This window comes from Melanostigma gelatinosum (assembly GCF_949748355.1).
Source record: "Melanostigma gelatinosum genome assembly, chromosome: 20".
NCBI classification, from domain to species: Eukaryota; Metazoa; Chordata; class Actinopteri; order Perciformes; family Zoarcidae; genus Melanostigma; species Melanostigma gelatinosum.
This window is the reverse complement of record NC_136653.1, coordinates 20,787,348-20,845,069: the sequence shown is the minus strand read 5'-3', so window position 1 is coordinate 20,845,069 and position 57,722 is coordinate 20,787,348. Positions and strand designations below refer to the sequence as shown.

The 57,722-nt window shown below is 45.8% G+C and overlaps 5 protein-coding genes across 10 annotated transcripts in view; 3 read left to right on the top strand and 2 right to left on the bottom strand.

Moving 5' to 3' along the window:
- Positions 1–27,300: 27,300 nt before the first annotated feature.
- On the bottom strand, positions 27,301–28,597 carry LOC306794216 (GTPase IMAP family member 7-like). Its single transcript, XM_079292205.1, has 2 exons — positions 28,557–28,597; positions 27,301–28,445 (listed from the first exon to the last, which is right to left on the bottom strand). Exons 1-2 carry the CDS (start codon positions 28,573–28,575, stop codon positions 27,742–27,744), a joined length of 723 nt encoding a protein of 240 aa, XP_079148331.1. The 5' UTR covers positions 28,576–28,597; the 3' UTR covers positions 27,301–27,741.
- Positions 28,598–28,755: 158 nt separating this feature from the next.
- LOC306794455 (GTPase IMAP family member 9-like) lies at positions 28,756–31,719 on the top strand. The gene is made up of 4 exons (XM_079292529.1): positions 28,756–28,796; positions 29,158–29,596; positions 29,693–29,730; positions 30,560–31,719. The coding sequence occupies exons 1-4, from the start codon at positions 28,787–28,789 to the stop codon at positions 31,171–31,173; spliced, it is 1,101 nt and encodes a 366-aa protein (XP_079148655.1). The 5' UTR covers positions 28,756–28,786; the 3' UTR covers positions 31,174–31,719.
- A 2,745-nt stretch (positions 31,720–34,464) lies between these two features.
- psme2 (proteasome activator subunit 2) lies at positions 34,465–38,287 on the bottom strand. The gene is made up of 11 exons (XM_079292064.1): positions 38,109–38,287; positions 37,828–37,860; positions 37,679–37,741; positions 37,513–37,599; positions 36,300–36,348; positions 36,125–36,222; positions 35,973–36,041; positions 35,823–35,890; positions 35,618–35,672; positions 34,862–34,948; positions 34,465–34,769 (listed from the first exon to the last, which is right to left on the bottom strand). The coding sequence occupies exons 1-11, from the start codon at positions 38,154–38,156 to the stop codon at positions 34,689–34,691; spliced, it is 738 nt and encodes a 245-aa protein (XP_079148190.1). The 5' UTR covers positions 38,157–38,287; the 3' UTR covers positions 34,465–34,688.
- LOC306794132 (E3 ubiquitin-protein ligase RNF31-like) lies at positions 37,627–50,099 on the top strand. 2 transcript variants are annotated; one of them, XM_079292063.1, is made up of 23 exons: positions 37,627–37,665; positions 39,991–40,196; positions 40,291–40,437; positions 40,648–40,803; positions 40,898–40,954; positions 42,021–42,150; positions 42,279–42,450; positions 42,575–42,726; positions 42,971–43,113; positions 43,293–43,511; positions 43,612–43,914; positions 44,730–44,915; positions 45,028–45,234; positions 45,338–45,511; positions 45,784–45,882; positions 46,055–46,144; positions 46,323–46,437; positions 46,969–47,081; positions 47,388–47,501; positions 47,932–47,980; positions 48,222–48,318; positions 49,147–49,312; positions 49,577–50,099. In XM_079292063.1, the coding sequence occupies exons 2-23, from the start codon at positions 39,993–39,995 to the stop codon at positions 49,622–49,624; spliced, it is 3,141 nt and encodes a 1,046-aa protein (XP_079148189.1). In that variant the 5' UTR covers positions 37,627–37,665; positions 39,991–39,992; the 3' UTR covers positions 49,625–50,099. The 2 variants fall into 2 exon arrangements, with proteins under 2 accessions (XP_079148189.1, XP_079148188.1); XM_079292062.1 differs by lacking the exon at positions 37,627–37,665 and adding an exon at positions 39,072–39,231.
- A 1,454-nt stretch (positions 50,100–51,553) lies between these two features.
- irf9 (interferon regulatory factor 9) overlaps positions 51,554–57,722 on the top strand; it is an 8,669-nt gene continuing 2,500 nt past the window's right edge. For 2 of the 5 annotated variants that reach the window (XM_079292301.1, XM_079292300.1), the window contains exons 1-9: positions 51,554–51,680; positions 51,945–52,014; positions 52,384–52,506; positions 52,766–52,946; positions 54,835–54,974; positions 55,605–55,683; positions 56,012–56,071; positions 57,199–57,588; positions 57,714–57,722. The exon at positions 57,714–57,722 is cut by the window's right edge. In XM_079292301.1, the coding sequence (XP_079148427.1) occupies positions 51,958–52,014; positions 52,384–52,506; positions 52,766–52,946; positions 54,835–54,974; positions 55,605–55,683; positions 56,012–56,071; positions 57,199–57,588; positions 57,714–57,722 (1,039 nt within the window). In that variant the 5' untranslated portion in view covers positions 51,554–51,680; positions 51,945–51,957. Of the gene's footprint in view, positions 51,681–51,765; positions 51,836–51,944; positions 52,015–52,383; positions 52,507–52,672; positions 52,947–54,834; positions 54,975–55,604; positions 55,684–56,011; positions 56,072–57,198; positions 57,589–57,713 lie in introns of those variants that run through there. The other 3 variants (XM_079292299.1, XM_079292297.1, XM_079292298.1) reach the window with 2 other exon arrangements.

Below are 57,722 nucleotides of genomic sequence, written 5' to 3'. Positions count from 1 at the left end.
GTAAGCCAGTTGTCTCCAATGCGTTTGCTGTGTCTCCGTCTCTTTCCACTCCTACTCTCTCCTAGTTTCCTGTGTCCGGGGCCCTTTTATAGTCCCCTCCTCCTCCTCCGATAGGGTGTGGTCGCTCCCTCGGCTCTCCTCCTCAGGTGTTGCTTGTTTGGGCTGATGGTGGTTTGGCGCTCTTTTCCACTCCCTGACATGGGGCTCCGCCTCCATGTCCGGCAATATCGTCCCTCTACCACTTCTCCTCTGAGGTTGCCCCTCCGGCTGCCACATACCCCCCCCCTTAAATCCGACCTGGGGGGAGGACTGCTCCAGGAACCTAGGGCGTCCCGTCTAGACAGGGCGTCCGCGTTTCCATGAGCGGCCCCGGATCTGTGGACAACAGAGAAAGCATATGGTTGAAGGGATAAAAACCAGCGTGTGACCCGGGCGTTATTGTCTTTTGAACGGGACATCCATACCAGGGGGGCGTGGTCCGTGACCAGGGTAAAGTGTCGTCCCAGCAGATAATATTTCAACTCCCCCAGAGCCCATTTGATGGCCAAACACTCCTTCTCGACCGTGGCGTATCTCGTTTCTCTCGGTAATAATTTTCTGCTTACGTATGTGATCGGGTGCTCCTCTCCATCCCTCAGCTGGGACAGGACGGCACCCACCCCGGTCTCGGAGGCATCTGTCTGTACCACCAATGGTTGCGTAAAGTCCGGGGTCACCAGCACTGGTTCAGAACAGAGTACTTCCTTCAGCTTCTCGAAGGCGTCCTCGGTCTCTGCCGTCCATACGATCCGATCTGGCAGCCGGTTTTTTGTTAGGTCCGTCAGGGGTGCTGCAAGAGCAGAGAACTGGGGAACAAACCGTCGATAGTAGCTAGCTAGCCCAATGAATGCTCGTACCTGTTTCTTTGTGCGGGGGCGGGGCCATTCCCGGATCGCCTCGACTTTCCCTACCTGGGGCTTGACGCAGCCGCGGCCGATGGTGTACCCCAGGTAGTCAGCTTCCCGGAGGCCGAGGCGACATTTCTTGGGGTTGGCTGTCAGCCCCGCCCCTCGCAGAGCTTTCAGGACGGCTTCCAGTCTTTGGAGGTGAGCCCCCCATTCCTCCCCGTGCACGACGATGTCGTCCAGATAGGCTGCCGCGTATTCTCGATGGGGACGTAGTACCTGGTCCATCAGTCTCTGGTACGTGGGGGGGGCTCCGTGGAGACCGAACGGCAGCCTCTTATAGTGGTACAGTCCCATGGGCGTAGTGAAGGCCGTTTTTTCCCTGTCTTCGGGGGCTACTGCCACTTGCCAGTAGCCTTTAGTCAAGTCGAGGGTGGTGATGTATCTGGCCCTCCCGATGCGCTCTATCATCTCGTCCACCCGGGGCATCGGGTAGGCATCGAATTTTGAGATGGCGTTGAGCTGCCTAAAGTCATTGCAGAACCTGACCGAGCCATCGGGTTTCGGAACCAACACTATAGGGCTGCACCACTCGCTCGTCGAGGGTTCGATGATGTCGGCCTCCAGCATACTCTGTACCTCCCTCTCTATCGCCCCCCGGCGGGCTTCGGGGATGCGGTACGGCCTTAGCTTCACCTTCTTCCCGGGCTCGGTGATTATCCGGTGTTGCACCAGTGTGGTGTATCCGGGGTCCGGGGAGAACACGTCCCGGAACCGATCCACCATTTCCCGGACGTCCTGCTTCTGCCGGGGGGTCAACTCTTCTCCCACGGGTACCTCGACTGGCTCCGTTTTTCCTGGGAGGGTAGAGAGAGAGAAACAGAGCATGGCATCCCTACGCACCCATTTCTTGAGCAGGTTCACATGATAAACCTTCGTCGGGTGCCTCCGACCTGGTTGCCGGACTCGGTAGTTTACCGGCCCCAATTTCTCCATTACTTCATACGGCCCCCTCCATCGGGCTAGAAACTTACATTCCGCCGTGGGTACCAGGACCAACACCCGATCCCCTGGGTTAAACACTCGGGGTTGGGTTCCCCGGTTGTACCCGCGGGCTTGGGCCGCCTGTGCCTCGGCCATGTGTTCTCGGACGATGGGCCAGAGGGATGCCATCCTCACCCTCATCTCCTCGACGTGGTCCACCATGGTGCGGTAGGGGGAGGGTTGGTGTTCCCAGGCTTCTTTGGCCAGGTCGAGTAGCCCCCGGGGTCGTCGACCGTACAGGAGCTCGAAGGGCGAGAATCCGGTAGATGCCTGGGGCACCTCTCTGATGGAGAACATCAGGAAGGGTAGCAGTTGGTCCCAATTCTTCCCGTCCTGGTCCATGGTTTTTTTCAACATTTTCTTCAGTGTCTGGTTGAATCGTTCTACTAGTCCGTCCGTTTGGGGGTGATACACCGACGTCCTCAGTTGGGTCACCTTCAGCATGCCACACAGATCCTTCATGATCCTAGACATGAACGGGGTTCCTTGGTCGGTGAGAATCTCCTCCGGTATTCCGACCCTGGAAAACAACATCACCAGCTCCCTTGCAATGCCCTTGGTGGCCATAGAGCGTAGGGGAATGGCTTCGGGATACCGGGTGGCGTAATCCACTATCACCAGGATGTACCTGTGTCCCCGGTTGGTCTTGGGTAGGGGCCCCACTAGGTCCATCCCGATCCTGCTGAAGGGGACGGTGATGATCGGCAGGGGCACCAGCGGGTTTCTGTGATGGGGTTGTGGGGCCACTTGTTGACATTCGGGGCAGCTCCGGCAGTAATCCTCCACGGCTTTTTTTATTCCGGGCCAGTGGAACCTGGCCCTCACCCTTTCCAGGGTTTTCTCCACTCCTAGATGGGCACCTAAGATATGGGAGTGGGCTAACTGGAGGACAGAGGGTATGAAAGGACGTGGTACCAGTAACAACCTGAGGGGGGCCCCGTCCTTTATTACTACCTGGTAGAGGAGCCCGTTATAAATGGAGAAATGTGTGGGAGGGAGGTCTCTTACCCCGTCCAGTGGTCGTCCGTCTACGGCGGCCACCTGCCGAAGGGCGTGGGCTAGGTTGGGGTCCTCCAACTGGGCCGTCCCAAACCTCCCTGTGAGGGGCCCGGGTAGGATGGGCTCCTCCGGGTCCTGGGGGAACAGCCCGGCCAGCTCCTCTTCTTCGAGGGAGGGGGTATCTGCCTCCTCGGGGATGGGTGGCGCCTCTCCTTCGGGCTCACTGGGGCTGGAGGGTCCGTCGTTCTCGACGGCTGTGGCATATACGTCCTCGGGGTTGGGTTGGGTGGCCTCCACCAACGCCCGGGCCACGGCACTGGCGACTCCTTCCGATAGGGGATCGGTGGAGATCTCCTCCCCCAGCCCACAGATGGCTTTCTTCTTGGACTTTCGGTGAGGGGTCGTACCTGGTTTCACCACCAGGCTGCGCCACAGCTCCTGGAACACGGGCAGGTCTCGGCCGACCAGCACCTCTACGGGGAGTCCTTCCACTACTCCTGCAGTGCCGACGTATCTACCCCTCGTCGTGTATATTTCGAGGGCGGTGGTGGGGTATTCGCGGGTCTCCCCATGGATGCACGTGACCGCTCGGGTGCCGGTTAGGAGCGGGTACTGAGCAAACGTAGGTCTCACCAAGGTAATCGCGCTCCCGGAATCCACCATCGCGGAGGCGTCGCGGCCGTTTACTTTGACCGGGGTGAGGGGCATGAGGTCCTCGTGAGTGGCCCAGCATCCGGTAATCAGTCCGCATGGGCGACTCCCCTCACTGGCCGTGGTCATGGGTGCGTCCTGGCGGTGAGGACATTCCCATGCGATGTGCCCGATCTCGCCGCAGTGGTAGCACCTCCTCTCTTCCGGTCCACCCGCCGGCCGACGTCGGGGAAAGCCTGGGGGAAAGGAGGGAGACACATAGGTAGTTTCCTCCGTTCTCATCTTTTCTTTGCGGGTGGACCCCTCCACTTTCGGGTTTCTTCCCCCACGCACTAACGCTTGTGCTGCGTGGTAACCCTCCATGATCTCTACCAGTTCCTCGAGGTTGCGGGGGTTTCTCTGGCCGGCCAATTTTTTTGCCTCATACGGGAGGGATCTGAGGAATTTGTCCATGACGACACGATCGGTGGGCGACACCTCGGTGGGCTCTGCGTGCAGCCAGGCCGTCGTAATCCTCTTGATCTCATGCATCTGGGCTCGCGGAGAAAGGGAGGTGTCATATGTCCATTCATGAAATCGTTGTGCCTTTAGTACCAGCGTGACCCCGCATCGCTGTAACGCTTCCGCTTTCAACACCCGGAAGTCAACTTTTCCAGCGCGCTCTAAGTCCTGATACGTTACTTGCGTTTCGTTGATCAAAAAGGGGGCTATCAACTCAGCCCAGTGCTCTTCTGGCCATTTTTCCCGGAGTGCCGTTGTCTGGAATATCTGAAAAAATATTTCCACATCGTCAGCTGCCGTCTGCTTGAGAAGGAAGCGCGCTGGGTTGGCTTTCTCCACGGTACGTTGCTCCTGTTGTGTCTGTAACATGCCCTTGATGTCACTTTGCATCGCCTCCGCGCGTTCGGTTTGTACCGCCATATACTGCTCCATGTGTACTTGCTGTTGGTATTGTTGTTGCTGCTGTGCTTGGAGGATTTGCATTTGTACTTGCATGGCTTGTTCGTGGCGTTTTTGGGTTTCCTGGTTGCTAGCGATTAGCCCCGCTAGCAGCTCTTGAAATGGCACCGGGGTGGCCATGCTTACTGGGTTGGTCGGTCTATCGGTCAGGGTTGCCAGAACCGGACTGTGCCCACATTCTCCACCAAATTGTGACAGCCCCCGGGGTGGCAAGGGGGTTTCACGACAACACGGACCAATAAACACAACCAGTCGGTAGATAAATGGTGCAAGTGAGGTTTTTACTGAAGATAGAGAGTGGATAGAGGTAGGATAGACACTCAACAATACACTGTCCGCTTTCCAGAGGGATGGTCGGGGTTCACTTCCACGGTTCGGTGCACAACGGGTATTCCTCATACGGTCCAGGGCGCGGGCAGGAGCAGGGTAGTCGTACAGGCAGGGGTCGGGAGCCGGGCGGGTAGTCAGACGTTCCAGGGTGATCAAGGGGTAAGCCAGTTGTCTCCAATGCGTTTGCTGTGTCTCCGTCTCTTTCCACTCCTACTCTCTCCTAGTTTCCTGTGTCCGGGGCCCTTTTATAGTCCCCTCCTCCTCCTCCGATAGGGTGTGGTCGCTCCCTCGGCTCTCCTCCTCAGGTGTTGCTTGTTTGGGCTGATGGTGGTTTGGCGCTCTTTTCCACTCCCTGACATGGGGCTCCGCCTCCATGTCCGGCAATATCGTCCCTCTACCACTTCTCCTCTGAGGTTGCCCCTCCGGCTGCCACAATACCTTTGAACAAGTAGCATGCTATCGGACAATCTTCGAACTTGGCGTCACTCCCTCAGACACTCAGTCACTCCCTCTTATACACAATAACAGTTAATTTGAACAGCATGAACTCACACATGACTGAAAACAATAAAGAGAGAGAACACCTTGAAAGAGGACTTGACTGCAGCGTCTGGCGGGTATCCTCAATCTCTGAGGACAAGTGACTGTAACACAAACAAAATAAACACTTTAGAAACACAATGTTCTGAACTTCTGGAAAGCTCTATGACATCCAGGATAATGGACTAACGTTCAACACTAAAATGAGGTTGATCTGGTTCTAATGTTGCTCCTGGGAGAACACACACTAACGTTACTGTTGGCATTACCTCAACTGTTCATCATCTCGAACACACGTCGCCATTCTCTCCATTTTGATAATCGTCCCGTTTGCGGTCCTACAGCCGGTCCAACAGCCGGTCCTACAGCCGGTCCTACAGTCGGTCCTACAGTCGGAACTAAAGCTGGTCCTACAGTCGGACCTACAGCCGGTCCTACAGCCGGTCCTACAGCCGGTCCTACAGTCGGAACTACAGCCGGTCCTACAGCCGGTCCTACAGTCGGTCCTACAGTCTGACCTACAGCCGGTCCTACAGCCGGTCCTACAGCCGGTCCTACAGTCGGAACTAAAGCTGGTCCTACAGTCGGACCTACAGCCGGTCCTACAGCCGGTCCTACAGTCGGAACTAAAGCTGGTCCTACAGTCGGACCTACAGCCGGTCCTACAGCCGGTCCTACAGTCGGGCCTACAGTCGGAACTACAGCCGGTCCTACAGACGGTCCTACAGTCGGTCCTACAGTCGGTCCAATAATAGCACAAGTAAACACTAGTTAGGTTACTGACGTTACATCTTAACACTGTAATTGGTGATTCACTTTATTTATGTTAACTTAGCTTGCTAGCCTCTCCACACATCAGGTGGAGAGGCTGATGCAGACGGTTCATCAGATGTTAACATGCAGAAACAACAACTGACCACATCAAAAAAGTGTTGGAATGTGATTTCTTTCCTTGTAGATTTAAATATGCCACAAGCTGAAATAATGAAACACCTTGAACTGCTTGATTATATATATTTTAATTGGTTTTCTTTTGTCGAGCTATACCAGCTTCCTAATTAGCAGCATTTCTTTCCCCAAAATTGGTGCATTGATTGTGTCTTTACCTCTGTCTCACTTTAAGCTTTGTAAGCATTGACGGCATGAACGCTGCGTTTGCCAATGAAACCCTGTAGCTTATTAATATGGTTTTGAGCGTATTGGAGCCGACCTTTCTTATGCTTTTGGGTCAGTGGTGGTTTACGTCTTGGAGTTGGGGCATGGAGACCTTCAGCGTTTAGTATGCGTCTTATTGTGGAAACTGAAACCGCAGTGCCTGCTGCCACCAAGTCTTGCTGCAGGTCTTTTGCAGTCACTCGAGGGTTTTTGGCCACCTGCCTCCTCAGAAATCTGGTGGCAGCCGTTGAAAGCTTCCTCTCTCTGCCACGTCCAGGTAGTGTAGCCAGTGTAACTTTAACTTTGAACTTCCAAACTACGCTTCCATCGATATCTCTAGGGACATTTAGTGCCTTTGCTATCTTTTTATGTCCTCTTCCTTGTTCGTGCAAGGCAATGATCTCTTTTTGGACAATTCTCTTGACTTCCCCATATTTCTAATATGCAATCAAACGTCACTGCCAGTCAGGTATTTGATGTGTTCTATCTCAAGCACACCTGATGCAACTAATGAGGCCCTTGATTGGTTGCATCAGGTTGCATCAGGTCATAACAGCAAAAGGGTGCTCTACTAAGTACAAAAGATGCTTGTCATCAAGGGGTTGAATCATTTTGAGACTGTAATAGTCATTGAAAATGACATTTTGTGTTGAATTTGGAGGAGCCGCTTGTAACATCAGTTGTGTTGAGCTATTTAAATTGTCGTTTGACTTGTTTATTGAAAACTGTAACTTGTAAATGTTGCCAATAAACCTAATTTGCAATGGGGGTTGAATCATTTTGAGTGCAACTGATACATACCACTGTTATGGATGGCATACCACTCTGATTCAACGGCATATACCACTTATATGAACTTTCACACTGTACCTGCCTTCAGGAAATGGTGTGTTGTTGGGAAAGTACCGGCATACCACTCGAGGGATAGGTACCTACCTTTGAACAAGTAGCATACCACTGGAGGGATAGGTACATACCTTTGAACAAGTAGCATGCTATCGGACAATCTTCGAACTTGGCGTCACTCCCTCAGACACTGAATTAAAATAGCATTAAGAGTGAAACGCTGAATTAAAATAGTATCAAGAACAGTGAAACAGAACTGCATCACAGTCTAGCTTGTTAACAAGTCTTATACACATTAATAGTTAATTTGAACAGCATGAACTCACACATGACTGAAAACAATAAAGAGAGAGAACACCTTGAAAGAGGACTTGACTGCAGCGTCTGGCTGGTATCCTCAATCTCTGAGGACAAGTGACTGTAACACAAACAAAATAAACACTTTAGAAACACAATGTCCTGAACTTCTGGAAAGCTCTATGACATCCAGGATAATGGACTAATGTCCAACACTAAAATGAGGTTGATCTCGGGTCTAATGTTAGACGTACAGCCGGTCCTACAGTCGGTCCTACAGCCGGTCATACAGCCGGTCCTACAGTCAGATCTACAGCCGGTCCTACAGCCGGTCCTACAGCCGGTCCTACAGTCGGAACTAAAGCTGGTCCTACATTCGGACCTACAGCCGGTCCTACAGCCGGTCCTACAGTCGGGCCTACAGTCGGAACTACAGCCGGTCCTACAGCCGGTCCTACAGTCGGTCCTACAGCCGGTCCTACAGCCGGTCCTACAGTCGGGCCTACAGTCGGAACTACAGCCGGTCCTAGAGCCGGTCCTACAGTCGGTCCTACAGTCGGTCCAATAATAGCACAAGTAAACACTAGTTAGGTTACTGACGTTACATCTTAACACTGTAATTGGTGATTCACTTTATTTATGTTAACTTAGCTTGCTAGCCTCTCCACACATCAGGTGGAGAGGCTGATGCAGACGGTTCATCAGATGTTAACATGCAGAAACAACAACTGACCACATCAAAAAAGTGTTGGAATGTGATTTCTTTCCTTGTAGATTTAAATATGCCACAAGCTGAAATAATGAAACACCTTGAACTGCTTGATTATATATATTTTAATTGGTTTTCTTTTGTCGAGCTATACCAGCTTCCTAATTAGCAGCATTTCTTTCCCCAAAATTGGTGCATTGATTGTGTCTTTACCTCTGTCTCACTTTAAGCTTTGTAAGCATTGACGGCATGAACGCTGCGTTTGCCAATGAAACCCTGTAGCTTATTAATATGGTTTTGAGCGTATTGGAGCCGACCTTTCTTATGCTTTTGGGTCAGTGGTGGTTTACGTCTTGGAGTTGGGGCATGGAGACCTTCAGCGTTTAGTATGCGTCTTATTGTGGAAACTGAAACCGCAGTGCCTGCTGCCACCAAGTCTTGCTGCAGGTCTTTTGCAGTCACTCGAGGGTTTTTGGTCACCTGCCTCCTCAGAAATCTGGTGGCAGCCGTTGAAAGCTTCCTCTCTCTGCCACGTCCAGGTAGTGTAGCCAGTGTAACTTTAACTTTGAACTTCCAAACTACGCTTCCATCGATATCTCTAGGGACATTTAGTGCCTTTGCTATCTTTTTATGTCCTCTTCCTTGTTCGTGCAAGGCAATGATCTCTTTTTGGACAATTCTCTTGACTTCCCCATATTTCTAATATGCAATCAAACGTCACTGCCAGTCAGGTATTTGATGTGTTCTATCTCAAGCACACCTGATGCAACTAATGAGGCCCTTGATTGGTTGCATCAGGTTGCATCAGGTCATAACAGCAAAAGGGTGCTCTACTAAGTACAAAGATGCTTGTCATCAAGGGGTTGAATCATTTTGAGACTGTAATAGTCATTGAAAATGACATTTTGTGTTGAATTTGGAGGAGCCGCTTGTAACATCAGTTGTGTTGAGCTATTTAAATTGTCGTTTGACTTGTTTATTGAAAACTGTAACTTGTAAATGTTGCCAATAAACCTAATTTGCAATGGGGGTTGAATCATTTTGAGTGCAACTGATACATACCACTGTTATGGATGGCATACCACTCTGATTCAACGGCATATACCACTTATATGAACTTTCACACTGTACCTGCCTTCAGGAAATGGTGTGTTGTTGGGAAAGTACCGGCATACCACTCGAGGGATAAGTACCTACCTTTGAACAAGTAGCATACCACTGGAGGGATAGGTACATACCTTTGAACAAGTAGCATGCTATCGGACAATCTTCGAACTTGGCGTCACTCCCTCAGACACTCAGTCACTCCCTCTTATACACAATAACAGTTAATTTGAACAGCATGAACTCACACATGACTGAAAACAATAAAGAGAGAGAACACCTTGAAAGAGGACTTGACTGCAGCGTCTGGCTGGTATCCTCAATCTCTGAGGACAAGTGACTGTAACACAAACAAAATAAACACTTTAGAAACACAATGTTCTGAACTTCTGGAAAGCTCTATGACATCCAGGATAATGGACTAACGTTCAACACTAAAATGAGGTTGATCTGGTTCTAATGTTGCTCCTGGGAGAACACACACTAACGTTACTGTTGGCATTACCTCAACTGTTCATCATCTCGAACACACGTCGCCATTCTCTCCATTTTGATAATCGTCCCGTTTGCGGTCCTACAGCCGGTCCAACAGCCGGTCCTACAGCCGGTCCTACAGTCGGTCCTACAGTCGGAACTAAAGCTGGTCCTACAGTCTGACCTACAGCCGGTCCTACAGCCGGTCCTACAGTCGGAACTAAAGCTGGTCCTACAGTCGGACCTACAGCCGGTCCTACAGCCGGTCCTACAGTCGGAACTAAAGCTGGTCCTACAGTCGGACCTACAGCCGGTCCTACAGCCGGTCCTACAGCCGGTCCTACAGTCGGGCCTACAGTCGGAACTACAGCCGGTCCTACAGCCGGTCCTACAGTCGGTCCTACAGTCGGTCCAATAATAGCACAAGTAAACACTAGTTAGGTTACTGACGTTACATCTTAACACTGTAATTGGTGATTCACTTTATTTATGTTAACTTAGCTTGCTAGCCTCTCCACACATCAGGTGGAGAGGCTGATGCAGACGGTTCATCAGATGTTAACATGCAGAAACAACAACTGACCACATCAAAAAAGTGTTGGAATGTGATTTCTTTCCTTGTAGATTTAAATATGCCACAAGCTGAAATAATGAAATACCTTGAACTGCTTGATTATATATATTTTAATTGGTTTTCTTTTGTCGAGCTATACCAGCTTCCTAATTAGCAGCATTTCTTTCCCCAAAATTGGTGCATTGATTGTGTCTTTACCTCTGTCTCACTTTAAGCTTTGTAAGCATTGACGGCATGAACGCTGCGTTTGCCAATGAAACCCTGTAGCTTATTAATATGGTTTTGAGCGTATTGGAGCCGACCTTTCTTATGCTTTTGGGTCAGTGGTGGTTTACGTCTTGGAGTTGGGGCATGGAGACCTTCAGCGTTTAGTATGCGTCTTATTGTGGAAACTGAAACCGCAGTGCCTGCTGCCACCAAGTCTTGCTGCAGGTCTTTTGCAGTCACTCGAGGGTTTTTGGCCACCTGCCTCCTCAGAAATCTGGTGGCAGCCGTTGAAAGCTTCCTCTCTCTGCCACGTCCAGGTAGTGTAGCCAGTGTAACTTTAACTTTGAACTTCCAAACTACGCTTCCATCGATATCTCTAGGGACATTTAGTGCCTTTGCTATCTTTTTATGTCCTCTTCCTTGTTCGTGCAAGGCAATGATCTCTTTTTGGACAATTCTCTTGACTTCCCCATATTTCTAATATGCAATCAAACGTCACTGCCAGTCAGGTATTTGATGTGTTCTATCTCAAGCACACCTGATGCAACTAATGAGGCCCTTGATTGGTTGCATCAGGTTGCATCAGGTCATAACAGCAAAAGGGTGCTCTACTAAGTACAAAGATGCTTGTCATCAAGGGGTTGAATCATTTTGAGACTGTAATAGTCATTGAAAATGACATTTTGTGTTGAATTTGGAGGAGCCGCTTGTAACATCAGTTGTGTTGAGCTATTTAAATTGTCGTTTGACTTGTTTATTGAAAACTGTAACTTGTAAATGTTGCCAATAAACCTAATTTGCAATGGGGGTTGAATCATTTTGAGTGCAACTGATACATACCACTGTTATGGATGGCATACCACTCTGATTCAACGGCATATACCACTTATATGAACTTTCACACTGTACCTGCCTTCAGGAAATGGTGTGTTGTTGGGAAAGTACCGGCATACCACTCGAAGGATAAGTACCTACCTTTGAACAAGTAGCATACCACTGGAGGGATAGGTACATACCTTTGAACAAGTAGCATGCTATCGGACAATCTTCGAACTTGGCGTCACTCCCTCAGACACTCAGTCACTCCCTCTTATACACATTAACAGTTAATTTGAACAGCATGAACTCACACATGACTGAAAACAATAAAGAGAGAGAACACCTTGAAAGAGGACTTGACTGCAGCGTCTGGCGGGTATCCTCAATCTCTGAGGACAAGTGACTGTAACACAAACAAAATAAACACTTTAGAAACACAATGTTCTGAACTTCTGGAAAGCTCTATGACATCCAGGATAATGGACTAACGTTCAACACTAAAATGAGGTTGTTCTGGTTCTAATGTTGCTCCTGGGAGAACACACACTAACGTTACTGTTGGCATTACCTCAACTGTTCATCATCTCGAACACACGTCGCCATTCTCTCCATTTTGATAATCGTCCCGTTTGCGGTCCTACAGCCGGTCCAACAGCCGGTCCTACAGCCGGTCCTACAGTCGGTCCTACAGTCGGAACTAAAGCTGGTCCTACAGTCGGACCTACAGCCGGTCCTACAGCCGGTCCTACAGCCGGTCCTACAGTCGGAACTACAGCCGGTCCTACAGCCGGTCCTACAGTCGGTCCTACAGTCGGTCCTACAGTCTGACCTACAGCCGGTCCTACAGCCGGTCCTACAGCCGGTCCTACAGTCGGAACTAAAGCTGGTCCTACAGTCGGACCTACAGCCGGTCCTACAGCCGGTCCTACAGTCGGAACTAAAGCTGGTCCTACAGTCGGACCTACAGCCGGTCCTACAGCCGGTCCTACAGTCGGGCCTACAGTCGGAACTACAGCCGGTCCTACAGACGGTCCTACAGTCGGTCCTACAGTCGGTCCAATAATAGCACAAGTAAACACTAGTTAGGTTACTGACGTTACATCTTAACACTGTAATTGGTGATTCACTTTATTTATGTTAACTTAGCTTGCTAGCCTCTCCACACATCAGGTGGAGAGGCTGATGCAGACGGTTCATCAGATGTTAACATGCAGAAACAACAACTGACCACATCAAAAAAGTGTTGGAATGTGATTTCTTTCCTTGTAGATTTAAATATGCCACAAGCTGAAATAATGAAACACCTTGAACTGCTTGATTATATATATTTTAATTGGTTTTCTTTTGTCGAGCTATACCAGCTTCCTAATTAGCAGCATTTCTTTCCCCAAAATTGGTGCATTGATTGTGTCTTTACCTCTGTCTCACTTTAAGCTTTGTAAGCATTGACGGCATGAACGCTGCGTTTGCCAATGAAACCCTGTAGCTTATTAATATGGTTTTGAGCGTATTGGAGCCGACCTTTCTTATGCTTTTGGGTCAGTGGTGGTTTACGTCTTGGAGTTGGGGCATGGAGACCTTCAGCGTTTAGTATGCGTCTTATTGTGGAAACTGAAACCGCAGTGCCTGCTGCCACCAAGTCTTGCTGCAGGTCTTTTGCAGTCACTCGAGGGTTTTTGGCCACCTGCCTCCTCAGAAATCTGGTGGCAGCCGTTGAAAGCTTCCTCTCTCTGCCACGTCCAGGTAGTGTAGCCAGTGTAACTTTAACTTTGAACTTCCAAACTACGCTTCCATCGATATCTCTAGGGACATTTAGTGCCTTTGCTATCTTTTTATGTCCTCTTCCTTGTTCGTGCAAGGCAATGATCTCTTTTTGGACAATTCTCTTGACTTCCCCATATTTCTAATATGCAATCAAACGTCACTGCCAGTCAGGTATTTGATGTGTTCTATCTCAAGCACACCTGATGCAACTAATGAGGCCCTTGATTGGTTGCATCAGGTTGCATCAGGTCATAACAGCAAAAGGGTGCTCTACTAAGTACAAAAGATGCTTGTCATCAAGGGGTTGAATCATTTTGAGACTGTAATAGTCATTGAAAATGACATTTTGTGTTGAATTTGGAGGAGCCGCTTGTAACATCAGTTGTGTTGAGCTATTTAAATTGTCGTTTGACTTGTTTATTGAAAACTGTAACTTGTAAATGTTGCCAATAAACCTAATTTGCAATGGGGGTTGAATCATTTTGAGTGCAACTGATACATACCACTGTTATGGATGGCATACCACTCTGATTCAACGGCATATACCACTTATATGAACTTTCACACTGTACCTGCCTTCAGGAAATGGTGTGTTGTTGGGAAAGTACCGGCATACCACTCGAGGGATAGGTACCTACCTTTGAACAAGTAGCATACCACTGGAGGGATAGGTACATACCTTTGAACAAGTAGCATGCTATCGGACAATCTTCGAACTTGGCGTCACTCCCTCAGACACTGAATTAAAATAGCATTAAGAGTGAAACGCTGAATTAAAATAGTATCAAGAACAGTGAAACAGAACTGCATCACAGTCTAGCTTGTTAACAAGTCTTATACACATTAATAGTTAATTTGAACAGCATGAACTCACACATGACTGAAAACAATAAAGAGAGAGAACACCTTGAAAGAGGACTTGACTGCAGCGTCTGGCTGGTATCCTCAATCTCTGAGGACAAGTGACTGTAACACAAACAAAATAAACACTTTAGAAACACAATGTCCTGAACTTCTGGAAAGCTCTATGACATCCAGGATAATGGACTAATGTCCAACACTAAAATGAGGTTGATCTCGGGTCTAATGTTAGACGTACAGCCGGTCCTACAGTCGGTCCTACAGCCGGTCATACAGCCGGTCCTACAGTCAGATCTACAGCCGGTCCTACAGCCGGTCCTACAGCCGGTCCTACAGCCGGTCCTACAGTCGGAACTAAAGCTGGTCCTACATTCGGACCTACAGCCGGTCCTACAGCCGGTCCTACAGTCGGGCCTACAGTCGGAACTACAGCCGGTCCTACAGCCGGTCCTACAGTCGGTCCTACAGCCGGTCCTACAGCCGGTCCTACAGTCGGGCCTACAGTCGGAACTACAGCCGGTCCTACAGCCGGTCCTACAGTCGGTCCTACAGTCGGTCCAATAATAGCACAAGTAAACACTAGTTAGGTTACTGACGTTACATCTTAACACTGTAATTGGTGATTCACTTTATTTATGTTAACTTAGCTTGCTAGCCTCTCCACACATCAGGTGGAGAGGCTGATGCAGACGGTTCATCAGATGTTAACATGCAGAAACAACAACTGACCACATCAAAAAAGTGTTGGAATGTGATTTCTTTCCTTGTAGATTTAAATATGCCACAAGCTGAAATAATGAAACACCTTGAACTGCTTGATTATATATATTTTAATTGGTTTTCTTTTGTCGAGCTATACCAGCTTCCTAATTAGCAGCATTTCTTTCCCCAAAATTGGTGCATTGATTGTGTCTTTACCTCTGTCTCACTTTAAGCTTTGTAAGCATTGACGGCATGAACGCTGCGTTTGCCAATGAAACCCTGTAGCTTATTAATATGGTTTTGAGCGTATTGGAGCCGACCTTTCTTATGCTTTTGGGTCAGTGGTGGTTTACGTCTTGGAGTTGGGGCATGGAGACCTTCAGCGTTTAGTATGCGTCTTATTGTGGAAACTGAAACCGCAGTGCCTGCTGCCACCAAGTCTTGCTGCAGGTCTTTTGCAGTCACTCGAGGGTTTTTGGTCACCTGCCTCCTCAGAAATCTGGTGGCAGCCGTTGAAAGCTTCCTCTCTCTGCCACGTCCAGGTAGTGTAGCCAGTGTAACTTTAACTTTGAACTTCCAAACTACGCTTCCATCGATATCTCTAGGGACATTTAGTGCCTTTGCTATCTTTTTATGTCCTCTTCCTTGTTCGTGCAAGGCAATGATCTCTTTTTGGACAATTCTCTTGACTTCCCCATATTTCTAATATGCAATCAAACGTCACTGCCAGTCAGGTATTTGATGTGTTCTATCTCAAGCACACCTGATGCAACTAATGAGGCCCTTGATTGGTTGCATCAGGTTGCATCAGGTCATAACAGCAAAAGGGTGCTCTACTAAGTACAAAAGATGCTTGTCATCAAGGGGTTGAATCATTTTGAGACTGTAATAGTCATTGAAAATGACATTTTGTGTTGAATTTGGAGGAGCCGCTTGTAACATCAGTTGTGTTGAGCTATTTAAATTGTCGTTTGACTTGTTTATTGAAAACTGTAACTTGTAAATGTTGCCAATAAACCTAATTTGCAATGGGGGTTGAATCATTTTGAGTGCAACTGATACATACCACTGTTATGGATGGCATACCACTCTGATTCAACGGCATATACCACTTATATGAACTTTCACACTGTACCTGCCTTCAGGAAATGGTGTGTTGTTGGGAAAGTACCGGCATACCACTCGAGGGATAAGTACCTACCTTTGAACAAGTAGCATACCACTGGAGGGATAGGTACATACCTTTGAACAAGTAGCATGCTATCGGACAATCTTCGAACTTGGCGTCACTCCCTCAGACACTCAGTCACTCCCTCTTATACACAATAACAGTTAATTTGAACAGCATGAACTCACACATGACTGAAAACAATAAAGAGAGAGAACACCTTGAAAGAGGACTTGACTGCAGCGTCTGGCTGGTATCCTCAATCTCTGAGGACAAGTGACTGTAACACAAACAAAATAAACACTTTAGAAACACAATGTTCTGAACTTCTGGAAAGCTCTATGACATCCAGGATAATGGACTAACGTTCAACACTAAAATGAGGTTGATCTGGTTCTAATGTTGCTCCTGGGAGAACACACACTAACGTTACTGTTGGCATTACCTCAACTGTTCATCATCTCGAACACACGTCGCCATTCTCTCCATTTTGATAATCGTCCCGTTTGCGGTCCTACAGCCGGTCCAACAGCCGGTCCTACAGCCGGTCCTACAGTCGGTCCTACAGTCGGAACTAAAGCTGGTCCTACAGTCTGACCTACAGCCGGTCCTACAGCCGGTCCTACAGTCGGAACTAAAGCTGGTCCTACAGTCGGACCTACAGCCGGTCCTACAGCCGGTCCTACAGTCGGAACTAAAGCTGGTCCTACAGTCGGACCTACAGCCGGTCCTACAGCCGGTCCTACAGCCGGTCCTACAGTCGGGCCTACAGTCGGAACTACAGCCGGTCCTACAGCCGGTCCTACAGTCGGTCCTACAGTCGGTCCAATAATAGCACAAGTAAACACTAGTTAGGTTACTGACGTTACATCTTAACACTGTAATTGGTGATTCACTTTATTTATGTTAACTTAGCTTGCTAGCCTCTCCACACATCAGGTGGAGAGGCTGATGCAGACGGTTCATCAGATGTTAACATGCAGAAACAACAACTGACCACATCAAAAAAGTGTTGGAATGTGATTTCTTTCCTTGTAGATTTAAATATGCCACAAGCTGAAATAATGAAATACCTTGAACTGCTTGATTATATATATTTTAATTGGTTTTCTTTTGTCGAGCTATACCAGCTTCCTAATTAGCAGCATTTCTTTCCCCAAAATTGGTGCATTGATTGTGTCTTTACCTCTGTCTCACTTTAAGCTTTGTAAGCATTGACGGCATGAACGCTGCGTTTGCCAATGAAACCCTGTAGCTTATTAATATGGTTTTGAGCGTATTGGAGCCGACCTTTCTTATGCTTTTGGGTCAGTGGTGGTTTACGTCTTGGAGTTGGGGCATGGAGACCTTCAGCGTTTAGTATGCGTCTTATTGTGGAAACTGAAACCGCAGTGCCTGCTGCCACCAAGTCTTGCTGCAGGTCTTTTGCAGTCACTCGAGGGTTTTTGGCCACCTGCCTCCTCAGAAATCTGGTGGCAGCCGTTGAAAGCTTCCTCTCTCTGCCACGTCCAGGTAGTGTAGCCAGTGTAACTTTAACTTTGAACTTCCAAACTACGCTTCCATCGATATCTCTAGGGACATTTAGTGCCTTTGCTATCTTTTTATGTCCTCTTCCTTGTTCGTGCAAGGCAATGATCTCTTTTTGGACAATTCTCTTGACTTCCCCATATTTCTAATATGCAATCAAACGTCACTGCCAGTCAGGTATTTGATGTGTTCTATCTCAAGCACACCTGATGCAACTAATGAGGCCCTTGATTGGTTGCATCAGGTTGCATCAGGTCATAACAGCAAAAGGGTGCTCTACTAAGTACAAAGATGCTTGTCATCAAGGGGTTGAATCATTTTGAGACTGTAATAGTCATTGAAAATGACATTTTGTGTTGAATTTGGAGGAGCCGCTTGTAACATCAGTTGTGTTGAGCTATTTAAATTGTCGTTTGACTTGTTTATTGAAAACTGTAACTTGTAAATGTTGCCAATAAACCTAATTTGCAATGGGGGTTGAATCATTTTGAGTGCAACTGATACATACCACTGTTATGGATGGCATACCACTCTGATTCAACGGCATATACCACTTATATGAACTTTCACACTGTACCTGCCTTCAGGAAATGGTGTGTTGTTGGGAAAGTACCGGCATACCACTCGAAGGATAAGTACCTACCTTTGAACAAGTAGCATACCACTGGAGGGATAGGTACATACCTTTGAACAAGTAGCATGCTATCGGACAATCTTCGAACTTGGCGTCACTCCCTCAGACACTCAGTCACTCCCTCTTATACACATTAACAGTTAATTTGAACAGCATGAACTCACACATGACTGAAAACAATAAAGAGAGAGAACACCTTGAAAGAGGACTTGACTGCAGCGTCTGGCGGGTATCCTCAATCTCTGAGGACAAGTGACTGTAACACAAACAAAATAAACACTTTAGAAACACAATGTTCTGAACTTCTGGAAAGCTCTATGACATCCAGGATAATGGACTAACGTTCAACACTAAAATGAGGTTGTTCTGGTTCTAATGTTGCTCCTGGGAGAACACACACTAACGTTACTGTTGGCATTACCTCAACTGTTCATCATCTCGAACACACGTCGCCATTCTCTCCATTTTGATAATCGTCCCGTTTGCGGTCCTACAGCCGGTCCAACAGCCGGTCCTACAGCCGGTCCTACAGTCGGTCCTACAGTCGGAACTAAAGCTGGTCCTACAGTCGGACCTACAGCCGGTCCTACAGCCGGTCCTTCAGCCGGTCCTACAGTCGGAACTACAGCCGGTCCTACAGCCGGTCCTACAGTCGGTCCTACAGTCGGTCCTACAGTCTGACCTACAGCCGGTCCTACAGCCGGTCCTACAGCCGGTCCTACAGTCGGAACTAAAGCTGGTCCTACAGTCGGACCTACAGCCGGTCCTACAGCCGGTCCTACAGTCGGAACTAAAGCTGGTCCTACAGTCGGACCTACAGCCGGTCCTACAGCCGGTCCTACAGTCGGGCCTACAGTCGGAACTACAGCCGGTCCTACAGACGGTCCTACAGTCGGTCCTACAGTCGGTCCAATAATAGCACAAGTAAACACTAGTTAGGTTACTGACGTTACATCTTAACACTGTAATTGGTGATTCACTTTATTTATGTTAACTTAGCTTGCTAGCCTCTCCACACATCAGGTGGAGAGGCTGATGCAGACGGTTCATCAGATGTTAACATGCAGAAACAACAACTGACCACATCAAAAAAGTGTTGGAATGTGATTTCTTTCCTTGTAGATTTAAATATGCCACAAGCTGAAATAATGAAACACCTTGAACTGCTTGATTATATATATTTTAATTGGTTTTCTTTTGTCGAGCTATACCAGCTTCCTAATTAGCAGCATTTCTTTCCCCAAAATTGGTGCATTGATTGTGTCTTTACCTCTGTCTCACTTTAAGCTTTGTAAGCATTGACGGCATGAACGCTGCGTTTGCCAATGAAACCCTGTAGCTTATTAATATGGTTTTGAGCGTATTGGAGCCGACCTTTCTTATGCTTTTGGGTCAGTGGTGGTTTACGTCTTGGAGTTGGGGCATGGAGACCTTCAGCGTTTAGTATGCGTCTTATTGTGGAAACTGAAACCGCAGTGCCTGCTGCCACCAAGTCTTGCTGCAGGTCTTTTGCAGTCACTCGAGGGTTTTTGGCCACCTGCCTCCTCAGAAATCTGGTGGCAGCCGTTGAAAGCTTCCTCTCTCTGCCACGTCCAGGTAGTGTAGCCAGTGTAACTTTAACTTTGAACTTCCAAACTACGCTTCCATCGATATCTCTAGGGACATTTAGTGCCTTTGCTATCTTTTTATGTCCTCTTCCTTGTTCGTGCAAGGCAATGATCTCTTTTTGGACAATTCTCTTGACTTCCCCATATTTCTAATATGCAATCAAACGTCACTGCCAGTCAGGTATTTGATGTGTTCTATCTCAAGCACACCTGATGCAACTAATGAGGCCCTTGATTGGTTGCATCAGGTTGCATCAGGTCATAACAGCAAAAGGGTGCTCTACTAAGTACAAAAGATGCTTGTCATCAAGGGGTTGAATCATTTTGAGACTGTAATAGTCATTGAAAATGACATTTTGTGTTGAATTTGGAGGAGCCGCTTGTAACATCAGTTGTGTTGAGCTATTTAAATTGTCGTTTGACTTGTTTATTGAAAACTGTAACTTGTAAATGTTGCCAATAAACCTAATTTGCAATGGGGGTTGAATCATTTTGAGTGCAACTGATACATACCACTGTTATGGATGGCATACCACTCTGATTCAACGGCATATACCACTTATATGAACTTTCACACTGTACCTGCCTTCAGGAAATGGTGTGTTGTTGGGAAAGTACCGGCATACCACTCGAGGGATAAGTACCTACCTTTGAACAAGTAGCATACCACTGGAGGGATAGGTAAATACCTTTGAACAAGTAGCATGCTATCGGACAATCTTCGAACTTGGCGTCACTCCCTCAGACACTCAGTCACTCCCTCTTATACACAATAACAGTTAATTTGAACAGCATGAACTCACACATGACTGAAAACAATAAAGAGAGAGAACACCTTGAAAGAGGACTTGACTGCAGCGTCTGGCTGGTATCCTCAATCTCTGAGGACAAGTGACTGTAACACAAACAAAATAAACACTTTAGAAACACAATGTTCTGAACTTCTGGAAAGCTCTATGACATCCAGGATAATGGACTAACGTTCAACACTAAAATGAGGTTGATCTGGTTCTAATGTTGCTCCTGGGAGAACACACACTAACGTTACTGTTGGCATTACCTCAACTGTTCATCATCTCGAACACACGTCGCCATTCTCTCCATTTTGATAATCGTCCCGTTTGCGGTCCTACAGCCGGTCCAACAGCCGGTCCTACAGCCGGTCCTACAGTCGGTCCTACAGTCGGAACTAAAGCTGGTCCTACAGTCGGACCTACAGCCGGTCCTACAGCCGGTCCTACAGCCGGTCCTACAGTCGGAACTACAGCCGGTCCTACAGCCGGTCCTACAGTCGGTCCTACAGTCGGTCCTACAGTCTGACCTACAGCCGGTCCTACAGCCGGTCCTACAGTCGGAACTAAAGCTGGTCCTACAGTCTGACCTACAGCCGGTCCTACAGCCGGTCCTACAGCCGGTCCTACAGTCGGAACTACAGCCGGTCCTACAGCCGGTCCTACAGTCGGTCCTACAGTCGGTCCTACAGTCTGACCTACAGCCGGTCCTACAGCCGGTCCTACAGTCGGAACTAAAGCTGGTCCTACAGTCGGACCTACAGCCGGTCCTACAGCCGGTCCTACAGTCGGAACTAAAGCTGGTCCTACAGTCGGACCTACAGCCGGTCCTACAGCCGGTCCTACAGCCGGTCCTACAGTCGGGCCTACAGTCGGAACTACAGCCGGTCCTACAGCCGGTCCTACAGTCGGTCCTACAGTCGGTCCAATAATAGCACAAGTAAACACTAGTTAGGTTACTGACGTTACATCTTAACACTGTAATTGGTGATTCACTTTATTTATGTTAACTTAGCTTGCTAGCCTCTCCACACATCAGGTGGAGAGGCTGATGCAGACGGTTCATCAGATGTTAACATGCAGAAACAACAACTGACCACATCAAAAAAGTGTTGGAATGTGATTTCTTTCCTTGTAGATTTAAATATGCCACAAGCTGAAATAATGAAACACCTTGAACTGCTTGATTATATATATTTTAATTGGTTTTCTTTTGTCGAGCTATACCAGCTTCCTAATTAGCAGCATTTCTTTCCCCAAAATTGGTGCATTGATTGTGTCTTTACCTCTGTCTCACTTTAAGCTTTGTAAGCATTGACGGCATGAACGCTGCGTTTGCCAATGAAACCCTGTAGCTTATTAATATGGTTTTGATCGTATTGGAGCCGACCTTTCTTATGCTTTTGGGTCAGTGGTGGTTTACGTCTTGGAGTTGGGGCATGGAGACCTTCAGCGTTTAGTATGCGTCTTATTGTGGAAACTGAAACCGCAGTGCCTGCTGCCACCAAGTCTTGCTGCAGGTCTTTTGCAGTCACTCGAGGGTTTTTGGCCACCTGCCTCCTCAGAAATCTGGTGGCAGCCGTTGAAAGCTTCCTCTCTCTGCCACGTCCAGGTAGTGTAGCCAGTGTAACTTTAACTTTGAACTTCCAAACTACGCTTCCATCGATATCTCTAGGGACATTTAGTGCCTTTGCTATCTTTTTATGTCCTCTTCCTTGTTCGTGCAAGGCAATGATCTCTTTTTGGACAATTCTCTTGACTTCCCCATATTTCTAATATGCAATCAAACGTCACTGCCAGTCAGGTATTTGATGTGTTCTATCTCAAGCACACCTGATGCAACTAATGAGGCCCTTGATTGGTTGCATCAGGTTGCATCAGGTCATAACAGCAAAAGGGTGCTCTACTAAGTACAAAAGATGCTTGTCATCAAGGGGTTGAATCATTTTGAGACTGTAATAGTCATTGAAAATGACATTTTGTGTTGAATTTGGAGGAGCCGCTTGTAACATCAGTTGTGTTGAGCTATTTAAATTGTCGTTTGACTTGTTTATTGAAAACTGTAACTTGTAAATGTTGCCAATAAACCTAATTTGCAATGGGGGTTGAATCATTTTGAGTGCAACTGATACATACCACTGTTATGGATGGCATACCACTCTGATTCAACGGCATATACCACTTATATGAACTTTCACACTGTACCTGCCTTCAGGAAATGGTGTGTTGTTGGGAAAGTACCGGCATACCACTCGAGGGATAAGTACCTACCTTTGAACAAGTAGCATACCACTGGAGGGATAGGTAAATACCTTTGAACAAGTAGCATGCTATCGGACAATCTTCGAACTTGGCGTCACTCCCTCAGACACTCAGTCACTCCCTCTTATACACAATAACAGTTCATTTGAACAGCATGAACTCACACATGACTGAAAACAATAAAGAGAGAGAACACCTTGAAAGAGGACTTGACTGCAGCGTCTGGCTGGTATCCTCAATCTCTGAGGACAAGTGACTGTAACACAAACAAAATAAACACTTTAGAAACACAATGTTCTGAACTTCTGGAAAGCTCTATGACATCCAGGATAATGGACTAACGTTCAACACTAAAATGAGGTTGATCTGGTTCTAATGTTGCTCCTGGGAGAACACACACTAACGTTACTGTTGGCATTACCTCAACTGTTCATCATCTCGAACACACGTCGCCATTCTCTCCATTTTGATAATCGTCCCGTTTGCGGTCCTACAGCCGGTCCAACAGCCGGTCCTACAGCCGGTCCTACAGTCGGTCCTACAGTCGGAACTAAAGCTGGTCCTACAGTCGGACCTACAGCCGGTCCTACAGCCGGTCCTACAGCCGGTCCTACAGTCGGAACTACAGCCGGTCCTACAGCCGGTCCTACAGTCGGTCCTACAGTCGGTCCTACAGTCTGACCTACAGCCGGTCCTACAGCCGGTCCTACAGTCGGAACTAAAGCTGGTCCTACAGTCTGACCTACAGCCGGTCCTACAGCCGGTCCTACAGCCGGTCCTACAGTCGGAACTACAGCCGGTCCTACAGCCGGTCCTACAGTCGGTCCTACAGTCGGTCCTACAGTCTGACCTACAGCCGGTCCTACAGCCGGTCCTACAGTCGGAACTAAAGCTGGTCCTACAGTCGGACCTACAGCCGGTCCTACAGCCGGTCCTACAGTCGGAACTAAAGCTGGTCCTACAGTCGGACCTACAGCCGGTCCTACAGCCGGTCCTACAGCCGGTCCTACAGTCGGGCCTACAGTCGGAACTACAGCCGGTCCTACAGCCGGTCCTACAGTCGGTCCTACAGTCGGTCCAATAATAGCACAAGTAAACACTAGTTAGGTTACTGACGTTACATCTTAACACTGTAATTGGTGATTCACTTTATTTATGTTAACTTAGCTTGCTAGCCTCTCCACACATCAGGTGGAGAGGCTGATGCAGACGGTTCATCAGATGTTAACATGCAGAAACAACAACTGACCACATCAAAAAAGTGTTGGAATGTGATTTCTTTCCTTGTAGATTTAAATATGCCACAAGCTGAAATAATGAAACACCTTGAACTGCTTGATTATATATATTTTAATTGGTTTTCTTTTGTCGAGCTATACCAGCTTCCTAATTAGCAGCATTTCTTTCCCCAAAATTGGTGCATTGATTGTGTCTTTACCTCTGTCTCACTTTAAGCTTTGTAAGCATTGACGGCATGAACGCTGCGTTTGCCAATGAAACCCTGTAGCTTATTAATATGGTTTTGAGCGTATTGGAGCCGACCTTTCTTATGCTTTTGGGTCAGTGGTGGTTTACGTCTTGGAGTTGGGGCATGGAGACCTTCAGCGTTTAGTATGCGTCTTATTGTGGAAACTGAAACCGCAGTGCCTGCTGCCACCAAGTCTTGCTGCAGGTCTTTTGCAGTCACTCGAGGGTTTTTGGCCACCTGCCTCCTCAGAAATCTGGTGGCAGCCGTTGAAAGCTTCCTCTCTCTGCCACGTCCAGGTAGTGTAGCCAGTGTAACTTTAACTTTGAACTTCCAAACTACGCTTCCATCGATATCTCTAGGGACATTTAGTGCCTTTGCTATCTTTTTATGTCCTCTTCCTTGTTCGTGCAAGGCAATGATCTCTTTTTGGACAATTCTCTTGACTTCCCCATATTTCTAATATGCAATCAAACGTCACTGCCAGTCAGGTATTTGATGTGTTCTATCTCAAGCACACCTGATGCAACTAATGAGGCCCTTGATTGGTTGCATCAGGTTGCATCAGGTCATAACAGCAAAAGGGTGCTCTACTAAGTACAAAGATGCTTGTCATCAAGGGGTTGAATCATTTTGAGACTGTAATAGTCATTGAAAATGACATTTTGTGTTGAATTTGGAGGAGCCGCTTGTAACATCAGTTGTGTTGAGCTATTTAAATTGTCGTTTGACTTGTTTATTGAAAACTGTAACTTGTAAATGTTGCCAATAAACCTAATTTGCAATGGGGGTTGAATTATTTTGAGTGCAACTGATACATACCACTGTTATGGATGGCATACCACTCTGATTCAACGGCATATACCACTTATATGAACTTTCACACTGTACCTGCCTTCAGGAAATGGTGTGTTGTTGGGAAAGTACCGGCATACCACTCGAGGGATAAGTACCTACCTTTGAACAAGTAGCATACCACTGGAGGGATAGGTACATACCTTTGAACAAGTAGCATGCTATCGGACAATCTTCGAACTTGGCGTCACTCCCTCAGACACTCAGTCACTCCCTCTTATACACAATAACAGTTAATTTGAACAGCATGAACTCACACATGACTGAAAACAATAAAGAGAGAGAACACCTTGAAAGAGGACTTGACTGCAGCGTCTGGCTGGTATCCTCAATCTCTGAGGACAAGTGACTGTAACACAAACAAAATAAACACTTTAGAAACACAATGTCCTGAACTTCTGGAAAGCTCTATGACATCCAGGATAATGGACTAATGTTCAACACTAAAATGAGGTTGATCTGGTTCTAATGTTAGACCTACAGCCGGTCCTACAGTCGGTCCTACAGCCGGTCCTACAGCCGGTCCTACAGTCGGTCCTACAGCCGGTCCTACAGCCGGTCCTACAGTCAGACCTAAAGCTGGTCCTACAGTCTGACCTACAGCCGGTCCTACAGCCGGTCCTACAGCCGGTCCTACAGTCGGACCTAAAGCTGGTCCTACAGTCTGACCTACAGCCGGTCCTACAGCCGGTCCTACAGCCGGTCCTACAGCCGGTCCTACAGCCGGTCCTACAGTCGGAACTAAAGCTGGTCCTACAGTCTGACCTACAGCCGGTCCTACAGCCGGTCCTACAGCCGGTCCTACAGTCGGAACTAAAGCTGGTCCTACAGTCTGACCTACAGCCGGTCCTACAGCCGGTCCTACAGTCGGAACTAAAGCTGGACCTACAGCCGGTCCTACAGCCGGTCCTACAGTCGGGCCTACAGTCGGAACTACAGCCGGTCCTACAGCCGGTCCTACAGTCGGTCCTACAGTCGGTCCAATAATAGCACAAGTAAACACTAGTTAGGTTACTGACGTTACATCTTAACACTGTAATTGGTGATTCACTTTATTTATGTTAACTTAGCTTGCTAGCCTCTCCACACATCAGGTGGAGAGGCTGATGCAGACGGTTCATCAGATGTTAACATGCAGAAACAACAACTGACCACATCAAAAAAGTGTTGGAATGTGATTTCTTTCCTTGTAGATTTAAATATGCCACAAGCTGAAATAATGAAACACCTTGAACTGCTTGATTATATATATTTTAATTGGTTTTCTTTTGTCGAGCTATACCACCTTCCTAATTAGCAGCATTTCTTTCCCCAAAATTGGTGCATTGATTGTGTCTTTACCTCTGTCTCACTTTAAGCTTTGTAAGCATTGACGGCATGAACGCTGCGTTTGCCAATGAAACCCTGTAGCTTATTAATATGGTTTTGAGCGTATTGGAGCCGACCTTTCTTATGCTTTTGGGTCAGTGGTGGTTTACGTCTTGGAGTTGGGGCATGGAGACCTTCAGCGTTTAGTATGCGTCTTACTGTTGAAGGTAAGCTGTTGTTATGGTTAATTGACGGCATTGACTGTTAATTTACATGCGAGGGATGGACATTTAACTGTATGGTACTGTTATTATGAAATACTGTAAGATACCGTTTTAAATTCACTGTAAATTTACAGCAATTCATTACAGTGCATTTATATTACACTGCAAATTACTCCTGAAAATAAGAAGTAAATCAGATCGAGAACATTTTGCAGAAACCTCTCTTGACCAAAGAGACTTGAAAAGATCACATCAGTATTGATGAACAAATGATCACTTGATAGATTATGTAGATGCATGTAAACAAGTTGAATTTATAAGCATTTCATGTAGGTGAGCTGGTTCCAGGGTCCCCGTGTTCTGCACACTGACTGAAATGTTTGCTGTGAAAAAATGGTCATATTATATATTTATTATAGAATACCAACAGCAGTAATTATGTTGATAATGACAGTAATAATAATAATAATTTATGATTTAATAATGAGTTGTATAGCTCAATTAATATTACAATATTATGAAACAATGAGAACCCGATGTTATTGGGAGGTTATACGTGTTTTTATTTCATCATTTAACAGCATAAAACACACATACATGTTAAATCACGTCATTTATAATCAGTGAAAAATTAAAAAGCATACTGTTACGTCCAGACATTTAACCACCGTGATTGTACTGTAACATCCAGAATAGATTCATGTGCAGCAGAGACAGGAGATACTCGAAGCACATCTTTAAACAACGACATGAAGATACTTGGATCTAAGTTGTGATTTGTGATAATGGGCTCTATCAATCAAAATCACTTGAATCCTTTTCTTAAAAATATTTTGTTTTGTCTACACTCTAAGTGTGTGTCATATTATTTCATGTGTGTTTGTCAGTTAAATAGATTCTTTGCCCCGACTAGAAGATGCTTTACGAGTGTAAATTCAAAACAACATAGAAGGACAAAAGGACTACAGATTGTGGGTTAGTTACTCTTTTCCAAGAATAAGCCAAAAATTAATCAAACGCTTCACCAGTGCGCCAAAGAAGTCGAAGACGAAATCCGGGTTGTTCTCTACCATCGGTAGTTTTTCCGTCACTTCTCTGTACATGGCGTCTGTGTAGTACGTCCCCGCATTGGCGGCGTACATGTCGTCGATCTTCCTGATCAGCTCATTCACTTGGCCTCTGTCTTTGCTGGTGTTTTCAAAGACGTGGAACCGGTTTCCACAGCTCTGGATGACCTTTCGAAGCCCTGGACTGCCCGTGCAGACGTACTCCTGGATGGTCATGTCCCCGAGGTCGCCGCCGCGGGTGAACAGCACGATCATGTACTGGTTGGCGTTGGGGCCGAACAGCTCTTGCAGGGCCTCCACGGAGTTCTTCTCCTCTTTGGTGAATCGACCGACTTGGATGACCAGCAGGAACACATGAGGACCGGGACACGAGACCTGCACGCACTTCACGATCTCTCTCTTCATGAACTCAGCTGACTTCTTGGTGTCCAGGATGCCCGGTGTGTCCACCACACTGACCACTCTGTTGCCCCATCGCGCCACGCCTTTCTTGCAGGAGTTGGTCACTGACTCTGAACTGGGACAGGACAGGAAGTACTTTATTCCCAGAATGGTGTTTCCAACGGCGCTCTTGCCCACACCGGTTTTTCCGATCATCACGATTCTCAAGTCGGGACCTGAAACACAAATTCACAACTTTCTGTTGAAGCTGTCTGAAGAAATGATGTCATTGGCTTCACGTACAGAGACTTTAGTGGATATGAGCACATTGTGAGTCAAAGTCTTACCAGCAGAAACTGAAGCCATCTTCTCTCAGCAGCGATGTCTCAACACAGATGAAAAGCATTCGTTTCAGACTGTGGTTTATAAAGCAGCTACACACCTGACCCCCCCCCGCCCTCCCTCCACCCCGCCCCATCAGTGTTACATAACAGCTCCGTATAAAAGAGAGCAGCTCATTCTGCAGACACCACTCTGCTTCTCTGGACTCTACGTTGCAGCACTGGATCTGAGGACCATGTCTTACAGTAAGTTCTGCAACATTCTTTTTATTTTGTATCTGCAGGTATAAAAAGACAAGTTTGAACCTTGTGCAGGAGAGGTTAGCAGCCAACAAAGGGCTCATGAAGAGACCTCCTGTTATTAGATATCAACAGTCATACTTAAAAAGAAAGGATAAAAAAGCTAAAGGAACTAAAATTGTGTTCATCAAAAGTTTTAAGACTAAGATACAAATTTACAAATTACACAGAAGTTTACATTTGAGATATATCACAATAAACTAAAGTGTTGTAAATTATTGACAATATATACATATATATATCTATATGTAATGTGTAGGATTCTTTATTGTACGTATCAGGTAAATTATGTTTGTTGTTTTCACAGAAAAGGTTTCCCTTATCGTCCTGGGAAGTGAGGCTGCTTTGAAGAGAGCCCTGATAACTGTCATCATAGGGGGAGATGAAGCAGCCAAATCAAGTTATCTGAAAGAATCTGAGATATATGAAAATAACAATTACAAGATCATATATACACCAGACTTGAACAAGCCAAGCAAAGACATAAAGAGTGTATTTGTTTACAATAAAGACCATGACAGGTCTTTGTTGGTGGTGAAGGAGGGCTTTTCAACAGGCGAGGTGTGGAAGCAGATAGAAGAGCTGCACAAGTTGACTGGAAAATCCACAGAAGAGTTCATCGTGGTGCTGCCGCTCATCCACGAACACACTGAATCTTACCCGTTCACATGCTTGAAGATTTCGAATCTTTTCAGCACTATCAGCAAAATGGCTGAAGATAGACGTCAAAAGGCAACCAGCACGAGGTAGGAAAAAAGAGACACGTATGATCCGGAGTAACTTCATGTGAAGTATTTTGGTGTTACAAATATGATTAATGTGGTTCTTCTTCTGCATTATAGTCACGCTGACCATCCTGATGATCCAATGAAGGTAGCAGGTGAGCAACAATCTCTTAGAAGAAGAAGAAAGCATTTTTATTGTCATATACATTTTACACATACATGAAATTTGACTACTGCATTTGACCCATCCCTGTGTATGGGGAGCAGTGGGCTGCCAGGGGAGCCAAGGGTTCAGTGTGTTGCTCAGGTACACTTCAACACGTGACACGTCCCAGTCGGGGATCGAACCGTTCGTCACCCTCTTAACCCAGTGAGCCACGGTCGCCCAACTTAACTTCACCTAAAGCAGCATCTTACTAACGTAAAGTCAAATGTGTTGAACAACACATTTAACAAAAAATGAAATAACATAATTGAATACAATTTTATAATAATAATAAAATAAAACTTTAATAAAAATGAAAGGCTGACTCATTCAAACTGAACCAGAAATGTGTTACAGCTACTCACAGAAACTCTTATTTGGCTTTTTATTCAGGCGGCAGATTAGAGTTTAAAAAGTGAGACTTGTGTTTTCAAGTTCAATTATTACAAAACATGAATTAGTTTCTGTGTTTTTCATGCACTAGTCAGTTTTTAAATGTTGTGCTATTTAGTTTTCATAAAACGTCTCCTTCAGACTAGTGGAGAGAAAATGTCTTTTTGTCTGTTTACGTCTGTAGATTTCTCCTAAATTCACCAAAAGTTACCATGAGATAATCCCTCATTTGCATATTTAAACATAACATTTCAGAAAACTTGCAACATAAAAAGAAATCAACTGTGAAAGTTTTTACTGGATAACATTTTTACTTTTTTAAAGCAGCTGCTTGTAATTATGAAAACATAATTATGTAAAGTCCTCTTTGTTCTCCATCAATGCAGGAAAGCCCTCTGACTCCAGAGTGAACCTGGTTCTGCTGGGAATGTCCGGGTCTGGAAAGAGCGCGAGTGGAAACACGATCCTCGGAAAGACGATCTTCCCGTCAAAGGCCAGCTCATCTCCGGTCACCGCAGAGTGCCAAGCGGAGGACAAAGAGATAGGCAGCAGCTGGGTTCGGGTCATCGATACCCCGGACATCTTCGACGACGACATCAACGACTTCACTAAGAAGCAACACGTGAATAAGTGCAAAGAGCTCAGCGAGCACGGGTCCACCGTGTACCTACTCGTGATGCACGTCAGCAGATTTACAGACGGCGAGAGAAACATACTGAGGAAGTTGGGAGAGGCTTTTGGCAGCAAAGTCCATGAGCAAACGCTCATCCTGTTCACCCGAGAGAACGACCTGATGCAGGGCGACATGACCCAAGGTGCCTTCATACACTCCTTGACACCTGACCTCAAGAAGATAGTTACAAAGTGTGACAACAGGTGCGTTTGGTTTGAGAACAAGGCCCCATCTTCAGGTCAGGTGGAGAGGCTGATGCATGTGGTTCATCAGATGTTAATATTCAGAAACAACAGCGCAGGCAGCTGGTGGAGATTTTCGAGGTAGGGCCATCCAATCATTTTCAGCAAACATCCCAGAATGATTTAATGCAAAAAAAATTAAGATATCAAACACGCATTACTACTTTGCAGTTAAATATGTAACCTTTATTCCAACACGAAAAGAAGCCGAAAATAACACTTTGGTAAACACGTCAGGACATCTTATTTTAGTCTCCCTCACAGGCAATTCAGTATAATATATATATATATATATATATACAGTATATATATCAAATAATAATATTCAGTATCAAGGTGGGGCCAGGCCCCATGGCCCTCTATTGGCCAGCCGACACTGAACTGCTCAGATCAATAAAGTGTTGGAATGTGATTTATTTCCTTGTAGATTTAAATATGCCACAAGCTGAAATAATGAAACACCTTAAACTGGTTGATTACATATTTTAAAATGTATTTTCTTTTTTCTAGCTCTATCAGCTTCTTAATTAGCAGCATTTCCCCAACATTGGTGCATTGATTGTGTCTTTACCTCTGTCTCACTTTAACCTTTGTAAACATTGACGGCATGAACTCTGCATCCTCCAATAAAACCCAGTTGTGTTGTAAACTCAGTGTCTCTATGTGTCTGGTGTAATTCCCCCACACGGTGATTTGAATACTTCTGCTTCACTTTTCAGGGATTCAGCTGGTCAGGTACACAGGTTATGAAAAGGTACAGCTATAGATTTATTAAAGTTGTCCTAAATATTGTAAGAGAGCAGATTAGTTTCCCCCGAACGTCTGAAACAGAAACAACTATGAAGCCACGTATCCATGGCTTGTTTAATTTAGCCCCTTTATTACATTAAGTTAAGGTTTAAGAAATCAAAGACGGAAACCTTATATTTTAGTTTGATGTTTCTGCTGAACTGTATGGTTCAATATTCACTATTAAATTATTCAACTAAAAGTGGTCAGAATATGACATTTAGACTGAAACAGAATGCGTCTGTCTCTCTCCTTCGCTATATTTTGAGTTCTTTGTGTCGGTATTTGTTTAAAATCTTAAATGTTTCTCAGCTCAACTTTTCATAACTCTTCCGTCCCTTAATATCTTATAACTGGTGTAATATCTCCATCTACTGGACATTGTTTTTAATGTATTATTTGCCCATTTTTATAAAGTAGATATAAACCTAAACCTAAACTCTACTAAAAGATCAAAAATATATATCAATGAAAACAATGATGCAACATAAAATATGAATTAACATGCATAACTTTTACATGCCAAATCACATCATATTTCTTAATTTATGCTCCTGTAGATTTATAAATAAAATGAATTCCTCATACGCTGACTCATCAAGGAGAAGAAGCCTTCTTGTACTCTGCTTTAATCTGGATAATTCATTTGATTTTATAATCATTGGAGTAAAATCCTAATCTGAAAGTAAGTAGTGACAAAATACATTTGTTACATGAATACATAGAAGTAAAATGTACAATAGAAGTAGAAGTATCCAATGAAAATACCTCAGACTTGTACAGTGACTCTCCACCACTGATATGACCTCACTTAGAACATAATGGAAATATGTGAAGATATTCTGGTTTAATATTTTGGGTTATACGTGAATTTCTATCATTTTAGCCTACACTTGTGTATTAGATCAATTATACTCGTACTCATTTAGCAGCTGGCTAGTTAGCTACCTTGCTAATTGCACCATGCTTCCATGCTAACGTTATACTGGTCCATGCTAACGTTATACTGGTGACTCTGGGTCTCAACCCCCCAGCCTCACTCCTCGCTGCTGGAAGACTACTTCACCAGGAGAGCAACAAGAGCTCCAGAGTCTAGTGAGCTGACTAGCTCAGAAGATGGATAAGATAGCTAGCTGACTAGCGCAGAAGATGGATAAGATAGCTAGCTGACTAGCGCAGAAGATGGATAAGCTAGCTAGCTGACTAGCGCAGAAGATGGATAAGATAGCTAACGTTAGCTGACTAGCGCAGAAGATGGATAAGATAGATAACGTTAGCTGACTAGCGCAGAAGATGGATAAGATAGTTAGCTGACTAGCGCAGAAGATGGATAAGATCGCTAACGTTAGCTGACTAGCGCAGAAGATGGATAAGATAGTTAGCTGACTAGCACAGAAGATGGATAAGATAGCCAGCTGACTAGCGCAGAAGATGGATAAGATAGCTAACGTTAGCTGACTAGCGCAGAAGATGGATAAGATCGCTAACGTTAGCTGACTAGCGCAGAAGATGGATAAGATAGCTAACGTTAGCTGACTAGCGCAGAAGATGGATAAGATCGCTAACATTAGCTGACTAGCGCAGAAGATGGATAAGATAGTTAGCTGACTAGCGCAGAAGATGGATAAGATAGCCAGCTGACGAGCGCAGAAGATGGATAAGATAGCTAGCTGACTAGTGCAGAAGATGGATAAGATAGCTAGCTGACTAGCGCAGAAGATGGATAAGATAGCTAGCTGACTAGCGCAGAAGATGGATAAGATAGCTAGCTGACGAGCGCAGAAGATGGATAAGATAGCTAGCTGACTAGTGCAGAAGATGGATAAGATAGCTAGCTGACTAGCGCAGAAGATGGATAAGATAGCTAGCTGACTAGTGCAGAAGATGGATAAGATAGCTAGCTGACTAGCGCAGAAGATGGATAAGATAGCTAGCTGACGAGCGCAGAAGATGGATAAGATAGCTAGCTGACTAGTGCAGAAGATGGATAAGATAGCTAGCTGACTAGCGCAGAAGATGGATAAGATAGCTAGCTGACGAGCGCAGAAGATGGATAAGATAGCTAGCTGACTAGTGCAGAAGATGGATAAGATAGCTAGCTGACTAGCGCAGAAGATGGATAAGATAGCTAGCTGACTAGCGCAGAAGATGGATAAGATAGCTAGCTGACTAGCGCAGAAGATGGATAAGATAGCTAGCTGACTAGTGCAGAAGATGGATAAGATAGCTAGCTGACTAGCGCAGAAGATGGATAAGATAGCTAGCTGACGAGCGCAGAAGATGGATAAGATAGCTAGCTGACTAGTGCAGAAGATGGATAAGATAGCTAGCTGACTAGCGCAGAAGATGGATAAGATAGCTAGCTGACGAGCGCAGAAGATGGATAAGATAGCTAGCTGACTAGCGCAGAAGATGGATAAGATAGCTAGCTGACTAGCGCAGAAGATGGATAAGATAGCTAGCTGACTAGCGCAGAAGATGGATAAGATAGCTAGCTGACTAGCCAGCTCTGGAGACTGTCAGACCCTGCTGCAGTAAAAGGTTTTCATCTTCACGCATTATAAAAAACTTTTTTATTTTTAAAAAGGAGAATAAAACTTTTCTTTATTCATTTGAACTCAGAGTTGTACAATTAAAATTTAGTGCAAGTGTCGGTACAAAACCAAAGTGTCATCATACAACAGCAGAGATTAATAACTTCATCCAGTTATTTTGGGAAGAATAAGCAGAACAGAGTCACGCACACATGCAGCATCACTGAGCAGAGACAGCCGATTGGTAGAATCCGCCCGTCTGAACATCGCTCCAGCTTCAGTACATGGAAGGTTTCTCCTCTCCTTTTGGATTGGTCACCTTCTCCAGGTTCTTGCTGATGATGTCGTAAAGCTCGGCCTACAGGAAGCGGGCAGAAAGCACGGTTTAGATCGTCTTCCTCTACGACAGCAGCGTGGTAAACACTCCTGACAAACACCCGTCTGACTTACGTGGAAGCCGCGAATGTCGAGAACAATGACTCTGATCTCGCTGTAGATGTTCTGGTCCTTCTCGTGGACCAGCGAGCGGTAGTCCATCTGCAGGTGGAGAAAGCCAAGTTAAAGGTATTTACAATCACTTTATCAAAGACTTAAAGAGGCAATGTGTAAGATCTGGACACAATTTTAGCTTTAAACATTAAAATAATGAACAAACATTATCAACACAATGTGAAGAGGCGTTGTGTCAAAGACGTCTTTGTGTCGTCAAATGAGCTCATGCTAACCAGCTAGCCCCGCCCTGTAATACCGCTCGTACCTTGAAGGTACAGCGTCCGTGAACGTTTTGATATTTTGTTCGTTGGATTAAATCCCTCAAAAAATGACTTGTTTTTGTTTGGTCCTCCCCACCGGCGGGCGGCCGCTTGGATTTATCAAGTTAAAAGTGTACACGGCACAAACACACGTTGGGGTTTACGTCCACGTCTGTCCAAAATATCACCACTGTGCTGAAATTGACATCATCAGCATATTAACTCTTGAGTGAGTTCAAAGCATTCAGTAATGTCCTGGAAACAGCTGGTCGCTGTCGTTTCACAATCAAAGGGAATGGAGCGTTTGTTGGGGGACTATTTCCAGCGGCGGATTAATCCACATTTGGTGCTAATGGAGTTTATGGAGATGAAGGAACACGGTGTTATGAGTGAAGAGACATCGCACACAGTACTTGTTCGTAGATACATTGACTGTTGGACAGTGGACACTCACCACATGAGTCTCTTTGGAAGCTTTCCCAACAGCGTCTCCCCGCTCTGAGAAGTACCTGATAAATCAACAGAAATGGCAAAAGTCAGGAAACAAACCCGTAAAACAATGTACCATCAAGATCATACTTTTCTGTCAAAACAGCTGAACGAGACGCAATCTCGTCGTATTTTATTAAACTCTATAACTAAACTTATATCCAACCCACTTGTTGATGTTGGTCTGAAAACCATCGACTTTGGTCCTCACTGCTGCGATTCTCTCCAGGATTTTCTCCTGTGGCGAGACAAAAAGAATCAAATGTGAATTAATACTGTGATAAATAATGAAGTTGACATCCTGCGCGTGGGAAACGTACCTGGACGGCGACTCCAAAGTCGTTTCCGTCTTCTATTTTGGGGACGAGGTGCTGAATCCAGCAGGAGACCTTCAGGAACACACAGAGTTCAACTCAAAGTTAGTTCAGAGGAAGCAGCTCAGCGGCCGTTGAGGTGAGAGGGGTCGACTCACGGTGATGATGGTCTCTCTGAGGGCAACGATCTCTGGCTTCACCTTCTCCAGCAGCACCATGATCTTCTCATTGCCCGTGATGTAGCCACATTTTGGAGCTGCAGGACAAATGATGGTGTTGTTGTTGTTGACGTCATGTACGTTGTGTGGAGATAAATAAAAAAACACGTTTTACCTTTCTTCTTTTTCTTCTCATCAGCGTCATTCTCATCCGTCTCCATTTCCTGTGAGATCAATTTTAAATGGTTACAAATATTTTATCTGTAAGTTTCTCTCAATACAGAGAGGTTGTGTTGTTTAGCACCATTGATACAAAGGAGGAGGAAACATCTCGTAAACAAGCTCAGTAACCCTTTGATTTCAATTCAAACCAGATTTATTTTTAGTTTAAAAAGGTAAAATTCGTTACTTCATATTTATTCTCATTATTATCTACCCTCGTTATCAATGTTTTGGGTCATTTAGTTGAAAGAAAAAAACAAACAAGTTCAATGAAATCTAAGTGAGAAAAGAAATAAAACACCTTTATCTTTTAAAGTGTTCAAAAGAAATGTTATATTGTTTATCATATATTATAAATCATATCCAACCTGAATAGCCCCTTCTTAATATCATGTAATCTACAATATGAATTGAGGTGTGTGTGTGTGTGTGTGTATGTTCTCGTACAAAAATCTAAATTTAAGTATGAACAACAACATCAGCATAACACGTCTCCTTTAAAAGTTTCTTCTTTTTAAATAAGAGTTGCGTATGCGGAGTGATGGGTATTTAACGCGTTATATTTCAGAACGGTATTTGGTGTCTGTGTACGCAGGAGGCAGAATGAGTGTTTACTTGAGTTCCGCCTCCAAAACAGTTCCAACAACATCTAAACAGTATAACCAGAGAAAGAATCGGAGTAGAGCCGGGTTTTGAACTTCTTCTGTGGTTATTTGACGAGTACAGTTGCAGGAATGTTGTGTCAGCCAGGTGTCCCTAATAAACTGGCCACTGAGTGCATTTCAGAGTACTTCCAACTCTAATATTAAAGCTATTTAAATTGTCTTTTTGGCTTTTGACTCTGGGGCGTCAACAACACTGGCTAACAACGCCGAATGTAACAGCCCAGAATGCAATGCGGCGGGACAGAGCCTGCTCTTATTCTAGCCGACACTCCCACGTCATTATTAAGAGCGGAGTGCAAACAGGTCGGTGCAGGCCTCTCTTTGAGGACGTCACACAGGTACGCTGGTTGGGGAACGTTAACTGAACTGGAAGTGGACGACTGCAGCCGGATGAACAAATGAGACGTATTTGACCTGTTGGTTTGTATTTGAAGTGCTAGGAATGCACAAGCTCCAGGATACGATCCCTGTTGAGGGGAAAGAGGAGGCGTGAGCCCTCACCTCCTCCTCTGTGGGCGGAGCCTCTGGTATGGGGATGTCCAGAGGAGCCTTGAGTGACGACATGTCTGTGATGCTGAGGGCATCGTCCTAAAAACAACACAACAAACACAGGAGAGGATGAAGAGGATGTACATCGGAGGAGTTGTTTGTGTGGTAAAGTACTGACCCTCAGCAGAGCGTCCAGCTGCTTGATCCTCTCGGGGATGTCGTTGCAGAACAGGTTCTCTGCCTGAAAAACATGGAGGAAAAAACACTGATTTGGATCTTATTTGGGTTAAATGATTAAAAAAAACAGCAGAATAAATGTCAACAGACCTGATGACACAGGGTGTTGCGGAAGTTTTCCACCTGTGGAAAAAGGAAAACAGGCTGAAGTGAAGGAAACACTTCAGTTTAAGCTGCTGACTCATGTCAGCAGCTTTACTTTCGGTTTCCTCTCACGCGGGGACTTTCCTGCTTCACCGAGCTCGTGTTTGTGGCCAAAAAGTCAGAAACGAATGAACTCAAACCAGCTGTTATTTTAAAGCATTTCAGCATATAGCGGCAGCACCACATGCAGCTGACTGTAACTTTGCATTCACAGCAGATAAACTTACCTTTCCTAGATTCGCGCGGCTTATCTTCAGGCTCGATGTCTTCGACATCACTGCGCAGACTCTTCACGCTTCAGGACAGAAATCAGCTGCTCAGATTCACTTCGACGTGTTGTTCGGGAGCAGGAGACGACAATATGGCTATTTCTTATTTCCTCGTCCAGTTTGCTTTCTATTTCATTGTCGCCTGATGCAGTTAGCGCCTCCCACCGTCTCCCTCCGCCCCTGAAAGTAGTCCTGGGTTTAAACATTAACGTGCGTGCTAAAGAGACGTAATAAATTAGTAAATAAATACATAAATAGATACATTGCTACATGAAATAATATGTATTATTATTGTTATTAATATTCTTATCATCAGAATTTTTGCTATTATTGTTACTGTGGTTATTATTGTTGTTATCTTTATTATAATTATGATTTAAAAATATATTATTGTTGTTGTTGTTGTTGTGTCCACAATCCTCCACATAATGCAGGATGGAGACCATAATACCATATAGCATAACATTGTCTTTTACATTTATTTTTCATTTTCTGAGAAAAACAACAACAATATTCTGTTTTGGCTTCAAAATAAGTTGATAATAAAACACAAATAAACAGTTTCACATGTGAAATGAAGGGCATCACATGTGAACATATCAATTTTAATATTAAATGTCACGTGAAACAAATTATAAAATATTATACAAGTAAAATATTAAAGAGTCTTTTTCTCCCACTGTGCTCCTTGGTATTAAAAGGAACTCACAGACCTAAAATATTAATGTTGTATGAGATGAAACAATATGTTATTAAATAAATTAAATGTTTATTTTATTTTATTTCATTTCACTTACGTTGGGAACTAGTTGTGAAAATTCCGCTTTTATTTTGAAAAAATTAAAATCGTGACAGGAAGTGGAGCTGGAACCTAAAAGCGTCAAAACTCGAGTTCCGCATTTGAAGCTATGTTGTCGGTGTTAGCTCCGGAGACAGCACGGAACTAGTGTAGGTTACACATTAACCCGCTGACATGCATTCATAAAACATCTTATTTTAGTTAACGATAAATACTTCTGACTTTCACACCGAAGCACGAGTAACCGTCGAAGCTCGTGACGACAGTAACGTAATCCAGCAGGTAACGTTGTGTGTTTGTTTTTACAGTAACTTAAAGTTTCGGTTTCATCTGTCATGAACTGTTCTGATCGGGGTTTGTTTTCTAGCATAAACTTCAACATTTCACCATCAACTCTTATTAAATTACTTTATTTTATCGCGAGGAAACATTAGTTTATGATGACGTTATGATTTTATGCCGACTGTGTCACACTGTGATTAGTCCGGACTTTCCAACGGTCGTCATATGATTAAAAATAAATAGTTGAGGACACTTAACGTGAACTAACGCTAATTATTAATATATATATATATATCTATATAATATTACATATATATATTTTTTAATTTAACTATTTCAGAGGCATTTGTCCATATAAATAAATAAATAATATATAATATATATTAGTGATGTATCTGCTCTCTTGCCTCGTGTGAATTCCCCCCATTGAGAGATCAATAATATTTATATATTTATACGTTTATATTTGCTATGTTTACTATATAAACTGTATATTTTATTTTCCTCTAGCCAAGAAGATTTCTTTATATTTTAGTATTCATAGTTTTCAGAAGTCTGGATGGTAAATATACAATTTTTCAGATTTGAATTAAAGTCAAACATTTTTATATTATGTCTTTTAATTGCAACCAATTAAAAGACATAATATATTCACTTTACAACGATACACAAGGGAAACACAGCAGATCCTCACATATGAGAGTGATAATTGATTTTAACAACTTCATTGATGAACTTTCCCCTTTATTTCTGTGACAGTCATGAACAGCAGCCCTGCATCTGTCCAGATGGAGGAGGTGAGGAGGAGGTCCCAGTCGCTCCTCTCCTCCTCAGGTTCAGCCCAGGATGTGAAGGAGGAGGTCCAGACCATGGCCTCCGTCCTCCTGCCTCTGTCGGAGAAGTACCGGCACCTGGGAGTGGAGGCCATGTTGAGGGAGAACGCAGCCTGTCGCAACACACAGGAGGTACAGTCACAGTTACAGTTAGTCAGTTACAGTCACAGTTATCAAGGAAGCATCCTTGACTTAGAGAAACACCCACTGGCTGTGTCCTCTCCAGGTTCTGGAGTCTTTGAGCAGACTGGTCAAGGCCTTGAGTATCCTGGAGAAGTACGGCTGCAACCTGACGAGTCCGGCCAGGCCCAGATACTGGAGGAGCGTCAAGCACAACAACCCCGTCTTCAGAACCACCGTGGACGCCGTCAAGGTGAGAACAGGTCACATGGCTCTGCATGGATCAGTCGTCTGGTTCAGATATATTCGTTTTAAGTGGGTCTCTGGCATTTTGAAGCTTCTGGGGTCTCTGGCATTTTGAAGCTTCTTTGTGCAGTTTTTCTTGCAGAAAATAACATTTTTCTTATTTCCTTGAACCTGCTGAATGGTGACCAACATGTGAAATGCTCGTGTTCCTCCACAGGGAGGCCGGACCGTCTTGTTTCTGTACGGTTACACCAATCAGCAGATCGACGGCCTCAGTTTCCCCGACGACGTCACCGAACCGGACGTCGCCAAAGTGGCCTCGGTGACGCTGGAGGTGATGACCTTACGCACGGAGGTGGACATGCTCGTGAAGGTTTGTGGAGCGTCGTCTGAAAGCCTTCAAAACATCAGCTGCCGTTTTGTGTCAAACGTTCCTCCCTGTGTTCCACGTCTTGTGTTTGTTTTAGAGAACCCATCCTCACCCAGAAAACTTCAGAGACATCATCCCATTCATCACCCAGCAGGTCTGTACCAACGCCGGTCCGTGCCGACGCTCGTCTGTGCCGAACGTATCGTGTCCTGTTTCCGTTTCAAAATAAAAGCCCTTTTCTGTCTTTCTGTGCACAGAATCCCGTTATTTGTGAAATATTTGCAGGACAGTGTTGTGGAGAACGCAGTGACTTTCATATTATTTACAAATGAGAACACACTTTTAAATACGACGGTGAGGCGGACAGTTTAAGAATAGTTACATCCTGTCAGATCCGGTGTGCGTGTGTCTGTGCGTGTGCGTGCGTGTGTCTGTGTGTGTGTGTGTCTGTGCGTGTGCGTGTGTGTGTGCGTGCCTGTGTGTGTGTGTGCGTGTGTGCGTACCTGTGTGCGTGTGTGCGTGCGTGTGTGTGCGTCTGTGTGTGCCTGTGTGTGTGCGTGTGTGTGTGCGTGTGTGTGTGCGTGTCTGTGTGTGCGTGTGTGTGTGTGCGTGTGTGTGTGTCCGTGCGTGTGCGTGTGTGTGTGTCTGTGCGTGTGCGTGTGCGTGCATGCGTCTGTGTGTGTCTGTGTGTCTGTGCGTGTGCGTGTGTGTGTGCGTGCCTGTGTGTGTGTGTGTGCGTGTGTGCGTACCTGTGTGCGTGTGTGTGTGTGCGTGTGTGTGTCTGTGTGTGTGTGTGTGTGCGTGTGTGTGTGTGTCCGTGCGTGTGCGTGTGTGTGTGTCTGTGCGTGTGCGTGCATGCGTCTGTGTGTGTCTGTGTGTGTGTGTCTGTGCGTGTGCGTGTGTGTGTGCGTGCCTGTGTGTGTGTGTCTGTGCGTGTGCGTGTGTGTGTGCGTGCCTGTGTGTGTGTGTGTGTGCGTGTGTGCGTACCTGTGTGCGTGTGTGTGAGTCTGTGTGTGTGTGTGTGTGCGTGTGTGTGTGTGTCCGTGCGTGTGCGTGTCTGTGTGTGCGTGTGTGCGTGCGTGTGTCCGTGTCTGTGTGCGTGTGTCTGTGTGCGTGTGCGTGTGTGTGTGTGCGTGTGTGCGGGGCATCGGATTCTCTCCTTTAACACGGTGCTGCTCGTTGTATAAATAAGCTTTATTGTGAAGCTGCTTTCTCTCCAGGATGAGCTGGTGACTGACGTTGTGGTCGTAACGCATGAAGAGGAGCAGCTGGCAGACACACCTCAGGTTCTGTCTCTTCCACCTAAACCCAGTGTGATCCCCGGAGGAGAACCTCTGAAGCCATCAACAGGTGAGCTGCTGTGAACGGCGTGGGAGTGTGGATGTAGCCGGACTCGCTTTGAGTGTATTGTGCTTTGAGCGCGATGCAGCTAGAAGCCTCAATAAATAGAATCGCTCTTCTTCCCGCTCTTCCTGCAGCGAGCGACTGTAACTTGTGCGGCGCCGCCTCGTCTCTGGTTTGCCCGTCTTGTGACGATCAAACGTTCTGCGACGCCTGTGACGACCTCTTTCACCGCCACCCTTCCAGAGCCAATCACAGGAGAGACAAAGGACTCAGCAGAACGTGTGTCATAGCGGCCAAAACATCCAGGTGAGGAGCAGCGCGAGCGGCGTTTCGTAGTTTGTGCAGAAGGAAGTGAGCCGCTCTCAGTGGACCAGCCTGTATGAAGCCATCTCTTCTTCACTGTAAATCGGTGTATTTGTATTGTTTGCAGTCTGTCTCTGTCCCCGTGGGAGTGCGCTCACTGCACCACGGTGAACGAGATGCGAGCCGTCCTCTGCGCCACCTGCGAACGGCCTCGACTCGCCACGGCCGCCTCCGCCGCTCAGGAAAACCCCACGTCCGTCCCCACGTCCCCCAACACGGGTGAGACGAGACACATCGTGCAACTTCATTTAGACGGCGGCTTCAAAGACACAAACGCAGCGCTGTGAAAGAGAAGATTAAAACACACAAAACAAACAGGAAATGACTCATCGCAGCATGTTTCAGCTCAACAATCAGCAAAAACATGTTTCCCTCGTTGACATGAGCAAACACAGTTATTGTGTAAATGTATGTATCTGTATATTTACACATCTGGTGTGAATGTGTCTGCTCGCTCCCTCAGAGTGGCAGTGTAAGAGCTGCACGGTAGTGAATCAAGGCAGCAGCGTCCTCTGTGAGGTGTGTGAGCGCCCTCGTCTGGCCACTCGACCGTCTGTCGCACCGCTGCCGTCCAGCCCGGGGTCCACGTCTGCCTCCGGAGCAAAGGTCTGTCCCACGGGATCTAAACCTGCTGTTTGGGGGTTCAGAGGGTTACAGCAGTCACATGAGAGGATGAATGAACAGTTCACCAATTGGCCACTCTCTTAAAAATGAGTTCTATTCTTTTAAGGCATCTCATACATACGTTTGTCTCGCTGTGTCTTTCCGTTCTCCCTGCTTCACAGTGGATGTGCCAGTTCTGCACCTACATGAACACCAATCCCACCGCGGTGTGCGAGATGTGCAACCTGTCCTGCAAAGACTCCGCCGGAGACTTTCTGCCGCCGTCTCTCCAGCAGAACCCGTCCGGCACCAAAGAGCAGCCGAGAACCGGAGGCGACGTGGAGGCGAAGAGACAGAAGATGATGAGGGAAGACGGCCTCCGTCTCGTCCAGCAGATCAGAGTAGGTCACCGGGAGAGTGTGTGTGTGTGTGTGTGTGTGTGTGTGTGTGTGTGTGTGTGTGTGTGACGTTTAAAGATTCCCCGTCGTGTCTCCTTCACAGGAAGCAGAGAAGCGCGGCGTCGGTGCCGAGGAGGTGTACGCCGCCATCGGCATGTGCGGCGGCAGCAGCACGAACCCCTGTGATTGGCTGACGTCAGAGCTGCCTCACCTGCTGGACGAGATCTGCGCCATGGCGGCTTCCGTCCAGGCGGAGAGGGGCGGCGAGGGGGCGGAGCCGAGCGGTGCCGGTGCCGCGGGCGACGGCGCGAAGCTGTCCCGGGCCGAGGCCAAGCTGGCCTGGTTGTCGGCGGGAGGAGACACAGACAGAGCCGTGAGACAGCTGCTGAGAGACAGACAGGTCAAGGTAGGACAATCAGGACATGCTGCTTCAGCACGGGGCACTCCACCAGACAGTTTCCTGCTGGAGGAGCAGAAGCTCATGTTATTTCTGAGTGTTTCTAAAGATGGCAACCTCCGCTTCTTTAAAGAGAAGCCAAAGCTTCAGGTGTTAAAGCTGCATTCTCTCTAGTGTCCACCAGGGGGCGACTCCTGATTGTATAGAAGTCTATGAGAAGATGATGTGAGCGTTGAGTTCTTTATCACCAGCGAGCAAACAGGAAGTCTTCAAAGTGATGAGATGAGTAGAACAAAGACGTCTGTGGTGCGTTGGGTGACCGGCTCAATGACAAACCTTTAATCTCCTGTGTTTTATTAGATATCTGTCTCCTGAAAAGCTTGTCTCATAGCTTTTTACAGAGTTACACACTCGTAACAAGTCATTTTATGACTTCAAAACGTTTGGTTTTGTGTCATCATTCCCTTCTTGCAGTGGTGCCAATTCTCATTTTACTCTAATTCTACACATGATTCAGCATAAATATTGAGGTCAACTTTTCACATGAAATGCATTTTTGTTCCTAAACATTCCTCGTTATCCTGAGAAGTTATTTTAATCTAATAAGAGACTTTCAAAGTAAGAGCATCAAACATCGTGATTTATTACCTTTCACTGTAAATGATGCAGTTCGATCGATACTTTATAACTTTTGTGCATCGATACGATATCGCTGCGCAAAATGTGGCGAAATTATTTGAAAGACTGAGTTGAGTTGAGTGTATTTTGAATACTTCGACTTTGTAGCAGAGTATTTGTACACTGAGGTTCTGTGTTCCCCTCAGATGAAGGAGCTGCACTCTCTGGGCTTCAGGGACGTGCTGCGCTGCGAGGAGGCCCTGCGGCTGAGCGGCGGCGAGGTGAAGGGGGCTCTGTCTCTGCTGCAGCGCCCCCTGCTGGAGCCCTTCCACCAGCGCATCTGGACCGACCAGCCCGAGCCGCCCATCGACCCCAAACACCCGGACAAACAGGTAGCAGCTCAGCGCCGGCTGCACAAATACAAGCAGAGCTTAAGGCTGCACAGCAAAGTAGACGACTTCATGGAGTGAAAGAACTGAAGCTCTCTCTCTCTCTCTCTCTCAGAGGATGTGCAGGCGTCTGCTGGCGCTGTACGACCTGCCCAGCTGGGGGCGCTGTGAGCTGGTGCTGGCGCTGCTCCAGGAGCCGGACGTGACCTACTCGCTGGAGGACGTGGTGCAAGCCGTGAAGGAGTCGCACGACAAGGATTTCATCAGGCGCCTGCTCGTCAACGAGTGTCCCATCTGTCTGAGCATCTTCCCCCGCAGCAAGGTAAGGTGGGTCGGCGCCGGCGAACGACGCGCACGTTGGCGTCTTACACGGCGCAGGACGACAACTATCCGTCTCCAAGTCTTGTGTTTCACTCCTCCTCCAGATGCAGTCCCTGACTTCCTGTCAGTGCTCCGTGTGCCACGAGTGCTTCGGGTTGCACTTCACCATCGCTGTGAGAGACAAACACATCAGAGACATGGTGTGTCCCGTCTGTGGAGAGCCGGACATCAACGACCCGGAGCAGCTCGACAGCTACTTCTCCACGCTGGACATACAGGTACCGGGGGGGGGGGGGGAGACACACAGAGAGAGGGAGGGGGGGGGGACAGAGAGAGGGAGGGAGGGGGGGGAGAGACACACAGAGAGAGAGAGAGGGGGGGGGGGGACACACAGAGAGAGGGGGGGGGGGGGGGGGGGGGGGGGAGACACACAGAGAGAGGGAGGGGGGGGGACACACAGAGAGAGGGAGGGAGGGAGATTAAACTGCAGCTGGCTGAGAGACGTCCTCATTGTCACTCAGCGTGTTTTTCACGTTGTGTGTTGGTCCAGCTGCGGAACTGTCTGGAGCTGGACGTGTACGATCTGTTTCACAAGAAGCTGACTGAGCACGCTCTGATGAAGGACCCCAAGTTCCTCTGGTGCTGCCACGTGAGTTCACCAGCAAGCCGTCACCATCGGGAAGCACGACGTCTTCATTCACCGATCCCACTGCCGTGTTGTTCGTCTGGAAGTTCTGTAGTCAAATCTATTACGACCCATTCTAAACGTGACACTGAACTGATATGAGCTGTGGTAGATGATCTCTCCTCCTCCTCCTCAGTGCACCTCCGGCTTCATCAACGACGGAGACCAGATGAAGGTCACGTGTCCGTCCTGCCGCAAGAGCTTCTGCGCTCAGTGCAAGAAACCTGTGAGTATCAGAACTACATGTAGGAGTTCATCTCAATGAATCAACAAGCAGAGATCGACTCCTACATCCTGCTATAAGAGATAAAGAAAAGAAAATGTTCAGGAATTCAGCCTTGAAACTGAGGAGGTGCTCGCTCATTGACTCTCTCTCGCTGTCTCCCCCCCCCTCCCCCCCTCAGTGGGAGCCCCAGCACCAGGATCTGTCCTGTGAACAGTTCCAGCAGTGGAAGAGGGACAACGATCCGGAGTACCAGAGGCAGGGATTGGCCGGCTTCCTGAGAGACAACGGCATCAGTGAGGAGACCGAGTTGACCCACTTAAAGTTTAAAGTTGTTACATTATCGACCTTTACATCACTGTACACTTCATACATCTCAGGAAGCCAGCACATGCTCCCAAACACTGACCGAAGCCATGAGCAACATTCAAGGATACGTTACTGTCTTTACTCCTCACAGGGTTGAACAAACGCATGACGTCCTGACCCTTTGAAGCTGCAGCAGAGCTAGCGGCGTCAGCAGAGCTAGCGGCGTTAGCAGCAGAGCTAGCGGCGTTAGCAGCACCGCTAACGTAGCGTGATTCCATTTGGTTTCACCATTTATTTATCTTTGTGCAAATAGTCGCTATAGATGAAGATAACATTTAGAACTTTGTGATGTTTACTCTGACTTTAGCGGTTAAAGTGATTTTTGGGACGGTCTCAAAGCTCCACCTCCAGTAACAAGTCCCTCAAACAACCAGACCGTTTGAGTACTTGAGTCAATGTACTTGGTTACGTTCCACTGACACATTCACCTCTTATATCTGATATTCGTCCTCTTGCAGCCTGTCCCTCCTGCAGGTTCCAGTACGCGCTGACCAAAGGCGGCTGCATGCACTTCAGCTGCTCCCAGTGCAGGTACCAGTTCTGCAGCGGCTGCAACAACCCCTACCACAAGGTGAGGCGCTGCGCTTCCACCGGTCACCTTCTGGACACGTAGCAGCAGCTGTGCGTTGCTGACCTTCTACCATCTGGAAATTATTTACGGAATTAAAACAATACGCTTGTCAGCCTTTTGGTGATTAAGATAAAATACATAAATGTTTAACTGTGGACAAGTCGTAGTGCTTTAAATACCTGGAGAACAACATATTACAGGTCAGGTGATGACACGCATTCAAATGAATTTATATTTATATTTCCGTCCGAGCCTCACGGGACGTAGCTGATGAAAGCGTGTTCCTGTGTTTGTTGTCTCTCTCAGACGGTGTGTAAGGCGGCTCAGTGCAGCTACACCGGCCTTCATGCTCACCACCCGCGGGACTGTCTCTTCTACCTCAGAGACTGGGAGCCGCCCAGACTGCAGGCTCTGCTGCAGGTGGACTTCCTCTTCCTCCTCTTCCTCTCCATTTAACAACATGTGCAATCGCTGCAAAACAAACCACAACAGTATCGATCATTGTCAGTGGGATTAATAACAAAAACACCAATGTGGAGAAGTAAAAACACTTTAAAGAATTGTCTAATCAACCAAATGTTTCGGACCCCCTGCAGTACCCCCTGTTGAAGACCTCTGTTGTAGAGGTTCGGTGATACCTGCAGACATTAACTCACATTTAGATTCTATTTCTGTCGTGAACAAAGATGACGGAACTTTCACTGAACTGGTTCAGCTTGAAATACAGACTGAAAGAAAGCAGAAGCCGTGATTAAAACCTCCATTTCACTGGAACCTTGAAATGAACGAGTGTAAACGTGCGACAGATGTACAGAAATGTAAACTCACGTTTCTTCTTTTCTCTCCTCAGAGGAGCGGCGTGGAGTTCAACACCGATCCTTCTAATGGAACTCAATCTGGTAAAAGAAACAGAAAACATGAATTTAAATACTTTCCGTCTTTTGTTGCATCAGGATTCAAACATCCTGTAAATCCTCAAAGCTAGAAATCCAAACAAACGTTTGGTGAGATGTGTTAAACTTAATTCACTCAAAGTTCATGTTTCAAGAAGACATGTTGGAATATATCTGTTATTTATGTCTTCTTCTTCCCGCCTCTGGAGAGCTGGTTTGAATGAGCGTAACCTCTCCTCTCACACAGACGCGTGTTGTCTGATGGAGCAGAAAGATGAAGCCGGTCAGCAGATCGATTCGCCGTGTGGCCTCCAGACACAGCCGGGACAGGCCGGCCTCTGCGAGTGAGTGTCTGCTGTGAACACGCCCGTCACTCAGACAGCAAGTTCACCAGCACTTTGACAAAACGAGTGTCTCCACCATTCATATCTCAAGCCTGGAACCACCTGAGAAACTAAACAAACGCTCGACTCAAGAATTTAAAGTTCAGTGAGGGGTCACTGACTGATTAGTCTTTAGTTAACAGGCGTGTGTGTGATCTCACTGATTGGTCGTTAACAGGTGTGTGTGATCTCACTGATTGGTCGTTAACAGGTGTGTGTGTGTGTGATCTCACTGATTGGTCGTTAACAGGTGTGTGTGTGTGATCTCACTGATTGGTCGTTAACAGGTGTGTGTGATCTCACTGATTGGTCGTTAACAGGTGTGTGTGTGATCTCACTGATTGGTCGTTAACAGGTGTGTGTGTGATCTCACTGATTGGTCGTTAACAGGTGTGTGATCTCACTGATTGGTCGTTAACAGGTGTGTGTGTGATCTCACTGATTGGTCGTTAACAGGTGTGTGTGTGTGTGATCTCACTGATTGGTCGTTAACAGGTGTGTGTGTGATCTCACTGATTGGTCGTTAACAGGTGTGTGTGTGTGTGATCTCACTGATTGGTCGTTAACAGGTGTGTGTGTGATCTCACTGATTGGTCGTTAACAGGTGTGTGTGTGATCTCACTGATTGGTCGTTAACAGGTGTGTGTGTGATCTCACTGATTGGTCGTTAACAGGTGTGTGTGTGATCTCACTGATTGGTCGTTAACAGGTGTGTGATCTCACTGATTGGTCGTTAACAGGTGTGTGATCTCACTGATTGGTCGTTAACAGGTGTGTGTGATCCTGCAGGAAGCACTACAGAGAGTACCTGGTGAGTCTGATCAACGCTCACTCTCTGGACCCCTCCCCCCTCTACGACGCCACGGAGCTGATCAGGGCCTGTGAGAGGTACCAGGTGGACACGCAGAGAGGAGAGAACGAGGACGACAACGCTTACCCCGCTCGACTCCTCAAGGTGACTAACAGTCTGGTTTTTAGAGGGGGGGGGGTCATCTGGTCCAGCTCCTCAGTTCTTGAGTCCATGTTTCACAGTTCCTTCAAAATAAAGCAGAAATGTTAAATGCATAATTCAACAATCTGTGAATAAATGAGCGTTTATCTTTAGTATGAAGCTAATTATAATGTCTGTTCTGTGTATGTAGAATGTGAGGTTTGTCATGTGTTTTCTGTGATGTTGAAGATTAAGCACTTTAAATCTGTGTTTTTCTTCGACCCACAGAAGCTGATGGAGGTCCCTCTTGGAGAAAAAGTTCCTCGAAACAAATGAAAGGTTACGTGAACACGTCAGCAGCTCATCGAGAGCATCGGAGTGTTGCACAACGGGAGCGTTGGCTGACGTCGTGTGGTTGTTGGCTGACGTCGGGCTGTTTGAATCGTCTGTCAGTTGGGAGCCAGAGCAACAATAAGGAAGCTTCAATCGGGTGATTTGTGTTCTTGTGTTAAACGTTTTCTTTCCTCGTCGATCATCACGATGAACTGATGATGAAACTCTTTGTTTCTCACGTTGCTGTCTTTCAAAAATACTGATTAAAAGGAATTTATTTGAGGTATAAAGTTGGATATTTTTACGAATATGACAGATTGTTGATGTATTTTTGGAGATGTGTGCTTAAAGATTTCTCATGAGCAGAATTATATAAATAAAACAAAAACAAAAAAATGTAAAGAGCCAGAGTTATATTGATATTTAATCGGTTTGTTCTGCTTTATACATGATGGTGAATAAATAAATATTGATTATTTTGAAGTGTGGATTTATTGACTTTGACAGTCGTAGTTCTTTGGAACTCTAAAATGACAGTTCATGAATGAACTCTACCATTTACCATGAAATGTTCTTTGTTCTCCATTTGTTTAAAAGTTATTTACTTTACATCCTAAATATTGTTAAAACGAGATTCAATATTATACGGAATAAGAAGTATTCTGGTTATTGATATTAAAGCATAAACAAAGTATTTGAGTACCTTAAAGTATCAAAAACACTACAATAGTTACTAAATAGACTGAATGTGGAGCTCATTGTAATGACTTCATATACCGATTGTAGTTTAATCTATAATAGTACTTCAACATGTATTATATTTATGTATTCAATATTTCAAAGCTCTCAGATAAATGTAGTGATTTAAAAAGTACAACATGTACCTCTGAGATGTGGTACAGTATAAAGTACAATATGTACCTCTAAGGTGTAGTACAGTATAAAGTACATGTACCTCTGAGATGTAGTACAGTATAAAGTACAACATGTACCTCTGAGATGTAGCACAGTATAAAGTACTATATGTACCTCTAAGGTGTAGTACAGTAAAAAGTACAACATGTACCTCTGAGATGTTGTACAGTAAAAAGTACAACATGTACCTCTGAGATGTAGTACAGTATAAAGTACTACATGTACCTCAGATGTAGTACAGTATAAAGTACAATATGTACCTCTGAGATGTAGTACAGTAAAAAGTACTACATGTACCTCTGAGATGTAGTACAGTATAAAGTACTACATGTACCTCAGATGTAGTACAGTATAAAGTACAATATGTACCTCTGAGATGTAGTACAGTAAAAAGTACTACATGTACCTCTGAGCTGTAGTACAGTATAAAGTACTACATGTACCTCAGATGTAGTACAGTATAAAGTACTACATGTACCTCTGAGATGTAGTACAGTAAAAAGTACTACATGTACCTCTGAGCTGTAGTACAGTATAAAGTACTACATGTACCTCAGATGTAGTACAGTATAAAGTACTACATGTACCTCTGAGATGTAGTACAGTATAAAGTACAATGTTTAACTCTTTTTACTGGATTAATTAATACTTGTACTTTAACTACATTTTGCTGAAGACACACTCACTTCAGTAAGGTTTTGAATGCAGCACTTTTACTTGTGGAGTATTTTCAGTGTGGTATAAGTATATAAATACCTCTTCTACCACTGGATAAGAGTCTTAAATAATGTGTTTGGTTCTGTGTGTATATATATATATATATATATATATATATATAATAATAATAAAAGATGAAAACATCAGATCTCCCCATGTGAGAGGAAGCAGAGGATGTGTTCCCCTCGTGTCTGTGACCGCTGTCGCCCCCTGGCGGCCAACACGCAGAGCATTTCCTTAAAGTCACGTGACTTCTGGGAAAAGGAGCGCCTGCAGAGAGAGGCAGCAGAGTCCGGACCGCAGAGCAGACGCTTCAAGTCCGCAAAGCACCGCGGAGGAAACGCAACCGAGTAAACGAAACTCAAGAGCTACTTCCTTAATTCAGCACCTTCAGCGCCTCTATTTAAACACTGAACCACAGGAGCAGGTGAGACACAACTCAACACTTTGACTCGTTTAGAGACGTGCTGGTGGAGAAACAGCTGTTTGTGTGTGAGGTCATGTTTGTTTATTGGCTCGGAACCGGGACGAGGCTTCAATCGATATTTACACCGAACTGAGTCGATGGTTCAACTTTCAGATGTAATATTTGTATTTATTATTATTATGATGAATAAAGTGCTATTAAAGTGCGGAGGACGTGCACGTGACGCTGGTTGTTTACTGTTGGTGTGTATTGTGTGCTCTTCAGTCTTAAAGGAGTCATGGCAGCAGGCAGAATAAGATCCACCCGCAGGCTGCGCTCGTGGATCGTCGAACAGGTGTGTGTGTGTGTGTGTGTGTGTGTGTGCGTGTGTGTGCGTGCGTGCGTGTGAGAGAGGGGGTGAGGGAGGAAGAACGGGAGGTGGAGAAGGAAAGGGATTCATGAACTCTAGTGACATCACTGTACATCAGTGGTAGTGGTAGTTACTGTTACAGTAATAGCACTAGTACTACACAGTAAAAGTACAAAGAGCAACAAATCCTCAAATTTGAGAAACTAAAACAATTAAAAAACTAAATTGTTGCCGGTTAATTTTCATTTTTGTTATTTATTTAATATGTATTTAATTTTCCTTAGATATTTGTGAGGCTAGTATTTCAGCAGCCTCTCAGGTATAAGTACATCGTCTGTGTGTGTCCGGCTGCAGGTGAGCAGTGGTAAATACCCGGGGCTGGTGTGGGACGACGACAGCAAAACTATGTTCCGCATCCCGTGGAAACACGCCGGGAAACAGGACTTCCGTAAAGACGAGGACGCCGCCATCTTCAAGGTTTCTAACTCACGTCTTTCTCAGAGAGCCTCTGGTCCCGACCTCCACCCTCACGCAGGGTTTAGTTCTGTCCCACTATCCAATTAGGGGGTACAAAGTATAAAATAAATGAACACAATTGTACATCATGTTTACAGCATCTCAAGCCCTCCGTCTCTCACTCAAGCACTCACCAGGTGACGTCAGTGAGTCCGTGAGGCTTCAGGCTTTCGGGGGACGTTTTGGGATCGGGGTTGACCTCTCGGTGATTTCTCCGCAGGCGTGGGCGAAGTTCAAAGGCAAGCCGACGGACGGGAGTCAGGACAGCCCGGCCTCCTGGAAGACCCGTCTGCGCTGCGCCCTCAACAAGAGCGCCGAGTTCACCGAGGTGATGGAGCGAGCGCAGCTGGACATCTCAGAGCCCTACAAGGTCTACCGCCTGGTGCCCGTCAGCGAGCAAGGTGAGACGCTGCTCTTCAACATGTCTGTCTGTCTGTCTGTGTATATATATATACATATATATATATATACACATATATATATACACATATATACATATATACATACACATATACATATACATACATACATACATATAAATCGCCAACTATTTTGACATTCATTTTATCAAACAAAAAAATATAAAAAAAACTTATTTTTTAAATGAGATATTTTGTGTTTTCGACTGTCGGTGCAACAAAACGAGACGTTTGAAGTCCTGAGAAAAAGTGGGACTTTCCGAGGTTTCACAGACGGATTAAATCAAAGATCAGAACAAAGAGAACTTCTTTCTTCTCAGCAGCGTCGGATCAACGAGACGTTGGTTGAAGTAGTTTTCAGGTGATGAATCCAGCCGTGGAAGAAGTACTCTGAACGTTTACTGAAGTAAAAGTAGTCATACCACAAAGCAGAAATACTCCGTTACAAGTATTCAAAACTTTACTGAAGTAGAATTACAAAAGTTTTAGGCATTAAAATATACTTAAAGTAGCAAAAAGCAGAACAATCTCCATTGTACTATGAGATTGAAGTAACAACTATTCTTTGTTGTAAAGATACTTTTATGGTGTACAAGTACAACTCTGCTGGTGCAAGGCAAGTTTATTTGTACAGCACATTTCAACAACAAGGTAATTCAAAGTGCTTCACATAAAACCATTAAAAGCATCAAAACACAAGGCAAAAGAAAAGGAGATTTAAAAACAATTAAGAAACAGTGTAAGAAATAAAATACAGTAGTGAAATGCAGAAATTGATTAATATCCTTGAATGTGGTTCAATTAAAGGCAGCAGCAAACAGAAAGGTATTCAATCTTGATTTAAATGAGCTGAGGGTCTCAGCAGACCTGCAGCTTTCTGGGACTTTGTTCCAGATATGTGGAGCAGAAACACTGAACGCTGCTTCTCCATGTTTAGTTCTGACTCTGGGAACAGGAAGTAGACCGGTCCCAGACGACCTGAGGGGTCGGGATGGTTCATAAGGTAGCAGCAGATCAGAGATGTATTTTGGCCCTAAACCATTCAGTGCTTTGTAAACCAACAGCAGGATTTTAAAGTCAATTCTTTGTTGGACAGGAAGCCAGTGCAAAGACCTCAGAACTGGAGTGATGTGGTCCACCCTCCTGGTCTTAGTGAGGACTCGAGCTGCAGCGTTCTGAATCAGCTGCAGCTTTCTGACGGACTTTTTACAGAGACCTGTAAACACACCGTTACAGTAGTCCAGTCTGCTGAAGATAAATGCGTGGACAAGTTTTACACATCCTGTTGAGACATAAGTCCTCTAATCCTTGATATATTCTTCAGGTGATAGGAGGCTGATTTTGTAATTGTCTTGATATGGCTGTTCAGGCTGAGGTCTGAATCCATAACTACACCTAGATTTCTGGCTTGGTTTGTGGGTTTTAACATCAGTGACTGAAGCTGAGCGGTGATTTTCAATTGTTCGTCCTTGGTACCAAAAACAATTACTTCTGTTTTATCTTTGTTTAATTGAAGAACATTCTGGCACATCCAGTTGTTGGTTTGTTCAATGCAGTTACCCAGCCCTTGTATGGGATTATAGTCCCCTGGTGACATAGTTATGTAGATTTGTGTGTCGTCTGCATAATTATGATAACACACTTTGTTGTTTTCCATAATCTGAAACAAATCAAAACAGCCGACACCGGCCCAGAGGAGGCACGCTGAAGCCGGTGAAGCGGGAGGAACGAGCGCCGAGAGCGTTCTCTTTGTTCCGTGTGTGACTCAAACACATGCAGGTGTTTGCTCCCGTTACTGAAGGTTCTGCATTTCTGACGGTTCCGCGTTTCTGACGGTTCCGCGTTTCTGACGGTTCCGTGTTCTGTGTAGGTGTGGTGGTGCCCGAGAAGAAGCCCAGAGTGAAGGCCGTCAAGAGGAAGAGGAGGAGGAAGAGGAGGAGCAGCGAGTCTGAGAGCAGCGACGGCGATCAGGTGAAGCGGATCAAGACGGAGGAGGTCACGTCCCAGCTGGTGAGTGTTTCTGCTTCTTCATGTGTACTTCTACTACGTCTCCTGTTGTACTTTTTACTGCACTACTTTAATCTGACGGCTGGAGTCGCTTCACACAAACTAACCTGCATGAAGTACATGAATAAATACTTCAATGTGCCTCTGAAGTACATGAATAAATACTTCAATGTGCCTCTGAAGTACATGAATAAATACTTCAATGTGCCTCTGAAGTACATGAATAAATACTTCAATGTGCCTCTGAAGTACATGAATAAATACTTCAATGTGCCTCTGAAGTACATGAATAAATACTTCAATGTGCCTCTGAAGTACATGAATAAATACTTCAATGTGCCTCTGAAGTACATGAATAAATACTTCAATGTGCCTCTGAAGTACATGAATAAATACTTCAATGTGCCTCTAAAGTACATGAATAAATACTTCAATGTGCCTCTGAAGTACATGAATAAATACTTCAATGTGCCTCTGAAGTACATGAATAAATACTTCAAGGTGCCTCTGAAGTACATGAATAAATACTTCAATGTGCCTCTGAAGTACATCGATGGCTGAATACGTATTGGTGTGAATATGTGATGACACCACTAAGCTCTTCTTCCATAATAACCTGACTGTGGCTCTCAGTGTGGTGAAGAGGATCTGCCGTGGATCCCGGTCCAGACACAAGAACCCGCTCAGCACGTCGCCGCGGCGCAGAGAGACGGTGAGTTCATCTCCGCTACGGACCGACCCGTCGGTACCGTCGACGCTCTCAACGCATGAATCACTGGAGTCTTTAGTGAAACCTCAACCTGGAATCCTCCAGAATAAGAGAGGAACTCTAGCTACTGGTGAAGTATTCCCAGCGATCAGGGTACTACAGTACATGTTGTACAAATACCTGCATTCAGTAACCTGGTTTCTTGATTGCACAATATTGTGTTAAACAGTATCTGCCCACAAAACAAACATTACAAAACAACCGGCTGATCCCTCACTCTTCATTGTGTTCATCATAATTATGATAATAAGATCCATCTCTCTGTGTGCAGTGGTCAATGAGATCCGGTTGGACGTGCTGATCGAGGAGAGCGTCGACGCTCCAACAGGAGGTAATAAACTCAACCTCAAGCAGTTCTCTCTCTGTGGTCTTGATTTTCAAAATAAAAGTCCTGCTCCTCATCCTCTCTCCTCCTCATCCTCCACCTCTTGTCTCTCCTCATCCTCTCTCCTCCTCATCCTCCACCTCTCTCCTCCTCATCCTCCACCTCTCTCCTCCTCATCCTCCACCTCTTGTCTCTCCTCATCCTCTCTCCTCCTCATCCTCCACCTCTTGTCTCTCCTCATCCTCTCTCCTCCTCATCCTCCACCTCTTGTCTCCTCATCCTCTCTCCTCCTCATCCTCCACCTCTCTCCTCCTCATCCTCCACCTCTCTCCTCCTCATCCTCCACCTCTTGTCTCTCCTCATCCTCTCTCCTCCTCTTGTCTCTCCTCCACGTCTCTCCTCCTCATCCTCTCCTCTTGTCTCTCCTCCTCTCTCCTCCTCATCCTCTCCTCTCTCCTCCTCTCGTCTCTCCTCCACCTCTTGTCTCTCCTCATCCTCTCCCCTCCTCTCCTCCTCTCTCCTCTCTCCTCCACCTCTCTCCTCCTCCACCTCTTGTCTCTCCTCATCCTCTCTCCTCCTCATCCTCTCCTCTCCTCCACCTCTTGTCTCTCCTCATCCTCTCTCCTCCTCATCCTCTCCTCGTCTCTCCTCTCTCCTCCACCTCCTCCCCCTCCTCTCCTCTCTGTGTTCACTTCCTGTAGTTCAGTCAGTGCCTCCTTGTGGTCACATGACTGTTGGTCTCAGATGAATCAATCATGACGTCATAGTTTCACACTTTAATGTTTCTACACATTCACGTTAAAGTGAACTCTTTATTAGAGACGTTTATAACGAGACATGGAGAACAAATGTTTACGCACGCGATGCGTTTGAGGACCGTTGGACAGATGTAAATCTGACGAGTGAACTAAACTTTGTAGTTTTGCCGATTGAAGAAAACTTGCTTTTCCGTGTCGTTTTGTGGTTCAGAGGGTTAACAAAAGTACGACAGAGCTCGTTATCTTTTATAGTTCTTAACTACAGTGCAACACCCTTCAGAATAAACTCGAGTCTGCATCTTTCTGAGCGACATTACTTGACCTTTTATTTTGAAAGGGTTGTTTTAACCCCCCCCTCTGTCTACGTCTCTTCAGTTCAGGACTCCTTCAACGTGGTGGTTCATTATTTAGGCCACGAGGTTCTGAAGCGTGAGATCCGGAGCAGCGACGTGCGGATAATGTACTTACCGTCGTCTCACGCTCCGACCACGCCGGCCGTCCTGAAGGGCCGCTTCCCGCGCATCCCGCTGCCGGAGCCGCCGCCCACGCTGCCGGCCGGCTCGGAGCGCCGGGCCCTGTTCACCCTGCTGCCCTTCATGGAGAGAGGCGTGGTGCTGACGGCCACGCGGCAGGGCGTCTACGGCAAGCGCTTCTGCCAGGGCCGGGTCTTCTGGACGGGGCCGCACGGGGCCACGGGGGGGCCGCACAAGATGGAGAGGAACACGGAGCCGGTGATGCTCTTCAGTAAAGACGCCTTCAAGCAACGTGAGTTCAGCGGTTCAACGGCCACAGGTGTTGGGTTCTCAGACCAGTGAAGTTGATGAATATATTTTGCAGAACCTGAATCATAAGTTCATTATGTATTTAACTCTTTTCATTATTCATGTCAGAACTTGACC

Excerpts from the sequence above, each read along its gene's own strand:
- psme2 (XM_079292064.1), bottom strand. The coding sequence starts at position 38,156 with ATGTCGAAGACATCGAGCCTGAAGATAAGCCGCGCGAATCTAGGAAAG. Across the intron at positions 37,861-38,108 it reads GCCGCGCGAATCTAGGAAAG|GTGGAAAACTTCCGCAACAC; the intron begins GTAAGTTTATCT and ends CTTTTTCCACAG. Across the intron at positions 35,891-35,972 it reads ACTTTGGAGTCGCCGTCCAG|GAGAAAATCCTGGAGAGAAT; the intron begins GTACGTTTCCCA and ends GTCTCGCCACAG.
- LOC306794132 (XM_079292063.1), top strand. The coding sequence starts at position 39,993 with ATGAACAGCAGCCCTGCATCTGTCCAGATGGAGGAGGTGAGGAGGAGG. Across the intron at positions 40,955-42,020 it reads TCCCATTCATCACCCAGCAG|GATGAGCTGGTGACTGACGT; the intron begins GTCTGTACCAAC and ends CTTTCTCTCCAG. Across the intron at positions 46,145-46,322 it reads GCGCTCAGTGCAAGAAACCT|TGGGAGCCCCAGCACCAGGA; the intron begins GTGAGTATCAGA and ends TCCCCCCCTCAG.
- LOC306794455 (XM_079292529.1), top strand. Across the intron at positions 29,597-29,692 it reads CAAAAGGCAACCAGCACGAG|TCACGCTGACCATCCTGATG; the intron begins GTAGGAAAAAAG and ends TCTGCATTATAG. Across the intron at positions 29,731-30,559 it reads TGATCCAATGAAGGTAGCAG|GAAAGCCCTCTGACTCCAGA; the intron begins GTGAGCAACAAT and ends CCATCAATGCAG.